Genomic DNA, 72,089 nt, shown 5'->3' with positions numbered 1-72,089 from the left:
TTTATTTCACTACCCTCAGCTATATTTGCCCAACTATTGTGATGATACTGTGCCTTTAAGAAATATGGTGCATGTTTCTTGCCATGGGTGTGTTTAGAATTCAGATCTGTTCTGCAGAATGCCAATTTGTCTAAAAAATCTTTTAAAATTTGGTAGCTGGGAGAACAAGGTAAGTACACAAGGTATTTGTTTTAAGCATGGCTAATGCCTTTGTGTTTACTTAGAATTTCCCCTGGGTTTCAGAGTAAAGTTTTAATTAGGTTGATTGCCAGGGACAAAATCATGTGCTTAAGGGGGGGGTGGGGTTGGAATCCAAGCATGCAGGGAAAACAAAGTTTCTCTTTCATTTTTAAAACAAACAGTTACTGCCTGGTTTTGATAGAAGCAAGATGTGTTTTCCTGTCTCTCTCTCTCTCTCTCTCCCCAGCTGTTGTCTGAAAGCTCCAAGATTGGCAACCTAAGTGCAAGAAAATAAGTTTCTGTTCTGCTGAATAATTTTAAAGAGAGTGTTTGAATCTATAAGTGGAGCATTGCTTAAATTGGAATTTATAGGGATAGGTGAGCAGTTAAGAATTGTATTTTGTCATGTTGAGTATTGTTCAATTGTTAAAAGTTAAGCTAATTAATTTGTTATAGTTAAATAATATTGTTAAATTACATTTATTTTGGTAAAAGATCCCTAGTTTGTCAGTAGAATCACACCTGGAGTGAAACAACATATCCTCACGTTAATGCCAAAATAGCAAATTGCTGGGGTCTAGTCTGACTTCATAATATATCTTGGGGTTTCTGATCAGGTATTCAAGTAAAAACTGCAAACAAATTCCAGTAACAGTTACCACATCTTTTGTTGGCTAAGGTCTCTAAAAACCTACCCTTACATAGCTTCAATTCTTCTGAGATAAAGTGTTTTTCCTTTTGATCTTTCCTCATCTGAAATAACCTATTCAGAAGCCAAACATAATTATCTTCAATTTGTGCGTCTACCTTTCAGAATGTAAAATGCAAAGTTCACCTTTTGAACCTCTATCACTTCATTGAAACCCTTTGTGTTCTATTCCCCATTGTTACCTGCTTGCCTTAGGTAAACACCTCTTTACAGTGTTGTTAGGCTCATCAACGTATCGAAAGCACTGGTCCATTAACACAACCAAACTTTTGCTGCCTTTAAGCAGCTTATATGTTCAATATTTCTAAAAATATATAACCAGTGGAAAACATTCCAATTGATTAGATTTCCTGGATTGTTTTGTGTCATCACTATTTTCTTCTGACACGAGATAGAATGGTATGTAAACTTGGAGAGGGACTGGCAGGGGGTGGCGTTCCTGTCTGCTTGCTGCTCGTATCTTTCTATTTGGTTGAAGTCATAGGTTTTGGAATTGCTGTCCTTGAAGAGTTCCTGCAGTGCAACTTATAGATGGTCCACACTGTGATCTCATAGACTCTTGGAATCATAGAATGGTTATCGCATAGAGGAGGGCAATTCAGCCCATCATGTTCATGCTACTCTCTGACAGTTCAACCCATCTTGTTCTGCTCCCTTGCCTTTTCCCTGTAGATCCACTTTTTTTCAGCAAATTATTGAATTCCCTTTTGCAGGTCACAATTCATGAATATGTATCTAGAAAATTAGGAGTCCTAAAACTGTCTTTTGGTGAACCCCACTACCTCATTCAGTCCAGTCCAAGAAACAATTGTTCAACACTACTTTCTGTTTCTTGTCAGTCTGCCAACTTTGTGACCACACTGCTATTTTCCCTTTTATTTCCTGGACTCTATTTGACGATAAACCTGTTGTATGGTGCTTCATCAAATGCCTCTTGGCAGTCCATGTGCACCACATCAACTTCATTACCCTGAGGAATATTCCCTGTTACCGCATCAAAAAACTCAAGCAAGTTAGTTCAAAACAAGTTGAGTTTAACAAATCCATGTTGGCTTTCATTTATTAATCCATATTTGTCTGAGTGACTGCTAATTTTGTCCTGAATTGTTTTTAAAAACTTCCCAAGTTTTAGCTGACTGGCTCGATGCTGCTGAGCTTATCTGTACACCCTTTTTGAACAACGTTGTAACATTTCAATTCTCCAGTCCTCCAGTACCTCCTCTGTAATTAGCAGGGTTGGAAGATTCTGATTAGTGCCTCTGCAATTTCCATCCTTATTTCACCCTATACCCTTGGACACATCTTATCCTGTTCTGATGACTTTAATGCAGCCAGCCTAAGACCATTTTATCTTTATTTAGCCCATTCAGTATCTCAACTATCTCTTGTTTCATCATGACTTGGGCAGTACCTTCATCCTTGGTAAAGACAGGCAAAGCATTTATGTAGTACCGTAGCCATGCCACTCTCCTACATGGGTAAGTCCTCTTTTAGGTCCCTGTACGGCCTCACTCCTCCTTACTCCCCTCCTTTACTATTTATACGTCTTTAGAAGACTTTTGGATTCAATTTTGTGTCAACGACCGACCTCTTTTCATATATTCTCTTTTCTTCTCTCATCTGTTTTTTCACTTCCCGTCAGGATCTCCTATATCTAGCCTGGTTCTCAATTGTACCATCCACTTGACATCTGTCATAAGCACCCTTTTACAGATTCATCTTCCACTGTATCTCTTTCATTGTTTAAAGAGCTTCGAACTTGTTTGCCCTTTCTGTTCCCCTATGGAAATGTACCAAACCATCTCCTCTTTAGAGTCATGCCATTGTTCTATTGTGCCTGCCAATTATTGATTCCAATCTGCCTTGGCCAGATCTGTTCTCACCCCTTTGAAGTTGGCGCTCCATCAACTCATTGTTTTTACTCTGATTTATTGCTCCCTCTGCTTTCTCATAGCCAACCTAAACCTTATGACATTATGATGTCTGTTCCCTAAATGTTCCCCTGCTGACATTTCTTCCACCTGAACAGCCTCATTACCCAAAACCAGATTTAGTAACGCCTCCTTCCTGATTGGTCTGGAAATGTGTTATGTAGAATATCCTCCTGAATACACTCCAGAGACTCTAGTCTCTCTTTGCCCTGTACATGATTCCTGTCTCAGTCTATATCAGGACAATTAAGTTCCCAAATTTAACTGCTCTATAATTCTAGCACCTCCTGTAATTTCCTTGCAAACATGATCCTCTATATTTTCCACACTAGTTGGTGGTTTATATAATACACCAGCAATGTAAAGTTGTCTCTGTTGTTTCTTACCTCTGTTCAAGTGCGACCTGTCCAGACTGTACAAAGCCCAATTCCCCCAGACTACTCCCAATATCCCAGGATTTGAAAGCCCTCCCTCCTGCACCATCTCTCCAGCCACACATTAATCTGCTCCATTCCCATTGCCATACTCACTACCATGTGGTACTGGAAGTAATCTGAAAATTACTACCACTGAGGCCCTGATTTTCAGTTTATTTCCTACTCCATTAACTCTGTTGCAGAACTTCATCCCTTCTTCTATCTACATTGCAGGTCATATGGAGTATGAACATAAGAACATAAGAAATAGGAGCAGGAGTAGGCCATCTAGCCCTTCGAGCCTGCCCCACCATTCAATAAGATCATGGCTGATCTGTCGCTGCTCAGTTCCACATTCCCGCCCTCTCCCCATAACCCTTAATTCCCTCTCTCATCAAAAACCCATCAACCCGCGTCTTAAAAATATTTAGCGAGGCAGCCTCCACCACTTCAACAGGCAGAGAATTCCAGAGATTCACCACCCTTTGAGTGAAGAAGTTCCTGCTCAACTCCGTTCTAAACCGCCCCCCCTTTATCTTGAGGCTATGCCCCCTAGTCCTACTATCTTTTCTGAGCGGGAAGAGTCTCTCCACCTCTATCCTATCCATCCCATTCATCATCTTATACGTCTCAATGAGATCTCCCCTCATTCTTCTAAACTCTAACGAGTACAAGCCTAATCTATTCAGCCTCTCCTCATAGCTCAACCCCCTCAACTCTGGCATCAGCCTAGTAAACCTCCTCTGCACGCCCTCCAAGGCCAAAATATCCTTGCGTAAGTACAGCGCCCAAAACTGCACACAGTACTCCAGCTGCGGCCTCACCAATGCCCTATACAGCCGCAGCAAGACCTCCCTACTTTTATATTCAATCCCCCTCGCGATGAAGGCCAGCATCCCATTCGCCTTCCTGACCACCTGCTGCACCTGCAAGCTGGGTTTTTGCGACTCATGCACAAGGACCCCGAGGTCCCTCTGCACCGTCGCCTGCTGCAGTTTTTCTCCACGTAAGTAATAATCCTTCCTACCATTATTCCTACCAAAGTGGACCACCTTGCACTTGCCAACATTAAATTCCATTTGCCATTTCCTGGCCCATTCGCCCAGCCTATCTAGATCCTTCTGTAGACTCTCCCCACCCTCCGCACAATTTGCCTTTCCACCAATTTTGGTGTCATCAGCAAATTTCGACACCATACACTCGGTTCCCTCCTCCAGATCATCTATATAAATGGTAAATAGCTGAGGCCCCAGCACCGACCCCTGGCGCACTCCACTAGTCACCATCCGCCAATCTGAATAGCACCCATTGACCCCCACTCTCTGCCTCCTATTTGACAACCAGTCCTCTATCCACGCTAATACCCTACCCCCAACTCCATGCCCCCTGACCTTCTGTAATAACCTCTTGTGAGGTACCTTGTCAAACGCCTTCTGAAAATCTAGAAAGACTACATCCATCGGCTCTCCTCTATCCACCGCCCTAGACACATCCTCATAGAACTCCAGTAAATTTGTCAGACACGACTTCCCTTTAAGGAAACCGTGCTGCGTCTGCTCTATCAAGCAGTTCCCCTCAAGATGCCTTGCTATTTCCTCCTTGATGACGGATTCTAACATTTTACCTACAACAGACGTTAAACTAACAGGCCTATAATTCCCTGCCTTTTGCCTGGCACCCTTCTTAAACAACGGCGTAACATTAGCCGTTTTCCAATCTTCCGGCACTTCCCCGGAATCCAGCGACGTCTGGAAAATAACCACCAAGGCATCCACTATCACCTCCGCCATTTCCTTCAGGACCCTCAGATGCATTCCATCCGGTCCTGGGGACTTGTCCACAATCAGCCCCTCCAGCCTGTCGAGCACCACCTCTCTAGTAACAGTAATGTCATTGAGACCCTCCAGTCCTACCACCTTTCCATCTCTAACATCCGGCAAATTATTCACGTCCTCCTCCGTGAAGACCGAAACAAAAAAGTTATTCAAGACCTCAGCCATATCCCCATCCCCTACCACTAAGTCCCCCTTCTCATCCTCTAAGGGACCAACGTTCACCCTAGCCAGCCTCTTCCTCTTTATATATTTATAAAAACTCTTGCTATCCTATTTTATATTAAGTGCTAGCCCAGCTTCATAGTTTCTCCTACCCTCCTTTATCAACTTCTTTGTCAATCTTTGTTGACATTTAAACCTCTCCCAATCCTCTTCTCGCCCACTACTCTTAGCTACTCTAAACGCCTCCGCTTTTAATTTAACACTTTCCTTCACCTCCTTCGTTATCCACGGCTTATTACCTCTCCTCCTACGGTCCTTTTTAACCATCGGAATAAATTTCCGCTCAGCACCAAGAAAGATCTCCTTAAAGATCCTCCACTGCTCCTCAGCAGACCTACCTTCCAACACGCTCCCCCAGTCCACATTCGCCAATTCTTCTGTCATCCTACCGTACTCCCCTCTGTTCAAACAAAGGACGCGTGTCCGGGAACCCACTTTCTCCTCCTCCATCTGCACCAGAAACTCCACCATACAATGATCACTCTCCCCAAGAGGATCCTTCACCGCAAGTTCCCTAATTCTGCCCGCCTCATTACATAGCACCAGATCCAAGATAGCTCGCTCCCTCGTTGGCTCCAACACACACTGTTCGAGGAAACTATCCCGGCAGCATTCCAAGAACTCCTCCTCGAGCCCACCGCGTCCAACATGGGTCGACCAATCAATATGCAGATTGAAATCCCCCATAACCATGGCCGTCCCATTCCTGCACGCCGCACTTATTTGTGCATTAACAGCCCGCCCCACCTCCAGATCATTATTCGGGGGCCTATAGACGACACCCACCAGCGTCTTCCTCCCTTTGCTGTTCCTAATCTCTACCCACAACGATTCCACCTTCTGCTCCTTGGGTATGACTGCTGGCTGTTCACCTTTTCCCATGACAGTACTCTGCAGCTGGTTATTGACATCCTTGACCTGGCAGCATGGAGGCAACACAACAGCATGAATTTACTTCCGTTGCCCCAGAAACAACTGTCTGTTCATCTATCAAATGCCCTATTGCAATTGCTTTTCCAATCTTCCCCCTTCCCAGCTGATCCTTGGCACTGGCTGTTCCCTGAAGGAGCCACCTTCCCTCACCACTATTCAGAACAGTATACTGATTGGAGACTGAGATGCACTCAGGGGACACCTGCACTAGCTGTCTGGTCTCCCTAGACTGCCTGATACTCATCCATTCACTTTATTTCCTGTAAGAATTCCCACAGCACCAGGTTAAAGTCCAATAGGTGTATTTGGAATCACAAGATTTTGAAGTGCCGCTCCTTCCTCATGTGAGTGGAGAGTTGGGTTCACAAACAAGGCATATATAGTCAGAGACACAATTGCAAGATAATGGTTGGAATGCGAACCTTTACAGATAATCAAGCCCTTATAGGTACAGACAATGTGAGTGGAGAGAGGGATAATCACAGGTTAAGGAAGCATGAATTGTCTCCAGCCAGGACAGTTAGTAGAATTTTGCAAGCCCATGCCAAATGGTGAGGGTTACAGATAGTGTAACATGAACCCAAGATCAGTTTCTGCGTGGTCGTTGGTCTTGAAGGCTACCTTGGAGAACGCTTAACCAAAGGTTGAATGAATGTCCTTGACTACTGAAGTGTTCCCTGACAGGAAGGGAACACTCCTGTCTGGTGACTGTGGCACAGTGTCCTTTCATCTGTTGTTGTAGTGTCTGCATGGTCTCACCGATGTACCACGTCTCGGGACATTGCTTTCTGCAGCATATGAGGTAGACAATGTTGGCCGAGTTGCATGAGTATGCATCATGTACCTGGTGGCTGGTGTTCTCACGTTGATGGTGATATTCATATTGATGATCCAGCAGAGGCTGCCATCAAGACACACAACAATGTGGAATCATCGTGCAAAAACTGATAGCTAAGTTCTGCATGCATGAGGACAGCCTTAACCAGGATCTTGGATTAATGCACATTATGTGTAACCCCCACCATTTCACATGGGCTTACAAAATTCTACTAACTGTCCTGACTTGAGACAATTCACACCTCTTTAACCTGTGATTATCCCTCCCTCCACTCGCATTGTTTGTACCTGTAAAGATTTGATTACCTGTGAAGACTCACATTCCAACCATTATCTTGCAATTGTGTTTTTGTCTACATATGCCCTGTTTGTGAACCAAACTATCAGCTCACCTGAGGAAGGAGCAGTGCTCTGAAAGCTTGTGATTCCAAATACACCTGTTGGACTATATCCTGGTGTTGTGAGACTTCTTACTGTGTGCCCACCCCAGTCCCATGCCAGCATCTCCACATCACTTTATTTCCTGTATGCCCTCTTGCTATGAGGTGACCACATCTTTTAATATGTATCCTACAAAACTCTCATGAATTTACTGCAGTGATTCCAGATCTGAAATCTGGGGCTTGAGATGCTGCAGTTGGTGGCACTTCCTGTATATATGTTTATACAGGACAAGGGACATGTCGAGAAGTTCCCAAATAGGATAGCTTGCAAACTCTACGAGCTGCCCTGCTATGCATGCCCTTATGTATTAGGCTATTAAACCTACAGCTTGAATAACTAAAGAGTCACCAGTTACTTACCAATTAACTGCTTGTGTTGTGCTGACTTCATTTTGTGTTATAGGGAGGTTAACTGAAAGGTTTTTCCTTGACTCTCATTTTCCAAAAACTACAGATTTTAATTTTCTAAAACATTCAGAACCCTTTAGTGTTACTATCCCTTGCTAGTTAATTTCAACTTTATCGCCTAGTTTGATTAATTAATGGAGCACTGAACTTAAATTATAAATTGGCCTCAGTTGTATGCTAATTAATTGATCTTGTATCACATTAAAGTTGATTAATTTAAATAAAATTAAAAATTTTGAGCTTACCAATGTGTTTATGAAACATGACTCCATGTCCTGTGATGTCACTTCACATCATGGCTCTGATTCTCACTGGTGCTTCCTCTGACCTGCTGTGGCACTATCGGTGTTCCTCACATGGTATTTAAGCCCTCCTTCTCACACTGTGCTTTGCCCTTTATGCCACTGTGCAGGCAGTGAACATTTAAGGTGGTGGACAGGTTATCAGTCAAGTGGGCTGCTTTTTCTTGAATGCTGTTGATCTTCTTGAAGCTACACATATTCAGGTAAGTGAGGAGTATTCCATCACACCTCTTGATATGTGCCTTGGGGATGGTGGATAGACTTTGAGGAGTCAGTAGGTGAGCCACAGAGTATTCAGCCTCTAACTTGCTCTTGTAGCAATAGTATTTATATGGCTGAACCAGTTAAGTTTCAGGTCAATGATGATATGCAGGATGTTGATTGAGGGAGCTTCAGTGATAGTGATACCATTAAATGTGGGCAATGGTTAGATTGATCTCAGCATAGCTAACCATTGCAAAGCACTAATTATCAAACTGATGAAATGATGTACACTATAAAAGTCAGAGGAAGCCACTGTCAAATTGTCTAGGCTTGTTAGAGTTGATCATTGCCTGGCATGTGTGGTGCACCTATTACTTTCCCCTTATCATCCCAATCATGGATGTTATCCAGGTCTTGCTGCAAGCAGACATGGACTGTTTCAGTGTCTGAAGACGTGTAAATGGAACTGAACACTGTGCAATCATCAACGATCATCCCCACTTCTGACTTAATGATGGAGGAAAAGCCATTGATGAAGCAGCTGAAGATGGCTGGTTCTCGGATAATGCCCCAACCTGGTTATGAGGTAATTGGCTTCCAACAACCACGATCATCTTCCTTGGTGCTGGGTTTGACTCTAACTCATGAAGACTTTTCCCACCCACCCCATCACTCCGATTTCCATTAAGCTCAATTTTACAAGCATTCCTCAATATAACATTTAATCAAACGCTGTCTTAATGGGAAGACTGTTACTTCTGTCCTCAGGAATTAAGCTAAATCCATGTCTGAACTAAGGCTGAGGTCAGGAACCTAAATGTTCCTGGCAAAATCAAACCTGAGCAATTATTGGTGAATAAATACTGCTGGATAATATTGTTGGCAGTACGCGGATGGTTGAGAGTGGGTTGATGGGCTGGTAATTGATTGGAGTGGATTTGTCCTACATTTTGTGAATAGGACATAGTTGGTCAATTTTCACCGAGTAGATATCAGCCTTGTCACTATATACAACAACTTGGTTCGAGACACAGCCAATTATGGAGCAGAAGTCTTCACAGAAACATATATATATTCCTATAAGTATCTTTGCATCACCCTCCTTCACTCTCTGAATGTTTGCATCATTCTCCCTATCACTCTCGAGACCTCTGTATCAATGTCACTGCCCCTCATGTGCCTCTCGGCGTTTTTCTGCATCATTTGGCCTCTCTCAGCATCGCTCTCCCTCTTCCCCTCAACTGTGTCACTCTTCACGCCTCTCTATCTTTCCCTCTGTATCACTCTGTGTGGTTCTGTCTGTAGCACTCTCTCACAGTATCTCTCCATCTCCCCGTAGCTGTCTTTTTTTAGCATTCTCCGTCTTTGTATTTCTCTTCATCTCCCTTTATCAGCCTACTTCTCTACATAATTCTCCCTTTCTCTCTATCTTTCACTCTCTGTATTTCGCTCACTTTCTGTATTGCCCTCCATCTATCTGCAGCACCCCCCTTCTCTCTGTATCACTATCTATTTCTCTTTTACTGCAAGGAGCTCCTTGACAGCGGGCGTTAAGCAGTTTCTATTTTTATCCCAGTGGCGCTGTTTCTGTCTTCAGTTGTGGGGCACTTGTGAAATATATAGAGAAAAAATATATAGATCTTTCCCTCTATTTATATGTATATATGTATATATATCATATGAGAGCTGTGTATTTGTTAAAATGTTCTGCCCTATAATAGTTTCTAAAAATAGACAGCCTGACTGTCCTTGGCGGCTGAAATACTTGTTCATCTCTGCAGCCTAGAACCATCAAAAAAAAAGCCCCAATAGCTGGAGAAAGGCAGCGATACAAATAGTCTCCTTTTGCTTTGAACTGATTTAATGTGTTGCTATTTATAAACCCGCGCGTTTCTAGGGGAAACCTAATGACGCAATGACGTCAATGCAGGTCAATTTCCAGCCTGGAGATTTCAGAGTTTCAGTTCGAGTGGATGTTGCAGTGAATTCTGAAGCAGAGAGAGAGAGACGGACATAAGGTGCCACGGGATGAGAGGTGGGTCCTTTAACATTCGCAACTTAACTATTTAAAAAAAAACCCTAATAAACATCTTTCTGAAAGGAATGTTTCTGATTTATAAGTGCTTTAAGGTAAAGATTCGGCTATTTTAAACTGTGTTGGATACCATTTTTTTTAGTTATTAGGATTTCATCACAGAACTGGTTCCAAATTATTGACATCTGTAAGACAAATGTCCCAACTTCCTAATAGGCAAGGTTATTTCACAGGTATGTAGAACGCAGCGGGGGGAAAATGGGACGAGGTTTATTTAATAAACAGTCTGAGAAAATTCCTAATCCTGTCTTGCAATCTGCATACTTTAAAATGTACCAATTTCATTTCAGCATCTGGTAAGTGGATAAGAGTTTTTTTTAAAAAACTCCCCTGTTTGCCTGGATGATAGAAATTGTCTAGGTATGTGTGTGTGTATGTCTGTCTATTTCTGTGTGTCTGTTTCTCTGTGTGTCTCTTTCTGTGTGTGTGTCTGTGTCTATTTCTGTATGTCGTGTGTGTGTGTGTGTGTGTGTGTGTCTGTTTCTATGTGTGTGTGGGTGGGTGGGTGGAGGGTTTAGTTAAAATTGCTGATTCTTCGCAATTGGTTTGGTGCTCTGGAAGTCACGCAAAGAGGCAATATAAATGCAATGTACAATTTCATGATACCTGTCACAGCCAGTCCCACCTCACGTTAGCAGCACGATTGCTCTAATCAGTATCCAACCCATCCTGATTTATTCCACCTTCCACAGTGGGGGTGAGAGGGGGTGGGATTGAGAGGGGGGAAGATAACATCAATAAAATTTACAAAGCAAAACACCACAGCCTTTAAAATGTCCCCTTCAGAGCCTCGCCTCGAACTGTCATTGCACCCCAGCGTCTAAATCTTCAAGAAAGATTCCAGTTGACAAGTCAAATTTGTTTGGACGAATATTGAGGAGATTGCGAATGAATACTGGATGGTATAAATAAGGAGAAACAATCAGATTACTGCTACTTTGTACGTAATTCACACAAATGCTTCAGTTTTTAGATTTATATGTATACGCCACAACGTTATTAGTCAGCACTAGTTTTAAATTATTCTCAATTAAGGGGTTAAATGTATTTTTCTGAGGAATATATAACTTTGTGTAAATATGTGATGCTGAGATGGATTTAAAACTGGTATAATGTGCAAAAAGACTGACAATCCCAGTCAGTGAATCCAAATGATGGATTTCGTCCAAATAACGCCGCGTGTCTGCGCAAACTGTACATTACTCGCAGGGGTTTTTTTTTGCATCCTGGCAAATTACATGAACGGATAATTTGAAATGTTTTTCTCCATCCGAACGAATGTTGGTGACAGATCCGGTAACGTCGTTAAAAGGGGAACAAGATCACGACTATTTTCTGTTTGTAAAAAGAAAAGGCAAAGCTGAATTTGGTTAGCAAACCCTTTTCCTTTCAATTAGAATAGGGCCGGATCCCCCTCTCCCTCCAACCCAAACTGAACGGGGAACCTGCAAAGCACAGGCTGGGGGTGGGGTTACCTCCAATCATATAGTTAGGAAGTCATCCCAGAGTAAGACATGGCAGAGTAAGTCCAGCCAGTGGTCAGGCTGTAACTAGAAGAGGAGACAGTCTCACAGACTCATTTATCCTCTTAATCCTAAAATTGTGTGTCTGTCTGTGTGGGTGGGTGTTGGAGGTTGGGGGATGGGGGGGACTACACAATGATATTGAAGGACAATCTCCGTTCAAGAGCAAGTCGTCCCCGTCACTCACTCACACCGCCCTCAGTTGCGCCGGTTCTTGCGCCGCACATTGGCCCATTTCCTTGCCAGATTGAAGGAATGTTTTTTTGTGTGTGTGACAGCACACTGCAGTCTTCCAACTGCTGGCCCCAACTTCAGGGATGAGGAGTGAAATGCACCATCCCTAATGCAGGTGGGTATTGGGGATGCCAGCCATGGCCCCTCATCTCAGGAGCTGAGATTTAGTTTTGTGAAGGTTGCTGTGAGCACCAGGAAAATAAGGATCCATTTCAGAGTCCGAATTCACCACCCCGCCCCCCCACTTCTCCCCCACCATTGGTCCAGTGGATAAATGCCCCAGGCAAAGGTAATACTGAACTAAAGAGACCAGCAACGTTAGGCTGGACAGTGGGAGAGGTTGCTATTTTCTATTGGGTTGAGTGAGAGTGGTGTGATTCTTCTCCCTGACCTCTGACTCTCAGGATTGCGGTTCAGAAGTGAACTTGCATTGACCTCGAGTGGAGGCCAGTTGGACATAGCCCAAGGCTAAACATGAACCAGACCCCAAATCCCATATCCCAGCACCCATTTCTCAGCAATCATTTCTCAGCACCTATATCCCAGGATCAATATCTCAGCACCCACATCCCAGCACCCGTACCCCAGCATCTCTATCCCAGCATATTGCACTCATATCCCAGCGCACAGCATCCATATCCCAGTACCCACGTCTCAGCACACAACACCCATATTCCAGCAGCCAGCACCCTTATCCCAGCACCCATACCCCAGTCTCCATAACCCAGCACCCATATCTCAGCACCCATACCCCAGTCTCCGTACTCTGGTCTCCATACTTCAGCACCCATATCTCAACACCAGTATCCCAGCACCCATACCCCAGTCTCCATAAGCCAGCACCCATATCTCAGCACCCATACCCCAGTCTCCGTACTCTGGTCTCCATACTTCAGCACCCATATCTCAACACCAGTATCCCAGCACCCATACCCCAGTCTCCATAAGCCAGCACCCATATCTCAGCACCCATACCCCAGTCTCCATAACCCAGCACCCATATCACAGCACCCATTCCCCAGTCTCCGTACTCCGGTCTCCATACTTCAGCACCCATATCTCAACACCAGTATCCCAGCACCCATATCCCAGCACCCATATTCCAGCGCTTAGCACTCAAAGCATCCAGCACCCATACCTATATCTCAGCATCCATATCCCAGCACTCATATCCGAGCATCCAGCACCCATATCCCAGCACCCAACAAACTTACTTGAACACCCAACACCCATTTCTCTTACACAAACTCGCATATTTAACATCTATTCCCAATTCTCAATAGCCGTAACCCAACAGTGAAAACTCCAGCCGAAATACCCAGTAGCTGCAGAATACGCCATTGCTAGATTTGAATGGTAAATACACCCAAAAATCATAGAGGGTCCAAAGAATAAAACTCCTCTAATTATCACCACTTTCCTCTTGCTAAAATGCAGACACCTCAATGGGGTATGATTCTATGGACACCTACTGGCCTGTCACCAAAGTCACACTATTTAAATGTATGAAATCAGAGATAAACTAAACTGAGATCCTCAACAGGGCGGGAAGCAGGAGGTGGGGTTGAAAGCGGAGGGTGGGGGGGGGGGGGGGGGGGAGGGGAATGCAAGAAGAAACTAGCCTTCCAAAGGGAGACAGGGGATGATCAGCTGGTGCAGGATCTCTGGCCAATGTTGCCTTCTCTGAGATTAATTTTGCCCTCAAATGCCCCAGCCAAGTAACCATTCTTTTGTTGTGTGCTTATTCACTGAAGGTGGGTTAGCTATTCAACCACAGGGCCATCACAGACATATCCAGTCTTGCCTTCAGCTGATGTATACACACATTGGATACAGGACAACTGACTGCCTGTCCTTTGTCGTAATCCATCAGTGCTGACAGTGAGATGTACCGTCCCAATTACTCTTAGTTCAGGAGTTGAAGCTTGTGGCCGTGTGTGGCTCCACACCATGTGACAACAAGCATCAGAGGATCAAAAGCTACTTTCTTAATGTCTGAAACACTTGCTCAATGTTTGTTGCCTTTAAAAAGTGCATTGAAAATTCACCTCCGTATATATTTTACATCAAAATCTGCGGAATGCTTCTATTGCATTCTTAGTGGGCTGGAGGGACAGAGACTGTGGGTAAGGAGCAATAATTTAGTGGCAATTAACCCAGTATTTAAAATAGTGAAGAGAATGATTGGGAAAAAAAAGACTTGGATTTATCCAGCAACCTTATCCCTTCGTCGAAAAATCTCAGAGTAATCCACTCAGAGAGAATTGCTTTGAGATTGCAGTGACGTATGTTTGTAACTGAGGAATCCATTTTGCACACATGTTCTTATAAAAAGCAATGAGATTAATGACCAATTAATGTTTTTGGCTCAGAGGCAGGGGAGGAATATTGTCCAGGGCACTTTCAAAACCTTCCCATTTCAAATATTGGGACGTTTAACAGCCATCTGACGAGGCCTAGATTTTATCTGAAGGACAGTACCTCCGACAGTACAGCATCCCCTTAAGTATCACACTGGACTGTCAGCTTCATGTGACGCACTCAATTTATACCCAGGATCTGATGATTCAGTGCCACCAGCTGCACGGGAAGATGAAATGGATTTTGGTGCTTGCGTAGGATCAGAGACTTGGGAAAAGGTAGAGCATTCTGAAGGCAGCAAAAGTCCAAGAGGCTGGTCCATTGTTAAAAAAATCAACCCAGCACTGTGACACCCCAGCATAATCCCTCCATCTTCACTCTTTCTGAAAACTCAGCTGTCAACATTTTTTTGTTTTCGTCACAGAGAATAGTAAAGTCCAGAATTTATTTTTATTCCTCTTTAGGATTTGAGCATCTCTGGCAAAATCAGCATTTATTGTCAATCCTCATATATCCCTTGAGAAAGGCATTCTTTTTGAATTATTGCAGTTCCTGTCATGAAGTTTTTTTTATTTATTAGTGTCACAACTAGGCTTACATTAACACTGCAACGAAGTTACTGTGAAAATCCCCTAGTCACCACACTCCAGCGCCTGTTTGGGTACACTGTGGGAGAATTTAGCTTGGCCAATGCACCTAACTAGTATGTCTTTTGGACTGTGGGAGAAAATTGGAGCACCCAAAGGAAACCATGAAAACACGGGAAGAACATGCAGACTCCACACAGACAGTGACCCAAACCAGAAATCAAGCTCGGGTCTCTGTACTGTGAAGCAACAGTGCTAACCACTGTGCTACCATGCTACCCTGATCCTTCTACTGTGCGATTAGATTGTGCTGGTGTAACAACAGTGATAGGAGATGGTATACAAGAAATGGCTTTAATGTAACTAGAACTGGAAACTGAAGCCTGGAATTCTTGCACACACCAGCTAAGATAATATCACTTGTGCTGCCATGTGCATTCCTCTGTCCTATGAAAGGCAGACTGAGAAACATACTGTCGAGATGAGGTATGACTGCAACCCAGTAAACTGGTTCATACGGCGTTAAACATCCAAAATCCAGCACCCAATAGTCATGACCCACCATCCAGCACACATACCTCAACACTCAACATGTCCCAACATCCAATAAGCATACCTTAATGGCCATAACCCAACACCAAAGCCCATATTCAATATTAACAATAATAGTAATGAACACATATCCCAAACACATATCCCAACACTAAACATGCAACACAATACTGATAAACACCCCGAATCCAACATAAAGGTGGCATGGTGGCACAGTGGTTAGCACTGCTGCCTCACAGTGCCAGGAACCTGGATTCAATTCCAGGTGTCTGTCTGTGTGGAGTTTGTACATTATCTCTGTGTCTGCATGGGCCCCTCTGGGTCCAGTTTCCTCCCACAGTCCAAAGGTGTGCAGGTTAGATGTATTGGCCATGCTAAATTGCCTCCTTGTGTCCCAAGATATGCAGGTTAGATGGATTAACCATGGGAAATGTGTGGAGTAAACACAATAAGTCTCGCAACACCAGGTTACCACAAATGACCACGACTACCACAAACACTATGACTACCACAAATGTGTGGGAGTTACAGAGATAAGGCAGGAGAAAGGGCCTGGGTAAGATACCTTTCCAGAGAGTCAGTGCAGACTCGATGGGCTGAATGGTCTCTTCTGCGGTGTAGGGATTCCAGATTCTATATAGCCAGTACAAAACACCAAAAGTATCCCAACACTCAACCCCAACACATACACGCCAATGCACAACGCTCATACCTCAACACTACACACCCATAGCCCAGCATGCATAATGCAACACCCAAATCATTAGGATAAATAGGCTGGTAAAAGGGACTTTAAACAAATAAATTGTAGTATGTCCTCAGTCAGAAACAATAATGGACATGACAGTGACATGGATATAAACTGTGCATGATTGGGAATTAAAGTTCAATGTCAAGGTCTTTAGGAATTATATGGCTTAGAAAAACCAATCTGTGGACAATCCATGGTAAAAATTGAAGAATAAAAGATTAAGATCTTTAATGGGAATTGTCTATAGGCCTTCCAATTTCAATGCAGCAGCAAAGCAGCAGTACATATGATTTCAGAAATTAGGAAGATTAATAGCAAACTGAGTGTTATTTAAATGGGTGATTTGAATTTTCACATAGCTTCAGAAGTGCAGAATAGCCCATGTCAGAAAGGAAGAGAATCCCTTCGACACACTCAAGATCACATTCTGGAGTGGTATATTCTGGAACTAACAAGAATGCAGCCCATACTGGATTTAGTAAAGAGTCAGATTAATTTAATAATCCAACAACAAGTGAACATTTCTCTAACAGTGAACAAAATATATTTGAATCCAATGTTGGATTTGAAAAGGAGAAATTTAGCACAGTTATTAAGATTCTAGATTTTGGTAAAGTTAACTTTAATGGGATGAAATAGAGGCTGATGACAGCAACGTGTTCAGAACTGTTACTGGGTAAAAATATAGAGGATGTGTTCCAAAAGATATTTAATTTAATATATGCCCTTAAGGAGCAAGAGCTGTACCTATCAAATAAAATGGCCACGATTGACAAAGGAGGTGGCAGACAATATAATACAAATGTATAGAGCATAAAGAAGTGTAAGGAATATTGTAGATTCTGTTGGGAAAAGAACAGTGAAGGAAGACAAAAATGGATAGTGAGAGATGCAAAAAGAAAAACCAAATGAAACTTGCAAGGATTATCAAGATTAACACTAACAATTTCTACAATCATAAGCAGAGAAAAAAGTAGACAAAGATAGTGTGGACCCTTCAAAGTCAGACGTAATAATATTACAAATGATAATAAGCAATTGGCTAGCATGTTGAATGATTGTGTGGCAGATGGAGAGGATAACATATCTAATATTCCAGGGTAATTAATCACAAATCAAGGACTGGAACTCATTCAAATTAATGTAAGGAAATAGTATTAGAAAAGAATAATGACCCTGATAATCAACAAATCACTGTCTTCACAACAGAGTTTAGAGGAAGTATGTAAGGAAATTGACATGCCTTAGCAATGATCCTTTAAAGCTTTCTAGATTGGAAAAATGAAAATGCAACTCCATTATTGAGGGAAGATTAAAAAAAAGGAAATCAGGAAATTATAGGCCTGTTAGACTAGTATCTTTGTGGAGATGTTATTGGTATCTGTAATTAATGACTCTGTGACTGATTACTTCAAGAAATTTGAACTGATTAGAGAGAACTAACATGGATTTGTAAAGGGTACGTAATGCCTTAATAATCCTAATTGAATCTTTTGAGGAATTAACTAAAGTAGAAAACAGGAATGTCTATGGTAGCTGTTTATATGATCTTCCAGAAAACATTCAACAAGGTTCCACTAAGAGACTGTTAGTTAAAGTTAAAGCTCTTGGAATAGATGACCAATGATTGACTTGGTTAGGAGATTGGCTAGGTAGTGGAAGAAAGAGAACAGAGATAATGGTACTCGAGTTGGAGAGAAGCAACTTTTAGTGTCTCACAGGGATATGGGCTGGCCCTCAATATTCATTATGGGAGGAATTCTCTGGCCTCCCCATGGTGTGTTTCTCGTAGCGGGAGTTGGTGTGCCATACACTAGCAGTGGTATCTTCTGGTCCTGTTGTTTCAATGGGTTTCCTACTGACTGCGCTCCACACCACTGGGAGACCCACAACAGGGACAGACAATCAATGCGACCAGAATATCCCACCGGTGTCAACAGCTGGAGAATTGTTTTTATTCATTCATGGGACATGGGCATCGCTGGCTGGCCAGCATTTATTGCCCATTCCTAGTTGCCCTTGGAGGGCAGTTGAGAGTCAACCACATTGCTGTGGCTGTGGAGCCACGTGCAGATCAGGCCAGGTAAGGACGGCAGATTTTCTTCCATAAAGAATTTTAGTGAACCAGATAGGTTTTCCAACAATGATTTCATAGTCGATTCTTAATCCCAGCCTATATTTATAAGTCAGGAAGATAATGGCAATGATTTTCAGCCTCTCTGCAGTGGGTTTTGTGGCAATGGAAGCAGTTCACATTGGCCTCTGGCAGGATCTTTCGATCCCACAGAAGTCAATAGCCGTTTGCATTGTTCATAGGCCTTGCTGCCAGGGAACCCATGGCCAGGTCATCTTCAATGGGACTGGAAAATCCCACCGGTAGAAAGGACTGGAAAATCCTAGCCAATGTGTTAGAAAGTCATCTATTCATGTTTGTTAGTCATACAGAGCTCCTTGGCATTGTAAGGAGTGTAAATGTGAGTATAACATTACAGAGATACTGCTAGATTTAGTGACTGGGAAAAATTGTGGGGGATAGATTTCTGCACAGGTAAATGTAAGGTCATCCATTTTGAATCACAAATCGGAGGATCTGAGCATTTTAAAATGGTGAAAAACTAAGAACGGTGGCAGTCAAAACAGATTTATGAGTCCATGCACACAGATAACTAACGTAGCAGTCTGATACAAAAGAGAAACAAAAAGTCTCAAGGAATGTTAGCCTTTATAACAGTATAAAAGGAGAGGAAGTTTTGTTACAGCTATACAAAACGTTAATATTTGCAGTACTGTTTATAGCTCTGGGTACCTCACTGATAAAGGATATAACAATGTAAGAATTAGGAGCAAGATTAGGCTGGACCATGGCTGACCTGATTGTGGGCTAGCTGCACTTTCTAGCCTGTACCAGCAACAATCCGCACCCCCTTCCCACCTCCCCCATCTCCCCTCCACCACCCCCCCAACGCACTTCCCCCCGCCCCACAATGCTACCCCCTCACAATAACCTTTGATTATAAAGCAATGTCTGTGTAACTCAGCCTTGCATGCCTTCAGTGACATAGCCCGCAGCTCTCGGGGGGAAGGGCATCTGAAAGATTAACCACCCTCTTTGAAAAGAAATTCCTCCTCGTCTCTGCCTTAAATGAAAGGTCCCTTGTTCTGAAAGCGTACCCCCTGATGCAGCATAGACTCACCAGTGTGTTGTCAACTCTTCAAGGGTTAAACTGTGAGGAAATGTTACATCATCTAGGGTTATATTTCCGAGAACATAGTAGTTTCAGGGTGATTTTATTGATTCTTTTAGAATTTTGAAAGTATTTGATAAATTCGGGAGAAACGTTCCTTCTGGTGAAGGGATTTAGGATGAGGGGATATAACCTTCAAAACAGAGACAGGCCAATCAGAAGTGAAGAAACATTTCACTCAAAGACTGGTAGAAGTGTGGAACAAAAAAACTCAACGAATCATTTTCAATCTGAGGTTGACAGTTGTTTTGCTAACCACAGGTATTAAGGGATGTGGAGCCAAGACAGGTGAGTGGTGAGCTGCTTTATTCATTCACATGGTGTGGGTATGGCTGGCTAGGCCAGCATTTATTACACATCCCTAATTGTCCTTGAGAAGGTGGCGGTGAGCTGCCTTCTTAAACCGTAGCAGTCCATGTCATGTAAATCCGCCCACGGTCTTGTTAAGGAGGGGCTTCCAAGATTTTAACCCAGCAACTGTGAAGGAACAGTGATATATTTCCACGTCAGTAAGATGAGTGGCTTAGAGGGGAACTTGCAGGTGGTGGTGTTCCCTTGCCCTTGTCCTTCTAGGTGGTAGAGGTCATGGGTTTTGAAGGTACTGTGAAAGGAGCCCTGGCGAGTTCCTGCACTGCATGAGGTGTGTCAAAAGTATGTCCCAGGGGCCTGTTGTATCCTGTGAAACCCTCCGGACATCTCCCAGCACCGGTTTCCAAAATCCCAGTCAAAGAGGTGCGTTTCAGTAGAAGATTCTACTTCCAGCTGCTCCCCCAATCACTGGCCAGTTCATTCCCACTTTTGCTTCTGATAGGCAGACTTGTGAGCCTATCCGCAGCAATGATATGGAGATGCCAGCATTGGACTGGGGTGGACACAGTCCGAAATCTCACAGCACCAGGTTAAAGTCCAACAAGTTTATTTGAATCACGAGCTTTTGGCGCACTGCCCCTTCATCAGGTGATTCACCGAAAGCTTGTGACAGCAAATAAACCTGTTGGACTTCAACCTGCTGTGAGACTTCTTACTGTACCAGCAACAGATAAGGAAATTTAACTGTCTCTGATTGAACTAACACCAGCATTGGGCTGCTGCTCAGAGGCAAGTGATGCAAAGATGAGACCAAAGCCCAGAGAGCCAGCTACACCTGCCCCAAAGCCCAGGGAGCCAGCTACACCTGCCCCAAAGCCCAGAGAGCCAGCTACACCTGTCCCAAAGCCCAGGGAGACAGCTACACCTGCCCCAAAGCCCGGGGTGACAGCTACACCTGCCCCAAAGCCCGGGGAGACAGCTACACCTGCCCCAAAGCCCGGGGAGACAGCTACACCTGCCCCAACGCCCGGGGAGACAGCTACACCTGCCCCAAAGCCCAGGGAGCCAGCTACACCTGCCCCAACGCCCGGGGAGACAGCTACACCTGCCCCAAAGCCCGGGGAGCCAGCTACACCTGCCCCAAAGCCCAGAGAGCCAGCTACACCTGCCCCAAAGCCCAGGGAGACAGCTACACCTGCCCCAAAGCCCGGGGAGACAGCTACACCTGCCCCAACGCCCGGGGAGACAGCTACACCTACCCCAAAGCCCGGGGAGCCAGCTACACCTGCCCCAAAGCCCAGAGAGCCAGCTACACCTGCCCCAAAGCCCAGGGAGACAGCTACACCTGCCCCAAAGCCCGGGGAGACAGCTACACCTGCCCCAACGCCCGGGGAGACAGCTACACCTACCCCAAAGCCCGGGGAGCCAGCTACACCTGCCCCAAAGCCCAGAGAGCCAGCTACACCAGCCCCAAAGCCCAGAGAGCCAGCTACACCTGCCCCAAAGCCCAGAGAGACAGCTACACCTGCCCCAAAGCCCAGGGAGCCAGCTACACCTGCCCCAAAGCCCAGGGAGCCAGCTACACCTGCCCCAAAGCCCAGGGAGACAGCTACACCTGCCCCAAAGCCCAGGGAGACAGCTACACCTGCCCCAAAGCCCAGAGAGCAATCTACACCTGCCCCAAAGCCCAGAGAGCAATCTACACCTGCCCCAAAGCCCAGGGAGACAGCTACACCTGCCCCAAAGCCCAGGGAGACAGCTACACCTACCCCAAAGCACAGAGAGACAGCTACACCTGCCCCAAAGCCCAGAGAGCCAGCTACACCTGCCCCAAAGCCCAGGGAGCCAGCTACACCTGCCCCAAAGCCCAGGGAGCCAGCTACACCTGCCCCAAAGCCCAGAGAGCCAGCTACACCTGCCCCAAAGCCCAGGGAGACAGCTACACGTGCCCCAAAGCCCAGAGAGCCAGCTACACCTGCCCCAAAGCCCAAGGAGCCAGCTACACCTGCCCCAAAGCCCAGGGAGCCAGCTACACCTGCCCCAAAGCCCAGGGAGACAGCTACACCTGCCCCAACGCCCAGAGAGCCAGCTACACCTGCCCCAAAGCCCAGGGAGACAGCTACACCTGCCCCAAAGCCCAGGGAGACAGCTACACCTGCCCCAAAGCCCAGGGAGACAGCTACACCTGCCCCAAAGCCCAGGGAGACAGCTACACCTGCCTCAAAGTCAAAGAGCCAGCTACGCCTGCCCCAAAACCCAGAGAGACAGCTACACCTGCCCCAAAGCCCAGAGAGCCAGCTACACCTACCCCAAAGCCCAGAGAGCCAGCTACACCTACCCCAAAGCCCGGGGAGACAGCTACACCTACCCCAAAGCCCAGAGAGACAGCTACACCTGCCCCAAAGCCCAGGGAGACAGCTACACCTGCCCCAAAGCCCAGGGAGACAGCTACACCTGCCCCAAAGCCCAGGGAGACAGCTACACCTGCCCCAAAGCCCAGGGAGACAGCTACACCTGCCCCAAAGCCCAGGGAGACAGCTACACCTGCCCCAAAGCCGGGAAGCCAGCTACACCTGCCCCAAAGCCCGGGGAGACAGCTACACCTGCCCCAAAGCCCGGGGAGACAGCTACACCTGCCCCAAAGTCCGGGGAGTCAGCTACACCTGCCCCAAAGTCCGGGGAGTCAGCTACACCTGCCCCAAAGCCCGGGGAGCCAGCTAGACCTGCCCCAAAGCCCAGGGAGACAGCCACACCTGCCCCAAAGCCCAGAGAGACAGCTACACCTGCCGCAAAGCCCAGAAAGCCAACTACACCTGCCCCAAAGCCCGGGGAGACAGCTACACCTGCCCCAAAGCCCGGGGAGACAGCTACACCTGCCCCAAAGCCCGGGGAGACAGCTACACCTGCCCCAAAGCCCGGGGAGACAGCTACACCTGCCCCAAAGCCCGGGGAGACAGCTACACCTGCCCCAAAGCCCGGGGAGACAGCTACACCTGCCCCAAAGCCCGGGGAGACAGCTACACCTGCCCCAAAGCCCAGGGAGACAGCTACACCTGCCCCAAAGCCCAGGGAGACAGCTACACCTGCCCCAAAGCCCAGGGAGACAGCTACACCTGCCCCAAAGCCCAGAGAGCCAGCTACACCTGCCCCAAAGCCCAGGGAGACAGCTACACCTGCCCCAAAGCCCAGGGAGACAGCTACACCTGCCCCAAAGCCCAGGGAGACAGCTACACCTGCCCCAAAGCCCAGGGAGACAGCTACACCTGCCCCAAAGCCCAGGGAGACAGCTACACCTGCCCCAAAGCCCAGGGAGACAGCTACACCTGCCCCAAAGCCCAGAGAGCCAGCTACACCTGCCCCAAAGCCCAGGGAGACAGCTACACCTGCCCCAAAGCCCAGGGAGACAGCTACACCTGCCCCAAAGCCCAGGGAGACAGCTACACCTGCCCCAAAGCCCAGGGAGACAGCTACACCTGCCCCAAAGCCCAGGGAGCCAGCTACACCTGCCTCAAAGTCAAAGAGCCAGCTACGCCTGCCCCAAAACCCAGAGAGACAGCTACACCTGCCCCAAAGCCCAGAGAGCCAGCTACACCTACCCCAAAGCCCAGAGAGCCAGCTACACCTACCCCAAAGCCCGGGGAGACAGCTACACCTACCCCAAAGCCCGGGGAGACAGCTACACCTGCTCCAAAGCCCAGGGAGACAGCTACACCTGCCCCAAAGCCCAGGGAGACAGCTACACCTGCCCCAAAGCCCAGGGAGACAGCTACACCTGCCCGAAAGCCCAGGGAGACAGCTACACCTGCCCCAAAGCCGGGAAGCCAGCTACACCTGCCCCAAAGCCCGGGGAGACAGCTACACCTGCCCCAAAGCCCGGGGAGACAGCTACACCTGCCCCAAAGTCCGGGGAGTCAGCTACACCTGCCCCAAAGCCCGGGGAGCCAGCTACACCTGCCCCAAAGCCCAGGGAGACAGCTACACCTGCCCCAAAGCCCAGAGAGCCAGCTACACCTGCTCCAAAGCCCAGGGAGACAGCTACACCTGCCCCAAAGCCCAGGGAGCCAGCTACACCTGCCCCAAAGCCCAGAGAGCCAGCTACACCTGCCCCAAAGCCCAGAGAGTCAGCTACACCTGCCCCAAAGCCCGGGGAGCCAGCTACACCAGCCCCAAAGCCCAGGGAGACAGCTACACCTGCCCCAAAGCCCAGGGAGACAGCTACACCTGCCCCAAAGCCCAGAGAGCCAGCTACACCTGCTCCAAAGCCCAGGGAGACAGCTACACCTGCCCCAAAGCCCAGGGAGCCAGCTACACCTGCCCCAAAGCCCAGAGAGCCAGCTACACCTGCCCCAAAGCCCAGGGAGACAGCTACACCTGCCCCAAAGCCCAGGGAGACAGCTACACCTGCCCCAAAGCCCAGAGAGCAATCTACACCTGCCCCAAAGCCCAGGGAGACAGCTACACCTGCCCCAAAGCCCGGCGAGCCAGCTACACCTGCCCCAAAGCCCAGGGAGACAGCTACACCTGCCCCAAAGCCCAGGGAGCCAGCTACACCTGCCCCAAAGCCCAGGGAGACAGCTACACCTGCCCCAAAGCCCAGGGAGACAGCTACACCTGCCCCAATGCCCAGGGAGACAGCTACACCTGCCCCAAAGCCCAGGGAGACAGCTACACCTGCCCCAAAGCCCAGAGAGCAATCTACACCTGCCCCAAAGCCCAGGGAGACAGCTACACCTGCCCCAAAGCCCAGAGAGCAATCTACACCTGCCCCAAAGCCCAGGGAGACAGCTACACCTGCCCCAAAGCCCACGGAGACAGCTACATCTGCCCCAAAGCCCGGGGAGACAGCTACACCTGCCCCAAAGCCCGGGGAGCCAGCTACACCTGCCCCAAAGCCCGGGGAGCCAGCTACACCTGTCCCAAAGCCCACGGAGACAGCTACACCTGCCCCAAAGCCCAGAGAGACAGCTACACCTGACCCAAAGTCCAGAGAGACAGCTACGCCCGACCCAAAGCCCAGGGAGCCAGCTACACCTGCCCCAAAGCCCAGAGAGCCAGCTACACCTGCCCCAAAGCCCAGAGAGACAGCTACACCTGCCCCAAAGCCCAGGGAGACAGCTACACCTGCTCCAAAGCCCAGGGAGCCAGCTACACCTGCTCCAAAGCCCAGGGAGCCAGCTACACCTGCCCCAAAGCCCAGAGAGACAGCTACACCTGCCCCAAAGCCTGGGGAGACAGCTACACCTGCCCCAAAGCCCAGAGAGACAGCTACACCTGCCCCAAAGCCCAGGGAGACAGCTACACCTGCCCCAAAGCACACGAAGACAGCTACACCTGACCCACAGCCCAGAGAGACAGCTACACCTGCCCCAAAGCCCAGGGAGACAGCTACACCTGCCCCAAAGCCCAGGGAGACAGCTACACCTGCCCCAAAGCCCAGGGAGACATCTACACCTGCCCCAAAGCCCAGGGAGACAGCTACACCTGCCCCAAAGCCCAGGGAGACAGCTACACCTGCCCCAAAGCCCGGGGAGACAGCTACACCTGCCCCAAGGCCCAGGGAGACAGCTACACCTGCCCCAGAGCCCGGGGAGACAGCTACACCTGCCCCAAAGCCCAGGGAGACAGCTACACCTGTCCCAAAGCCGAGAGAGACAGCTACACCTGCCCCAAAGCCCAGGGAGACAGCTACACCTACCCCAAAGCCCGGGGAGACAGCTACACCTGCCCCAAAGCCCGGGGAGACAGCTACACCTGCCCCAAAGCCCGGGGAGACAGCTACACCTGCCCCAAAGCCCGGGGAGACAGCTACACCTGCCCCAAAGCCCACGGAGACAGCTACACCTGCCCCAAAGCCCAGAGAGCAAGCTACACCTGACCCAAAGCCCAGGGAGACAGCTACACCTGACCCAAAGCCCAGGGAGACAGCTACACCTGCCCCAAAGCCCAGACAGCCAGCTACACCTGTCCCAAAGCCCGGGGAGACAGCTACACCTGCCCCAAAGCCCAGGGAGACAGCTACACCTGCCCCAAAGCCCAGAGAGACAGCTACACCTGCCCCAAAGCCCAGAGAGACAGCTACACCTGCCCCAAAGCCCAGGGAGACAGCTACACCTGCCCCAAAGCCCAGAGAGCCAGCTACACCTGCCCCAAAGCCCAGGGAGACAGCTACACCTGCCCCAAAGCCCAGGGAGACAGCTACACCTGCCCCAAAGGTGATGATGGTTCACACTGCTTCATGGAAAACCAGTTTTGAGCTTTTAGATCTGTTCTTAATCTACCAAAGGAGGACATACTCCAAAAGTCATATCTGACATCTGATAGGATGGAGTCTGTCCTCAGTATGAAGATAGGTCACAGTCTTCAGGAGACCTAGATAGCCAGTGTTTGATCTGACCACTACTGTCATGGACTGATGCATGTGTGACAGGTAGACTGGAGGAGGTTTCGGTTATTCTCTTGTGTTGATTTTCTCATCATCTACCAAAAGCACAAGCTGATGGCTACGTCCTAGAAAAAAGGGGCAGGATGTTTTGGCGAGTGGGATTTCCTGCCTTGCCATCAAAAAGGTTGTCGGGAAACACATACCCGCCAATGCCAGCAGCCCCTCAAACATTTAACACTTTGTGGAACATTCATTGGCTGGAGACAGGACTTGTACCCTCACTTGGGAGGAAGTTCCTCTTTAGATTGGCCAGTAGCTTTTTAGTCCCATTGGCACCATCAGGAGCAGTGGACACTGCTGGAACTGCAATTAACCCCACAAATCAATGTGCCAGGAGCTGAGGAATAGGTAAGTGTGGGAGAGCTTGTGGCAACGACTGGGCGGGGGAGGAAGACCCTGAGCCAGGAGGGTCTGACAAAGTGTGGGGAGGAGTGGGGGGTGTGGTCAAGTTGGAAAGGTGGGAGTGGGGAGAGAAGCTGGGTTTCAGGGACAGTGATCAGGAATGGAGGCCTACGAGGGAGGAGCCCGTCATAAATAAATGATAAATGCAAGAATTCACTTATGAGAGTGGTGTACAAGCCCCCTAACAGGAACGATGTGGTTCGACGGGGTATCAAAGAAGAAACAGTGGGAGCTTGTTAGAAAGGTATAGCGATTACTTGGGGAACTTCAATCTACGTATAGACCGGAAAAATCAAATGGACAGAGATAGTGCAGGTGACAAATTTGTAGAGTGCTTTCAGGATAATTTCTTAGATTGGCATGTTCTGGAGTTAACTCGGGAACAGGCTATACTATATCTGGTATTATACAATGAGATAGGATTCATTAATGATCTCATAGGGAAGATGCCTTGAGGTAGCAGTGATCATAATATGATTGAATTTACATTCAGCTTGAGGGAGGGAAGAATAGACCTAAGACCAGTATTCTAAACTTAAATAAAGGCAATAATGAGGGCATAAAATCAGAGCTAGCGAAAGTAAGTGGACAATAGGTTAAAGAATATTTCAGTGGAGATGCAGACATTTAAGAGGATAATTCAGAGCACACAGTTTAGATACATTCCAACAAGAAAGAAAAATTCCAAGGGGATGACCCATCGTCTGTGATTAACTAAAAAGGTTAAAGATAGTATCAAACTTAAAGAAAAGCATAGGTGCAAAGGTGGGTGGCAGGTCAGAAGATTGGACAGAATATAGGAAACAGCAAAGAATGACTAAAACATTAATATGGAGGAAGAAATTAATATGGAAGAAGAGAGTAAGTTAGCTAGAAATAGGAAGATAAGTAGTAAGAGTTTGTGTTGATGTTTAAAAAGGGAAATAGTTAACAAAGTGAGTATTGGTCATGGGAAAGTGAGGCTGGGGAATTAATAATGGGAAATAGAGATGAATTGAACAGGCATTCTGTATCGGTCTTCATTATTGAGGATGCAAGTAATATCCCAGAAATAGCTGTAAATCAGGAATTGGAGTAGAGGGAGAAACTTCGGAAGATTATAATCACCAGGGAAATGATACTTTAAAAATTGTTGGAACTGCAGGTGAACAAGTCCCTGTGTCCTGATGATTTCATCCTAGAGTCTTAAAAGAAGTGACTGGTGTGATAGTTGATGCCTTGGTTTTAATTCTCCAAAATTCACTAGATTTGGGGAAGGTTCCATTCGATTGGAAATGAAGGAAGGAGACAGAAAACAGGATACTTATAGGCCTCTTAGCATAACATCCTTCACAGGGAAAATGTTAGAAGCTTTTATTAAAGATGCTATAGCAGGGCTCTTAAATAAATTGGAGATAGAGACAACATGGTTTTGTGTACGGAAAATCATGTTTAACCAATTTATTGAAGTTCGTTGAAGAAATAACATGTGCCATGGGTAAAGGGTAACCAGTGAATGTACTGTATTTAGGTTTTCAGAAGTCATTTGACAATCACATCAAAGATTATTGCAGAAAATAAAAGCTCAAGGAGTGGGAAGCAACACATTGGCACAGATCAAAGATTGGCTAGTGAATGGGAAACAGAGAGTAGGCATAAGTGGGTCATTTTCTGATTGGCAGGATCTGATGAGTAATGAGTCACAAAGATCAGTGCCAGGGCATCAACTCTTTACAATTTATATAAAAGATTTGGATGAAGGGACAAAAGGTATGATTGCTGTAGACTCTAAAGGTATCAAGGGATATGGGGACAGTGTGGAAGTATGGTGTGAGATAGAGAATACATCATTATTATATTAAATAGCGGAGCTTTGTCTTGAAAAACCAAATGGCCTATTCTTACTCTTATTTTCAACGTTTCTATGCCAAATTTGCTGATGACATGTAGATAGATAGGGAAAAAGGTTTAAAGAGGACATAAGAGTGCTACAAAATAATAAAAATATGTTAGGTGAGTGCGCGAAGATCTGACAAATGGAATATAAAGTAGGAAAATGTGAGGTTGTCCATTTTGGCAGGAAGAGTGAAAAAGAAGTGTATTTTCTAAACGTTGAGAGATTGTAAAGCGCCGAGATGCAGAGGAACCTGGGTGTCCTAGCACATGACTCGCAGAAGGGTAGTATGCTGGTGCAGCAAGTAATTAGGAAAGCTAATTTACTGTTATCATTTATTGCAGGGAAATTGAATGCAAGGAAGGTTATATTTCCATTATACAGGGGCAGCACAGTAGCACAGTGGTTAGCACTGCTGCTTCACAGCACCAAGGACTCGGGTTCGATTCCAGCTCGGGTCACTGCCTGTGAGGAGTTTGCACATTCTCCCTGTGTCTGCTTGGGTTTCCTCTGGGTGCTCTGGTTTCCTATCACATTCTAAAAGATGTTCTGGTTAGGTGCAGTGACCAGAACAGGCGTCGGAGCATGGCAACTAGGGAAATTTCACAGTAACTTCATTGCAGCGTTGACGTAAGCCTTACTTGTGACTAATAAATAAATTTGTACTTTACTTTCATTGTTGAGGTCACATCTAGAGTATTGTGTACAGTTTTTGTATCCTTATTTAAGGAAAGATGTAATTGTGTTGGAAGCAGTTTAGAGAAGATTTACTGGCAATGGGCAAGGTGTCAAATGAGAAATTGTTGGGCAGGCTTGGCTTGAGTCTGCTCGAATTCAGAAAAGTAAGACGACTTGACTGAAACATCTAAGGTCCTGAGGGGACCTGACAGGGTGGGCATGGGGAGGATGTTTCCTGTTGTGGGAGATAATCAAACTTGGCGTCACTGTTTAAAAATAAAGGATCACCGATTTAAAACAGATATTATGAAAAATCTTTTCTCAGAGGATTGTGAGACTATGGAATTCTCTTCTTCAAAAGGTGGCCGAGACAGAGTCCTTGAATACCTTTAAGCAGAAGTAAATAGATTTTTGATAAGTAAGGGGGTTAAAAATTATCGAGGGTAGGTAGGCAGGAATATGGAATTGAGGTTAAAATCAGATCAGCCGTAATCTTGTTGAACGAAGGAGCAGACTTGAGGGGCCGAGTGACCTACTCCTGCTGTTAGTTTGTATGTTTGTCTATAATTGAACTGAGGGTTGGCAGGCCACCCTAGGGCTTGCCCACCCTCTGTAAAATTTCAGAAGTGGTGGGGGGGCAGCCTAGTAGGCTTGGTAATGCTACCTGGAGAATTTTCCCACCTCAAACCCATTGTTGCAAGCTGGTAAAACTCTGCCCCTGATATGCTTATAGCACCATTCAACCCATCGAGCCCGTACCAACTTTCTGCAAGAGCAATTCAGCTGGTCCCAATCTTCCTCTCTTTCCCCATAAATCTGCATTTGTTTTTATCATCAGGGACTTACCCAGTTCTTCTGAAAGCCATGGTTAAATCTGCTTCTGCTACTCTCTATTACAGTGGATTCCAAATCCTAACTACACGTTGCATTAAAAAAATGCTTCTCATGTCAAATTTTGTCAATTACCTTAAACCTGTGTTTTCTGGTTCTCAACCTCACTGCCAATGGGAACAATTCCTCTCAATCTATCCTGTTTAGACCCCTTATGATTTAGAAGTCCTTGGCTAGCTCGATGAGTGGTGTCACTATCGAGCCACGCTCGATGACGGACATTGATGCTCCACCCAGATTATAATGATCAGGAAAATGATACTGAAACATCCTCTCCACATCCACCCTGTCAGGGCCCCTCAGGGTCTTACATGTTTCCGTCAAGTTGTCTTAATCTTCTAAATTCTAGCGGACACAAGCCCAGCCTATCCCAGCTTTCCTCATATGACAACCTGCCCATTGCAGCTATTAGTCTAGTAAACCTTCTCTGAAATGACAGTAATGGAGCAGTCTGGGACATTCTGCAACAGATATGTTTCTGTTGACATGGCGATTGTGGAGCGAGAGTGGAGAGATCTTTGCAGCCAATGTGGGCCACAGGACTTCCCAGAATCTACAAGTAAGCTGTGAGCTTCTTCTAGATGACCGCATGGAATGAGCGCTTTGCCACTGGGAGAAGCCTAGCGGTGGCAGGGTGAGGTCCTCGACAGTAATGTCCACAGCTTCATCAATAACCTGCTCTCCATCGCTAGGTCGGAAGTGAAGATGTTCTCTGATAATTGCACAATGTTCCGCAGCACTGCTGACTCCTCAGATGCTGAAGTACTTCATGTCATGCAACAAGAGCTGAAAACACTGAGGCTTGGCCTAAACTGTGGCAAATAACATCAGTGCCATGGAAATGACCATCCCCAACAAGTGAGAATCAATCCATTTCCTCATGGCATTTTCAGCACTGAATGACTCTCACCACCTTTTACAGAAACACCATAGAAAGCATTCTTTCTGGTTGTATCACAACTTGGTATGGCTCCTGCCATGCCCAAGACCATAAGGAATTACAACAGTCAGGAATATAGCCCAGTACACCACATAAACCAGCCTCCCATCCATTGACTGTCTACACTTCCCGCTGCCTCGGTAAAGCAGCCAGCATAACCAAGGACCCCATGCACCCCGGACATTCTCTCTTCCACCTTATTCCATCAAGGAAAAAGGTACAAAAGTCTGAGGTCTCGTACCAACCGATTCAAGAATGACTTCTCCCCTGCTGCCATCAGAGTTTTGAATGAATCTACCTTGAATTAAGTTGATCTTTCTCTACACCCTAGCTATAACTGTAACATTACATTTTGCACTCTCTCGTTCTCTTCTCTATGAATGATATGCTTTGTCTGCATAGTGTGCAAGAAAAAATGCTTTTCACTGCATATTAATACATGTGACAATAATAAATCAAATCAAATCAAAATGAATTCCCCACTATCAACATCTTAGAGATTACCACTGACCAAAGACTGAATTAGTCTAGCCAAATAATTATTGTGGCTTCAAGAGCAGTAAGAGGCTGGGAATTCTGCAGAGAGTAGCTCACTTCCTGAAGTCTGTTTACAAGGCTCATATCAGGATTTGGAGAGTACCCTCCTCTTGCCTGAATGGGCACAGCTTCAACAATACTCAGGAAGATCAACGCCATCCAGGATAAAGCACTTGCTTTGTTCATATCCCATCCACCACCTTCAACATCCACTCCCTCCACCACCATTGCATAGTTGGAGCTGTGTGTACCATTGATAAAATGCATTGCAGCAACTCATCAAGACTCCTTCAACAGCACCTTCCAAACCCATGACTTCTACCACCCAGAAGGACAAATGGAAACATTGCCAACTGCAGGTTTCTCTCCAAGTCACCACCATCCCGCCTAGGAAATATACCACTGTTCGTTCACTGTTTATCAGTCAAAACCCTGGAATTCCCTGCCTGACAGCACTGTGGATCTACCTACACTACACGGGACAGCAGTGGTTCAAGAAAGCTGTTCATCATCAACTTCTCAGGGCAGTTAGCAATGGCAATAAATGCTGCCCTAGCCAGCAACACCCACATGCCATGAAATAATTTCTCCATATAATGGGCTGTAATTGATCCCTCAGTGCCTCAATTGCCTTCTGCATAGGAAGGCTATCCCTGCCCTTTCCAGCTCTTGTCGGAATCCCTAGGAATTAGAGGTTGCTCACCCCTACCTACCCTCTCAATTCTATACATCCCCCCCGCCCCATCATCTTCCAGCCTGGTCTCTTGGCCGGGATTAAACTCTGCCCAATGTGTGCAACAGGACCGTGATTGGGTACAGTCTGTGCGCAACAGGACCGTGATTGGGTACAGCCTGTGCGCAACAGGACCGTGATTGGGTACAGCCTGTGCGCAACAGGACCGTGATTGGGTACAGCCTGTGCGCAACAGGACCGTGATTGGGTACAGCCTGTGCGCAACAGGACCGTGATTGGGTACAGCCTGTGCGCAACAGGACCGTGATTGGGTACAGCCTGTGCGCAACAGGACCGTGATTGGGTACAGCCTGTGCGCAACAGGACCGTGATTGGGTACAGCCTGTGCGCAACAGGACCGTGATTGGGTACAGCCTGTGCGCAACAGGACCGTGATTGGGTACAGCCTGTGCGCAACAGGACCGTGATTGGGTACAGTCTGTGCGCAACAGGACCGTGATTGGGTACAGCCTGTGCGCAACAGGACCGTGATTGGGTACAGTCTGTGCGCAACAGGACCGTGATTGGGTACAGTCTGTGCGCAACAGGACCGTGATTGGGTACAGCCTGTGCGCAACAGGACCGTGATTGGGTACAGTCTGTGCGCAACAGGACCGTGATTGGGTACAGTCTGTGCGCAACAGGACCGTGATTGGGTACAGTCTGTGCGCAACAGGACCGTGATTGGGTACAGTCTGTGCGCAACAGGACAGAGGTTACATTCAATCGATGTGCAAAGAGCAGTGATTGCACACAATCTGTGAGCACTGTACAATAGGAAGATTAATAACCAGATTCTTTATTTCACTGATGTTGGTTGGGGGGGTAACTTTTGGCCAGAACCTTGCTGCTATTCTTTGAAACTGTGGCAATGGGATTATTGAGGTTTGTGTGAGATGACAGTGGTGGGGCGGCCGTTTAACATTGTATCAGAGCACTGTACCTCGCTTGATACTGATTGGAAATGCCACAAGCAATTCATATGATAGGTGAATAATAAAAATTGAAAATAACCAGAAGAACCAATTGAAAAGGAGAGAAAGAAGGAAATCCTCAAAATATGGTCAAGATTTGAGTTAGCACACAGAGTTGGAAGTGCGGGCACAACCAGCAGGCACTAGGGGCCAGCTTTTCACTATCTGGGTGAATATCTCCAGTTGGGGATATTTCCTGATTTGGCCGACCATCTGGGTTTGAACAACCCCATTAGTCCTGCTTTTCACTCCAGGGAGCAGGGCAGGATTGAGTCAGCCCCGCTGATCCTGCGGACAGATCCTCGGTGATCCCAGGGCTGGTGGGTGATGAGTGGGGCTGGCTGGAAGGCCCATATCAGCTCTCAGGGGATTTCAGCCCAGTTTGTTCAGGAGCTCTGAGCTCAGTCAAAGCGAACGCTCTGAATATCATTGGCTGGAAAGTTCTAACGCAAATAAATCTCAACAGTTTTGTTGCAAGTTTTAATCATCACCCTTCCCATGACTGAAAAAGTCCCAGACTGGATTTATCCATGCTATTTATTACTCAGAGTGCACAATGATTGCAGTGGGAAGTGGAGAAATGCAATAGGAGGCATTCTTCCGAATTTGTAGCTAAGACTCGCAAAGTGGTCAGCACTAACGCCTCACAGCGCCAGGGACCAGGGTTAGATTCTAACCTTGGCTCGCTGTCTGTGGATTTTGCTCATTCTCCCCTTGTCTGCATTGGTTTCCTCCGGATGCTCTGGTTTCCTCCCAGAGTCCAAAAGACGTGCTGGTTAGGTGCACTGGCCGTGCCAAATTCTCCTTCTGTGTACACGAACAGGCGCTGGAGTGTGGCGACTTGGGGATTTTCACAGTAACTTCATTGCAGTGTTAATATAAATCTACTTGTGGCACTAATAAACAAAAAGGTTCATTGATGAAGCTGCGGATCATAAGAGCAGGAAGAGGCCAATCAGCTTCCTGAGCCTGATTCAATTCAGATAAAAACATTAGAAACAAGAGCAGGAGCAGCCCATTCTGCCCCTCAAGCCCATTCTACCATTTAATAACATCATGACTAACTCTCAACCTCAACTTTAATTCCTCATCTGATCCCCAAATCTTGCCTGAGAGTCCAAAAGGTAATGATCTCTGTTTTAAATATACTCAGTGTCTGAGTGTACACAACCCTTTAGGATAAAACAATTTAAATATTCACAACCCTCTGTTTGAAAGAATTTCTTAGAAATTATAGAAATGCTACAGTATAGAAAGAGGCCATTCAGCCCATTGAATCTGCACCAACCACAATATCACCCAGGCCCTACCCCCATATGCATACATATTTACCCAGTAATGTCTCTAACCTACACATCTCAGGACACCAAGGACAATTTTTAGCATGGCCAATTAACCTAACTCGAACATCTTTGAACTGTGGGAGGAAACTGGAGAAAACCCGCACAGACACAAGGAGAATGTGCAAACTCCACACAGACAGTGACCCAAGCCAGGAATTGAACCCAGGTCCCTGGAGCTATGAAGCAGCAGTGCTAACCACTGTGCTATCGTGCCGCCCCATGCCTCCTTCATCTCAGTCTGAAATGCCATCCCGTTATTGTGCGACTATCTCTCTAATCCCTGACTCTCTATCCAGCCGCTCAACATCTCACAGAATCATAGAATCCCTACAGTGCAGAAGGAGGCCATTCACCCCACTGAGCATGCAGCAACAATCTCACCTACACCCTCACCACATAACACCTGTCAAGTTCTCTCAAGATCTCACATTTTCGGCCTCACTCATCCCGAAACCTTAAAGTCCTGCCCGAGGACAATGGACCCTCACCCGCTCCGATTCCCGTGGCAGGCGGGGCAGTACATTTCCAGCCCATTCTTCTAAATTCCAAAGTGGATTGGTTCACCTCATTGCTGAACTGTACTTAGATTTTCCTCACTTGTATTTCTCCTTATTCCCTAATACACCATCCAACAAAATTGATCAATCTTACTTTTGACGTTTTTAGTTGACGCAGCCTCAGTAGATTTTTGACCGAGGCAGTTCTCAGTCTCTGTTAGTGTGTGAAGATGTGCTTCCTGACATCACGCTGATATGGCTGAACTCTAAGATTCTGCCTCCTCTTTCTGGAATCCCCAACAGAAGAAAATCATTTCTCTCTCTTTACCCACTCATACCCTGTAATCACCTTAAGCGTCACAATTAAATCACCGACTAATCAATGCAATACAAGCCTAATATACACACACTTTAACTCTTTTATCATTAATGTTATTCTGGGGAATCTACACTGCACCCACGCCGAGTCCAGCTTATCTTTCCTAAGATGCAGTGTCCTGGACTGCAGTGATCCAGGTGGGGTCTAACCAGAGTTTCAGGTAACTGCGGCCCAATTCTCCCAAAACAATTCTAAGTGCCGAATTAGCAGGAAAAATGGTGTAAATCACAACTGTTTTTCCAGTGGGAATTCTGTCTCAAATCTTCCCACTCTGTGCACTGCAGAGGTCACAATTGTGAATACCATTAAAAGCTTTGGGAGAGGGGGGAGATAAGCCTATTTGTGTTGGAGTCTGACAGCTCTGGAAATCTGTGCGTGCACAATGGCTCCAATCTGTCAGCCAGCTCAATCGCTAACCTTCCTGGGACCCCCTCAGTGCTGATCCCTCCAGCCCCCCTCACAGCCCCGATCGCAGTCGCACGATCATTCCCAGGCCAGCCCCGACACCCCCCATCCTGGAGCACCCTGAACTCAACCCCCCCACTCCCCGACCCCGGCAGACCACCAAACCCTGACAGACCTCTCTGGGAGGCAGAACCCCCCACCCCTGGCAGACCCACCCCCCCCTCCTCCCTCTCAGCCCATCCTGATTGCTGGCCTCCCTTCAGCCCCAATCAGATATCGCTGCAGAATGACAGCGGGACCCCACACCCATCGCCCCTAGGACCCACTCACTATAGGCTGCCCTCTTGGCACTGCCCTGTGCCCAATGAGCAGTGCCAGGGGCACAGGCTGGCACTACTAGAGGTGCCCATGCTCAGGGGACACCGCCGTCCACTGCCCGACCCCTGAAAGGGCTCCGATTGCCCCCCTTTTCACTCTGGTGGGGTCTCCCACTAGTGCCCTGAATGTGGGGAGCTAGTCCAAACCCCATCAGAGTGAAATACTCCTGCTGGAGTGACAGAAGCTATTGGACCTGGAGAATTCAGTCCCAGTCTTGATAGTAACATTGAAATGACATTAAAAACAGATTAAAATCGCTTAGCTGGCCTTCCCGCTGGTTTCCAGCGCAGTCAGCGCCTGCTCTCCGGCTGTGGAAGATGCACATGCATTCCCGACACATGCACAAATCCCACAAAATGGCCAACACGCACATCTCCCAACCCAACACGTTAAAAACCAGCACGTCGCAATGGGAGGATCGGGCCCCTGGTTTCTAACTTCTGCCTCTTTTTATTCCGCTATACTGGAGATTTCATGGAATCATAGAATCCCTACAATGCAGAGGGAGGCCACCTGGCCCATTGCGTCTGCACCAAATCTTACCCAGGCCCTACCCCATAAGCTGACGTATTTACCCCACTAACGGACATACCTTGAGACACTAAGGAGCAATTTAGCATGGCTAATTCACCTGATTTTTGGAGTGTGGGAGGAAACCCACACAGACGGGGGAAAACTCACAAACTTTACACAGACAGTGACCCAAGCTGGAGATTTAACCCAGTCCCTGGCGCTGTGAGATAGTGATGCTAATCACTGTGCCACTGTGCCATCCTGAAACATTCCATTAGCCTTTCCATTTTTTCGTTCCTAGCTACTATCTTTTAATGATTTTTGTACACAGATTCCTAACTATTTCTGCTCATCCGCAGTTCCTACCTTCTCACAAATGAGAAATTGCTCTAATCCATCTTCCTTCGGTCTAAGATGTTTTACCTCATACTCTCCGACATTGACTTTTATTTGCTACAGTTTTATTCACTCATTAGTTAATGTTTCTTTGCAACTTTCTCTTTCCATCTACACCACCATAATGCTACCTAAGTTAGGGTAAACCAATGACCTTGGATACATGGCTCTCTAATATTTAATCTGAGTCATTCAAAAATGGCGGAGGTCTGAGGTTCCAGTAGAGATATCTCTGGAGGTCACTGCTCATCATACTCTGCCAAAATGTGTGCAATCTCATCAGTCCAATTCCAAAATGGCAAGCATGAAGTTCCACCCCAATTTCTGACAGATTCAGTTTTGCAGGTAGGGGAAAAGGGATGGGGTTTGACTCACACAAGGAACACCCAAACTCAGCAGGGACATTTGAACTCTGTGCTGTGTTCAAACAGATCCCATTTTGGCTGTTGCATGGGCCTTTAGCCAGATATTAGTCTCACAAATTTATGGATTAGATGTAAAATCTCTTGAAAGACATGTCTGTATAACTATCATGATATGAAGTTATTTAAATCCCCAGCCCTTTAGAAATGAAAAGAAAACGGTCGTCAGTTGTCAGTGAGAATTTTTTAAAAAATGTTCTCGCACTTTCAATTGCTTTTGTTGACAGCACCTTAAGGGCTTTTTAATTAATGCTTAACTGTTTTCCAAAAACTACAATTATTTCAGCAGCAGTTCTGAGTTCATAGTTTCATTGTCAGCTTAGAGAAGCTATTAAAGGATTGATCTGGGGTATGAGTAGAATTTGTTTTTATAAGAATTAATCACTTAAGATTTAAAATGTTTGAATAAATTTTCAAGAATGAGAGGTATTTTTAATATTGTGAAGGCTATTTTAAGAACTCCTTTTTATTTCAGCTCAGCGTGGCTCCTGAGGTGTGCTCATGGTGGTTACTGAGTGAGTTGGTATAGATGCTATAAGGGCTAAGGGGGTGGATGTATTAGCAATGGTTGGCATAGATTAACATGGGCTGGCATGGAAGGCATAATGGGCCATGGGCTTGGATGGGAGTTGAGGTGGTGACTTTAGAACATTTGCTTTTTATTATTATTTGTTCATAGGTTGTGGGAACCGCTGGCTAAGGCAGCATTGATTGCTATTGAGCAAGTGTCGGTGATCTGTCTTTCTGGAACCACTGCAAGTTCATGTGGTGTAGGTATTGCTGTCAGGAAGGGAGTTCCAAGGTTTTGACTCACCGGCAATGGACAACAATATTTCCAAGTCAGAATGATGAGTGCCTTTGAAGGGAACTTGTATCTGGTGATGTTCTCAGGCCCTTGTCCTTCTAGGTGGCAGATGTCACAGATTTGGAAGGTGCTGTTGAAAGAGCCATGGTGAGTTGCTGCGGTAAAACATGGTGGATAAGGTAACAATCAAATGAACCTGGATGGTGTTGAGCTTCTCGAGTATCGTTGGAGCTGCACTCATCCAGCCAAGTGGAGAGTACTCCATCACACTTCTGTCTAATGTTGTATAAATGGCGGAATAGGAGGTGAGCTTGGGGAGTCTCTGCAGAATTCTTAGCCTCTGACCTGCTCATGCAATTGGAGAAGTAAGATGTTAAGAAGAATTGTGTTGGATTTGATGGATTGTTCTTTTAAGGAAAGATTGAGCAGGTTAAGCCTATACTCATCAGAGTTTAGAAGAATGAGAGGCTATTGGATTGAGATATATAAGATTCTGAGGGGACTTGACAGGGTAGAGCTGAGAGGATGTTTCCCATCATGGGGAACTAGGGGCATCATTTCAGAATAAGGGATTTCTGATTTAAGGTGGAGATGAGTAGGAATTTCTTCTTTCAGAGTGTTGTTAATGTTTGGAGTTCTCTTCCACAGGGAGCGGTGGAGGCTGGGTCATTGATTATATTCAAGATGGAGTTAGTCAGATTGTTGATGAACACGGATCATGGTGGCAGGCAGGAAAATGGAGTTAAATCCATCTGAGATCAACCATGATCTTGTTCAATTGCACTGCAGGACTGAGGGGCTGAATGGCTACTTTTGCTCTTATTTCTTATGTTGGAAGATTGGCAAATGGATGCCAATGGCAAAGATGGTTTTAATACATTTTAGTGAGGGCTAAAAGGCCCAAAATATGATAATACAGGTGGGATGAAGGGCCAGAACATTGAAGCAGGCCTTTTAACCAACACCCTTTAGCCCTGAGCCATCCTCACGGTCATCTGTGTTCCATTTCCGGGGGTAGTGATGATCACACCATTCCGGCGCCTTCCTTCCAGATCTAGCTGGTTGGGAAATCTCCTAGGTAGCGAAAATCTTGTCCTTAATCTCCTATTTCTTAACTAATTTCCTAACCAAGCCAATAGGTTGCTTTCAATTCCACGAGCTTCCATTTTCTGGTGTACGGAACCATATCAAATGTCACCTGGAAGTCCATATAAATAAAACGAATAGACATTTCTCTATCTATCACTTCAGTTGCCTCCTCAAAAAAGTTGTATAGGTTGGTTAAGCACGGCAGAATTTACAATTCAGTTGTGGCTCTCTTTGATCTAGTTCATGTAGAGAGATATCTAAACATTTAGATCTCGGTCTAAACTGTTCTATACCTAGCCTGGGAGTGTATTTGGGAAGTGTTAAGGGAGCTTTATTCTGTACCTAAATCAAGCTGTGCCTGTCCTGGGAGTGTTTGAGAGGCAGTTCAAAGGGAGCTTTACTCCATTTCTAACTAATGCTGTATTTTGTTGTATCTAGTTTGTGGTTCCCGTGTTTTAGTATGTGACCTTTAGTTTCAGCAATTGAATTTTTAAATGTTGAAAATGGACTAAATGTAATTAAAACAAACTTAGAGGGGTGAATTTTCCCGTTCCACCCTCCACGGGAATCAGTGGGCGAGGGCTGGACCATTGAAAGGTCCATTGACCCTGGGACAGATTTTCTGGTTTTGGGGCAAGCCAGGCCAGAAAATCTCTCCCAGAGTCTGTAACAATTAACATTTTGGGGCCATGTTGTGATAATTTTGCTTTGAGGCAAACTCTAAACGGAAATGAAAAGAGAAAGAAAAGAAGGAAAACAGACCCTCCCAGTGCGGAAACAAAAGCTGAACCTGAGACTTGGAGCATCATTACTGAACAGATTGAAATTGGCTGAAGCTATTGTGAAGGGGTGCAGAGCGATCCAAGTAGTTATTGCAGCTTGGGATTGGTGTCTGCAGTTTGCAGCTCACTGGGATAAGATAGTTAGATAGGCCTGCACCACAAGCAGACTAAGAAAACTAACTTCATCATTCATTGTGTGAGCCGGGGCTCAATCTCAGTTTGAATTTTGTGAGGGAACAGAAGCTGGAAGATTGCCTAGTAGAAGCTAATGGGAGAATCTACAATGGTCCTCAGAGTCTTTGGGAAAAGAAAGGACCCAGTGAATTAACTTGAAAGTATTGAGATGTCATCCAAAACCAGGATTGAGGCAACCAGAGTCAATAGGTGGTAAATGAAAGTCTCTGAAAATAGTTGGAACTGAAGAACAGTTTCCAGAGGATCCTGGCATATTAATGGCTGATTCCTGTAGAAGTAAATAATTTTGATATATTATAATGAAAAGAGAATTTTGGAGAGAAGAAATAAACCTAGGAACCTGGCATGTGTACACATAAACTGCAAGGTTTATTTTGTCTTATTTGCTTTATATAATTTCTTCTGTATACAATAATTTCATGCTTTGCCTTTTTAAAAAGGGAGAAATTGTGTAACATCGTTCTATTGGTTAAAACAAGATGCTTGGATTTCTCTCTAGATGTCAAGGGTTCCTAACTGGTAACAATCTGACCCAGAGAATGTTTAATGGATCAGTATAAATATTATATCCTGGAATTTGATGGGACAGTATGGAGGGAACTTTACTCTGTACCTAACCAATGTTGTGCTTGTCCTGGGAATGTTTGATGGGACAGTGTAGAGGGAACTTTACTCTGTACCTAACCCCAATGCTTGTTTGGGCTGGGAGTGTTTGATGGGACAGTGTAGAGGGAACTTTACTCTGTACCTAACCAATGTTGTGCTTGTCCTGGGAGTGTTTGATGGGACAGTGTAGAGGGAACTTTACTCTGTACCTAACCCCAATGCTTGTTTGGGCTGGGAGTATTTGATGGGACAGTATGGAGGGAACTTTACTCTGTACCTAATCAATACTGTGCTTGTCCTGGGAATGTTTGATAGGACAGTGTAGAGGGAACTTTACTCTGTACCTAATCAATACTGTGTTTGTCCTGGGAATGTTTGATGGGACAGTGTAGAGGGAACTTTACTCTGTACCTAATCAATACTGTGCTTGTCCTGGGAATGTTTGATAGGACAGTGTAGAGGGAACTTTACTCTGTACCTAACCAATGTTGTGCTTGTCCTGGGAATGTTTGATGGGACAGTGTAGAGGAAACTTTACTCTGTACCTAACCAATACTGTGCTTGTCCTGGGAGTGTTTGATGTGGACAGTTTAGTTGGAGCTTCACTCTGTACCTAGTCCACTTTGTGCCTGCCCTGTGAATATTTGATAGATCAATGTAGTGGGAAACTTTAAAGTATGCTGTACCTACCTTGGAAGTATTTGATGGGACAGTTTAAAGTGAGCTTTGCATTGTGGATAACCTATGCCAAGTCTGCCCTGAGATCAAACCATCATTCACCATGTTGAACATTAAATAAATTGATGAAGACCGTTGGTCAACCCCAAAATCTTATTTACTCTTGTGAAAATTATATAATCAATTCATTGTATTATGTGTCTGCAAATGTGGATCAAGTGCTTTTAGTGAAGACAGTGCCCCTTTAATTGGGGATCTTTGACGAAATCTTCAGTATAATTGACTCTCAGTTCTCAATCAGTTGAGCACTATTGGTGGGCCACCACCTTGTTTTAAAGCAGGACGTCCAGCTTCAGGGAGATGTATTTAATACACAATAGATTCCCCCAGCAGAGAGGCCAGCTGTAAATCACACTTATCATTTCATGCACGCAGGAGACGCTAAGTTCCAGAGGGAATCATTTGCACTCACTGAGAGCAGCCATTAACTGCTCACAGAGAGCGTATTGGCTGCTGTTAGTCACCTGATCCTGATGTCACCATACTGCTGGTTAAAATACCTCGGAAACCAGAGCTCCGATGTGTGAGGTGTTGTTTGAGGAACTGCCGGCCTTTCAATGTGAAAAGAAAACATCAGCTTAACTCTTAGTGAACCACGGATGAGGATGCCCATTTTCAATTCTTCTCTTCCAAGTCACAACAAGCTGGCTGGCCTCTCCCCTGCCTCGATTGTGTTTTCTGGACAAGAACATTGAGCTGGATAGACGACAGGGTCCAGACGCCTCAATCATCCTTCTCCTGCCTTACCATTGGCTGACTTTGGAGTCAGATTTCAGCCAATGACAGTTGAGATGATCAGACATTACTCACTGTTTCAAAATGGAGTGTGGGAGCAAGAGGGAAGATGGAAGTCGACAGGTAAAAGGAAAAATAATGTTTAAAGATAATACTTCATAGATTGATCCTCATTAACGACAGCAAAGCAATCAAATATTCTTAGTTGTGTGAGATCTTAAAGGAGAGATTTACATTTATATAGAGCCTGTCGTGAGCTTGCAGCATCTCCAGTATGCTCCACAGCCAATGGCGTGCATAGGAAATGCAGCAGCTAATTAGCACGTAGCAAATATGGACCTGGACGCTGGGGAAACCACCCACCCCCACGATGTCCTTTGAAATGTTGCCATTGGATTGCTGGATTATATCCACCATGAGCAAGGTTAAAGGATTTACTAGGCCTGTAACCTGCTGGTTTCCTGGCAGGTCTGGGATAAATGGCAAAGTGCTCTTCTTTTCTGCAGGAGTCTTTTCCGCCCCCCCCCCCACCCGCCCCCCCCGCCGTTCCATGGATCTTTTCACCCCCCCTCCCCCCCAGTCCACCAACCTTCTCCCTCTAACTGGACACCCCCCCCTCCTGCTGACCCCCTATCTGCTCTTCATCTTTCCATTGATAACTGTCAGCATGGTATTGGCTGCCTCGGTTTCTCTGCTCCTCTCACCCAGTCCACCCTATCTCTTTTTGAATTTGCTGCGCTCCTTTCTCTCAGGTCCAACACTGACTTTGTTATCAAACTCTGACAAGGACGGTTCTGTTACTGTCTGGTGTACTGACCTCTACCTCACAGAGGCTGAGGGCCAACACTCAGACACTTCCTCCTACCTCCTCTGGACCATGATCCCACCACTAAACATCAAACCATCGTTTCCAGTACCGTCACTGAGATCTTCTCTCCACAGCTTCTAATCTCATAGTCCGCCAACCCCACACAACCTGCTTCTACCTCTTTCCCAAAATCCACAAACAGGACTTGTTTCAGCCTGTTCCTGCCCCAATTAACTAGTTTTCTCCTATCTTGATTCTGTTCTCTCTCTCCTTTTCTCAGTGTCTTCCCACCTACATTCGGGATTCCTCTGATGTTCTATGTCATATCCACAATTTGCAGTTTCCTGACCCATCTGCCTTCACTTGACCATGGCTGTCCAATCCCTCTTCACCTCCAACCCCACCAGGATGCTCTCAGAGATCTCCACTTCCTCCTTGAACAGAGGCCTGAACAATCTCCATCCTCCATCAGCCTCCTCCATCTGGCTGAACTTGTTCTCTCATTGAGCAGTTTCCTCTTTAACTTGATTCACTTCCTGAAAATAAAAGCTGTTGCTATGGTTACCTGCACGGGCCCCAGTTATGCCTGTCTTTTTGTGGGGTGTGGAAAATTGCTTGTTCCAGTCCTACTCAGGCCCCCTCCCAGAGATCTTTCTCCAATACACCGATGATGATATCGATGCCACTTCATGTTCTCATCTGGACCTTGAAAAATGATCAGTTTTGCTTCTAATTTCCACCCTCTCTCACCTTCACATGGTCCAACTCCAACATTTCCCTTCATTCCCTGACTTCTGTCTTCATTTCTGGTGATAGACTGACCATCAATATTCATTACAAACCCGCCAACTCCCACAGATACCTCAACTACAACTCCTCACACCCTACTTCCTGTAAGGACTCCATCCCATTCTCCCAGTGACCCCCACCCCACCACATCTGTTCTGATGATGGCATCTTTCAAAACAGTGCTTCTGACATGAGTGCCTTTCCCCTCGACCAATATCTCCCTACAGTGGTTAACAGTACAATCAACCAGGTTCCACCCATCTCCCGCAGCTCTGCCCCCACCCCTTTCCCTTTCCTCTCAGAACCATCCTCACATTTCACCTCATCTGCCTCCAAATTCAAAGGATCATCCTCCGCCACTTCCACTAACTCTAGCATGATGCCACCATTAAACACATTTTCCCCTCAGTATTCTTCAGGAACCACACCCTCTGTGAGACCCTGGTCCATTCCTCCATTATGTCCAACTTCTCATCCCCTTCCCATGCAATCACTGAGGGTGCAACATTTGCTCCTTTACCATCTCCCTCCTGCTGTCCAAGGATCCAAGAACACTTTTCACTTTAAGCAGCGTTTTACTTGCACCCCATCCAATTTGGTCGACTATATTCACTGCTCCCAATGTGTTCTCCTCTACATTGGGAAATTAAATGCAGACTAGGTGACCGCTTTGCGGAACACCTTTGCTCCATCCACAAGCATGAGCTCAACCTTCCACTCACTTGCCACTTTAGCTTAGCATCTTATTCCCATGTCCACATGTTCATCCTAGGCCTACTGCAATGTTCTAGTGATGTTTAACCCAAAATAGAAGAACAGCACCTCATCTTCCAATTAGTCATGTTGCATACAGCCTTCTGGACTCAACACTGAGTTCAACAACTCTAGACTGTAAACCCTCCTCTCCATCTGACTCCCCCCTTATTTTCTGTTATTCAGTGCCCCTGGCTTGGCCCAACCACACCCCACACCACCCCGCACCCCCCCCCCCCCCCCCCCCCCCACACCCCCCCACACACACACACACACACACACACACACACAACCCCATGTTGTCCCTTCTTGTTCGGTCTTACTCCCACTGAGCTTTGACAAAGGGTCATCTGGACTCGAAACGTCAGCTCTTTTCTCTCCTTATAGATGCTGCCAGACCTGCTGAGATTTTCCAGCACTTTTTCTTTTGGTTTTGCTCCCACTGAGCAGTGAGCTCTGCTCTCCTACTAACACATTCTTCTCTCCTATCATTGCCGCTCTTCAATCCCTAATAGCAGCATCAACAGGGCTTTGCTCTCATGTTGTGACATCTTTGTCAATCTCTCTTTAACTTTGACTATTCAGTGACTTTCCATTCTGCCCCACCCCTCTCTAAGTATGTGATTCTTCACACTTCAGTCCATTTTCAATTCTGTAGAAGGGTCATAAGGACACAAAATATTAATTGTGTTTCTCTCTCCACAGATGCTACCAGACCTGCCGACTATATCCAGCATTTTCTGTTTTTATGTCAGATTTCCAGCATCAGCAGTATTTTGATTTTATTATTATGCTCTATTGTACTGATACCTTAACGCACTTTTCCACCTGTTAGATTTCCTGTTGGAAGTAATTGCAGACTCCCAAGAACTGCTTGAAATGTGAGCACCTTGTAATGGAATATTAAAGCAACACAAAATCAAGTTTCCCTAGCATTTCTAGAATCATAGACTCTGCAGTGCAGAAAGAGGCCATTCAGCCCATCGAGTCTGCACTGACACCAATCCCACTCAGGTCCTATTCCTATAACCTCACACGTTTTTCCTCGTAATCCCCCTAACACTAAAGGGCAATTTAGCGTGGTTAATCCACCTAACCTGCATATCTTTGGAGTGTGGGAGGAAAGCGAAGCACCTGGACGAAACCCACGCAGACAAGGGGAGAATGTTCAAACTCCACACAGACAGTGACCCAAACCAGGAATCAACCCGGATCCCTGGAACTGCGAGGCAACAGTGTTAACCAACTGTGCCTCATATCTGATCATTGTAATTCATGTCTGTATAAAGCAGTCATGTGTTAACATTGGGAAGAAACTGAAAGGCATCAGGATGTCTAAAGAGGAACACAGCAGGAAATTGGTAAAATCACAGTGGGAGTCACCTGTGAGGCGTACACTTTCTGTGGAAGTGGAAAATGCAAAGTGTGTAAATTGAAGCATGAAGATAATGACAGGTGGATATTCACACTTCCTGGGAAACTTCTCGAGCTTGGTCTCACTATGGGCCCATTTCCTGTTAACTCTGCTTGAAATAGGAATATTCCCACTATTCCCATCAGAATTGCCAGTGCAGCTTATGAGAATTGGGTGAAGGGACAGACAGGAAAGGACCATAGTGGAAGGTGTAATGGGGGGGATAAAAACACACAAATAAGGAGGAAAACCAATGTAAAGAAAAGGGTTCAGCTGGATCTCATGGAATCCTCACAGTGCAGAAGGAGGCCATTCGGCTCATTGAGTCTGTACTGACTCTCTGACAGAGGATCCTAACCTGGCCTTTCATGTAACCGCACGTATTTACTCCACTAATCCCCCCAAACCGGGATTTTACCACTTGATGGGTGGGGCAAACCACTGGGTTCGTGCCTCTCGCAATATTACCAGCGAATTCAGCCTCCCTCACGTTTCTGACAAGAGGCTGAATAAATTATTTAAATATATTTAAAACAGTATGAACATGTAATTAGTGAGCCTGGGACACTTGCCTTTGCAGCCTTGCCAGGAGAGGTTCTCTGCAGCGAGAAAAACACCTGGTCCTCACAGAGGGGCAACAGTTGTGATGGCTTCACTGGTAGAACTAGAGGCATTGTGCCCCCCTGCAGGGAGGCTGAGGGCAAGGGTGAGGGTGCCCTTTGGGCAGTGTCAGCCTGGCACCCTGACACTGCCCACCAGGAAGTGCCAGGGCAGGGCCTACAGGGGTGGAGTCAGGCTGGGCCAGGGCCTATTGGGGGATGACCTGATTGGGTAGGGAGGGGGGCTCAGTATTACTCTGCATGCATTTGGTGGGGGTGGGCCCGCTATCACCCTGCATGCGATCAATGGAGGTGGTGGAGGTAATCATTCTGGGCAGTGGGGGGGGGGGACACTCACTATCGGCCATGGAGCCCCAGGATAGCTAAAGAAACCTATAAATAAAACCTTTAGCTCTGGCTGCAGCAGCAGAGCTGACAGATCTTTTACATTCTGCCGGCAGCCATTACACATGAGCAACCAAAGATGTTCACATGCGCAATGGCTCCCTCTTCTCCTTCATTAGCCTTGCTAGCAAGTTCAACACTGTATCCTATCTAATGGCTAGAAATGGTCCAGCTCACGTTTTTAGTGTCTAACCCCATAAGATTTGGAGTAAAGACACACCCAAGATCGAAAACTCTCCTGTGTACATGCTACCCGGAAACTTAAGATTTTTCTCATAAAATTCCACCCAAGATATTTCACTCCAGGTATGATTCAAATGACCCACTAGGGAGTTTTTATCAAACAAAGTTTATATAAGAATACAGTTAATATATATTAAGACAACTAACAATAACTTCTAACAATTACAAATAAGGGAGGGAAAACCATAAAGGTTATAGAGGTTTACAGCCTGCGGCCCAACTTGTCCATGCTATGCAGTTTCTATCACTAAGCTAATCCCAATTGCCCGCATTTGGCCCACAGCCCTCTATATCCATCTTACTCATGTAACAGTCCAAATGCTTTCTGAAAGACAAAGTTGTACCCACCTCTACTACTGCAGCTTGTTCCAGACTCCTTCTAAGTGAAAAACTGCCCCTCTGGACTCTTTGTATCTCTCCCCTCTCACCTTAAACCCATAGCCTCTAGTTTTAAACTCCCCTACGTTTTGGAAAAGCCATGATATTGTATCAACCTTAAGAGCTCTGAATACTGTTCAAACCAAACAAACCCTCTTACAAACATACATCTGTCCTAGGTTTAACACAGGAAGTAAGTATGCTCACTTGATGCTGGATCTTGCAGTTTTGCAGCACCTGCTGTGATGCAGTCCTTTGAATGGAGAATTGAAACTCTGACTTCCCAGCCTTGGATCTTCCAGACACCTTGAGATAGAGGTAGAGATAGATCCACTGCTTGACCTTGAGCTAGCAAGTCACCAACAGCAAAACTCCAGAAAGGCAAGCAAGACTGCTTCCAATTAGCCAGCAAGATTTCTAATCTCAGGGAGAGATACAGAAATACTGCTTTTCAGTCTGGAGTCCAACAGTTTCTAACTAGCCAGCATCTAAGACTGAAAATAAGAACTATTGTGAGAAAAACAAAATTGCCCCCCTGACCTGTCAATCATTCTTCCCCCCCCCAACAATTCAAAAGGGTTGTAAAACTTGTAAACTCCAGGAGGGTGCATATTGTCTAACTTAGAATTAAACAAAAAGACTATTATACCAGTCTAACAACAATAAAAGGACAGTGACTCAGACAGGCCGGCAAGAAGCGCAAAAAGCTGTCTTAAAAGAATTGCAGAGAAACATGATTAAAATACATTTCTCAAAGGCAACAATAGTGACACATTCTTAACTTGCAGGGCAGTCAGGAGAAACAGGGGACTGGAACTAATCGATTTTTTTTTCAGATAGTTCTTCTGTGCTGTAGTTTCAATGATTCTAGCAAAACTCTGCAATGATAAACCAGCAGCTAACCTGTCAGTACCACAGGACCCCTTTAAAAAGTACGTGAGGGGACTATGGTTCTGGTTAGTGCCATCTTGCACTAAGCGAGCTCAGCACATTTTGAGCACCGGAGTGACTGAAAAGCAGAAAGGGAGACACTGATTATTCTGCACCTCAAATGTTGCCGAGATACAGTCCTGAAGCCACCTTGTCCTCTTTATCCAATATGGTAGACAGCAGAGATACACGTGTTTCTTGTCTGCCATCTCGGGCACTTGGTAAAGAAACAGTTGCATTTGTATGGCACCTGCTTTAACCTCAGGATGATCCAATGGGTTTTACAGTCAATGAAATACATTTGAAGTGTGCTCACTCTTGTAATGTGGGGACTATCCTTCAGCACAGAAAGATTGCACAACCAGCAACTTGCTGTATGATCTCGTAATAGGAACTAGAGGAGACCATTCAGTCCCACCAGTCTGTTGTATCATTCACTGAGATCAGGTTGTTGATCTGATATAACTCTATCTGCCTGGGCTCCACTCCATTAGCTAGCAAAATGCCTATCTCAGATTTAAAATGATTAATTGAGCTATTTTGTGGAAGTGAGTTTCATATTTCTACCTCCCTTTTCATGGAGGACTGTTTCTTATCTTCTCTCCTGAATGACTTGGCTGCAATTTTAAAGTTACCTCCTCTTGTACTAGATGTCCCCCATCAGCAGAAAATGTTTATTTACTTTATCAAATCATTTTAAAATCCTAAAAACTGCAATCAAATCACCCATAATCTATTTGTATTCCAAGTCTATGCAATCTCTTTTTGTATTCTTGGAGCCTTAGTGACATGAGTATTCCAATACATCCTTTCTAAGGTGGGTTCTCAGAACTTAACACAGCACTCAATATATGCTCTAACCAGGACTCTGCCTAGCAAATCTCCTCCCTATTTTAGTATTTTATCCTTCATTCGTTCATGCTGGGCCAACATTTATTGCCTATCCCTAATTGTCCTTCAACTGAGGGCATTTAAGAGTCAACCAGATGTGTTTTTACAACAATTGGCAATTTTGATTTGATTTATTATTGTCACATATGCTGGGATACAGTGAAAAGAATTGTTTCTTGCATGCTATACAGACAAAACATACCATTCATAGAGTACATAGAAAAAAAGGAAAATAGGGGGTGTAGAATGTAGTGTTATAGTCACAGCTAGGGTGTAGACAACTTAATATTAGGTAGGCCCATTCAGAATTCTGACAACAGCAGGGAAGAAACTGTTTTTGAGTCGGTGGTTTCATGACCTCAAACTTTTGCATCTTTTTCCTGATAGAAGGTGGAAGAGAACATGTCCAGGATATGCGGGGTGCTTGATTATGCTGGCTGCTTTCCTGAGGCAGTGGGAAGTGTAGACAGAGTCAATGGATGGGAGACTGGTTTATGTGATGGACTGGGCTATGTTCATGATCCTTTGCAGTTTCGTGCGGTTGTGGTCAGTACAGGAGCTATTCCAAACTGTGATACGTTGTCAGTGTGAAACTTTTAATTCCAGATTTTATTGAATTGCCTCAGTGGGATTCGACTGGGGTTCTCAGAGCATTGCCCTGGATCACTAGATTACTGGTTCAGTGACAATACCACAACAGCACCACCTCTCCCATGTTGTGATGTTAGTTGGGGGATAGATATTGACCAGGGCACCAAGGAGGATCCTCTGTTCTTACATTAATAATGCCATGGAATCATTTTATATCCACTGAGAGGCCAGGTGAGATCACAGTTCACCCAAAAGGCAGCACCTCCAAAAGTGCAGTACCTAGATTTTCTGTTCAGGTTTCTGGAGCTGATTTTAACCCACAACTTCCTGATTCACTGACAAGATTCACCAAGCCACTGAGTCCAGTGCACACCATTTTGTTACGTCTTGCTGAGTTACATTGGTTTAATGGACCCACTCAGTATCTCATGAACCTAGCCCATGACTCAGCTTTCCCTGTGCCTGTGACCTGCTGCCTCAGGCAGCCTCCTATAGCCACTGTACATTGTCCCAGTGACTCCACCTCATATTCTTCAGAACCACACCCAGCAAAAGATTTAATTACCTTGAATTGAACGGCTAAGCTAAGGAAAGGATGTGTGAGCACTGAAGCAGTTAGACAACAAGTTACATCTGTATAGTTTCTTTTAAAGGTAGTGAAATGGCCCAAGGTGTTTCACAGGAAAGATTATTGGGCAAAATTTGAGCTATTGAACAGATGATACCAAGCATTTTAAAGAGGTAGACATTAAGACGTCTTTCAGAGCATTTGGAAGGAGTAGAGAGGTAGAGAGAGGCAGAGAGACAGAGAGATTGAGGGGTGATATTTCCATGTTCCATGCCTTGGCTGCTGAAGATACATCTTTTAATGGTGCACAATGGATAATGGGGTGTGCAAGAAACCAGAATTGGAAGAGTAAAGAGAATTTGGAGCATTGGAGGGACAAGACCATGAGGATCACAAACTTCAACATTCCAGGGCCTAGCTCCATGGTTTTGAACTCTGGTTAGATGTCGTCCTGGAGATTTTATCATGTGACGACCACCAGCTGCCACTTGCTCTGACCCTAATACCTGCCACTGGCTTTCCAACATGTCCATCCTTGTGGAATACCACATTCCCACATCGATGAGAAATTAACCAGGCAGCTCATAACCTGATTGGTTGTTTCCCATTTTCTCCCATCTCTCAAATTTTCATAAGTAGAAAATTCAAATTAATCCCTTTTTTAAAGAAAAATGGCTCTGTGATCCCAGTGCTGCTCACAACAGTATCTAGGACCTGAATCATTAATTCCTTATGACACCACAATAATGCAGGAGTTTTAATAACCCTGGACAAAACAGGGAAAGAAACTCGCTTTTTTGGAAGGAAGCTTCCCTTTTCTGTGTGTCCATGTTACCCATAGAGTTCCGGGCCACCAGTAAGGAGGGTAATGTGTACACAACCTGGTTTCTGCCAGTGGTGCCCTGGTGCAGGTTGAGTCGTCTCAAAGGCCATCTCCCCTCCAGTTTTATGCAGTCTTCTGCCCAAGTTGCCAGGATGGAGATTATTAATTTACCTTTAGAAGAACCAGGGTGACACCAACTTTTAACCGTCCCATGGTGCTGAGTTGGGGAGCAGACTGTATTAACCCACACTGCAACAGTGATCACATTGCATGAATCCTTCATTGGCCATGAATTGCTTTGGGATATCCTAATGTTGTGAAGATGGTTGATGATAAGCACTGGGTTGTTCCAAATCCCAGAACAGTGCTCAAATCTATTTTTCAATTTGATATAACGTGAGGAAAGATTTTAAATCCAGACAACGATGTCCTGACTTTGTGATGATTTTAAATGAAATAAACTGTACTAAAATCAATTAGCAGTATGTTTACCTAAAACATAACAGTATTACTAACTTTAACCGGTTATAAATACCTTTATTTCACTATCTTCAGGACTAATTCTCCCCAGACTTCCACAACATCTTATAGGTTTATTAAATTATAAATAATTCAGTAACAGAAACCACACCAGGCTGTTATATTTCTTTGGGGTTGTTTTGCGGTAGAACAAAGCAACTGGTTTGTCAAGGTAGGCTGTTTTCACAGACGTGGCTTGTTGGGAGTTACCGCAGCTATGTCTGCTGTTGGCTAAGGTCGTAAACAGCTACTCTTGAATAGCTTGAAAGTTTCTGACATATAGTTTTTTCCCTTTTGATTGTCCCTTATCTGATCTAACTTCTTCTGAAGTCAAACTTAATTACCTTCATTTTGTGAATCTACTTTTTAAGAACATAAATGCAAAGTCCACACTTTGGGTGGGATTTTACAGCCTCACTCACCCCGAAATTGTAAAATCTCACTTGAGGTCAACAGACCTTTCAATGTTCCGCCCCTCGCTTGCTCTGATTCCCAAGGCAGGCGGGACAGTAAAATTCTGGTCCTTGTCTCACTTTTTGAACCTCTAACACCTTAGTCAAACCCTTTGGGCGGAATTTTCCTGGCATGCCACCCAAGGTTCATACGATCTCGCCCTAGAATGCTGTTCTCCGAGCCTCGCCTACCTCTGGAATCGGGGTGGGCATGCCGGTAAAATTCCAGCCTTTGTGTTCTATCCCCCATTGTTACCAGTTTGTCTTATGTGAAGATTTGTTTGCAGTATTGTTAATCCCAACAACATATCAAAAACACTAGTTTCATTTACACAACCAAACTGTCTCCGCCTTTAAGCAGCTTCTATAAACAATAGGTATATATATATATTTTAGATAAGCAGAAAAATATTCCAATTTACTGGATTTTCCTATACTTCCAAGCGACCACCTGTTTTCCTGATGTTAAGGTAATCCAAGATGTTAGGTACAATACACTCTTCTTCATCTTTGTCCCTTGTCTAGGCAGACATCTTGACATTTGGTGAGTATAGAAGCTTGACTGATACTAAACTGAAAGAGTTCCATATTGAAGGAGCCAGAGGTGCCACCTTTTAGAGTAAGACTTTAAACTGAGGTACTGTTTGCCTGAGCCATTGTTTCAAATCCACAGCTCTATTTGAGGAAGATCACAAAATTTGTATCAGTGTTCTGGTTGATGTGAACAAAACAGCTAAACTGCTTCGTCATCCCTTTAAAGATTTCTGAGGTTATGTTTTGCAGCAAATGGCAGCCATATATTTTCAAAATTCATTTGTGGGACATGGGCGCCACCTGCTGGCCAGCATTTATTGGCCATTGCCTGAGGGTAGTTAAGAGTCAGCCATATTGTTGTGACTCTGGACTCACATGTAGGTCAGACCAAGTAAGGAAAGCAGATTTCCTTCCCTAAAAGGACATTAAGTGAACCAATGGGTTTTTCCAATAATCGACAATGGTTTCATAGTCATCAGTCAATTCTTAAATTGAGATTCTTTTATTGAATTCTAATTCCACCATCTGCCATTGTGGGATTTGAATCTGGGTCCCCTGAGTTTCTGGATTCATAGTCCAGCAATAATATCACTAGGCTATTGCCTCCCCAGAATTTGATAATGCAGCTAATAACAGTTATTTCATGTCTCTTTCAATATTTGGAATGTTACAGAACATTGCGATGAGAAGTTTGAGGAACAAGGCCTTTGAATCTTGCCTGCTGCTTACATTTTATGCTGCCCATATCCTAACTCGCACCAACTCCAATTTTACCATCACTCCCTATTATCCATGATGTACATCAACAATAATTCAATGTTAAAGTTTTCATTTCCAATTCCTCCATGGCCTTGCCCCTTTCCCACATCCCCATCTCTGCTACCTTTGCTAACCGTACAGCCCTCCACAATCGTTATGCTGCTCCAAATCTGACCCCCTGATTTTTATTACTCCACCATTGGTGGTCATGTCTTCAGCTGCCTGGGCCCCAAGTTCTAGAATTCCCTCCTTCAATCAGTCACCTCAAAGTCTTCTCTTTTTCTAAGAAATCAAGCCCAAGGTTTAAATAGTCATGATCTTCATGGAGATGCATTTGGCTAGGAAAGAGTTAAAGGTTAGAGGTCATTGCCTACCAGGTGACATAAGGAACATGTGATCCCTGTGACATGGATTATTTTAAAATGGATTATTTTAAAATACAGTATTGTAGGTCAACAATGATTTCATTCATTGGCAGAAAGGCATCAAGAGGTGAAATGGCCTACTCCTGTTCTTATGTTTCTCCGTATGAATTTTGATAGGGGCTAAAGACAAGCTGGTAAATACGTCCGGTTTTAATTTAGTTTTATTTTTTGTGTGTGTTTAGGTAGATTTGCACATGTGACATGACATACAAAAACATCAGAATGTTCCAGGTTGACAGAATCTGTTCCAATGCACGAAGGAGATCCCTGGAGAACTGGACAGGACTGAGAGATCTCCAGGTTCAGGCTGCTGCCTTCTGCTGATCCCAGGACATCTGACAGCAGGTAAAAGGCAGCGGCAAAATAGATCAACTCTGGCCCCTTTCTTCTTCAAGGCTTGTCATCTTAAACATCCCCCTAAGTGCTTTACATGTCTCAACCCTCCAGCCACTTTTTACATCCAGTCCAACACTTTCATCACCCTACCCCCTTGACAGACTCCCATCATGGACATTTAGTCCCTTATTCCCATCCCCCACATTCTCATCAACCATCTTCCAGATAGATTCATATCCCCAATCCCTAACACCTGTCTCACTCTCCCATTCTGCACAGTCTGCAAAAAAAAAATCAGGCATGTTTCACAAATGTAATAAGCTTAATATTTGAGTTTTTTTTATTGTCACAAGTAAACTTGCATTAACACGGCAATGAAGTTACTGTGAAAATCCCCTATATGCCACAGTCCAAAGTTCGGGTGCACTGAGGAGAATTTAGCACGGCCAATGCACCTAACCAGCGTGTCTTTCAACTATGGGAGGAAACTATGAGAGCATCCAAAGGAAACTCACGCAGACACAGGAAGAATGTGCAGCTTCCACACAGACAGTGACCCAAGCTGGCAATCGAACCTGGGTCCCTGATGCTGAGTGAGGCAGCAGTGCTAACCATCGTGCCATTGTGCTACCAATCAATATCATGAATGTCTCAGTATTGTAGAATATCAGTAGGGCTGTTGATATCTATATTTTTAGACATATCGAAGGTGTCAATGAGCATGGAACTCTTGAGATGAATTGATCCAGTAAATGGGGCAAAGAGCAGTTATCCATGGGCCTATGGTGCTGTCACCAAAGTTTATTCTTGGGGTTTCTGTGTCTATAATATTTATGATTGATTTGATCCAAGTGATTATAAATTCTTGCAGCACAGAAGGAGGTTATTCAGCTTCTCATGCTGTCACCACCTCTTTGAAAAGAGCTACCTGTTTATTTCCAATCCTCTGCACTTCCAGAGCCCTGCAATCTTTTTCTATTTCAAGAAGAAATCCAATTCCCTTTTAGATGTTACGACTGTATTAGAAAATAAGGACATGGAACCAGAAGCAACAGGAGCAGAAGCAGAGCATTCATCCCCATGCTCCTGCTCCACTATTCAGTATGATCAGAACTGATCCTCTACCTCAGCTCCACTTTCTCCTCCGTTCCACACATCTTGATTCTGAGAGACCAGGATTTTCCAGCCCCTGCGGTGTGTTTTGCAGTGGTAAAGATGACCCGTCATTAGCTAGCAGCAGGATCTTCCGGTCCCGCTATTGTTAATGGGGTTTCCCATTTCTCGTACCCTCAGCCACCAGGCAACACATGGTAGGGGGATCATTGTCGGCAGAACTGGATAATCCCACCACTGTGACTGGCCAGAAAATCCCGCCCTCTGACTTTCCCAGCCTTAAATATACACAACAATGGAGCATCTGAAACTCAGGAGTAGACAATTCCAAAGATTCCTAACACTGGGAGTTAAGACATTTTCCTCATCTTAATCCTAAATGACTCAGTCCCTTATCTTAAGACTGTGCTGCCACGTATTAGATTCTCCAACCAGGGAAACAGTGTCCCAATCTCGCCCCTTCAGAATGAGATCACCTCTCAGTCTTCTAAACTCCAGCAAGTATCATCCCAGTTTACTCAGCCTTCATTATAGAATAACTCTTTCATTCATGGAACCAATCTAGTGAGTTTTTGTTCCACCTCCAATTCTTCAGTGAACATGAAGACCAGAATGTGTACGCCAGGGTGTGGTCTGACCAAAATCCTATCTAATTGCAGCAATACTTCTTTATTCCTTATTTCAATCCTCATTCGATAAAGGCCAACATGCCATCCGCTGTCCTAATTATTTGTTATACCTGCCTGCTAACTTTGTGTTCCTTGTAAGAGCACACACAATTATCTCTAGACCTCCATACTGACAAGTTTCACACCTTTTAAAATATATTCTGCTTTTCTGCTCTTACTACCAAAGTGAATCTTACCAGTTCTGAACATTGCACTCCATTTGCAACCTTGTTGCCCATTTACTTGACCTTAATCTACATCAGTTTGAAACTTCTATGTGTCCTTCTCAGTTTATATTCCCACTTAGCTTTGTATAATCAGCAAACATCAATACATTACTCTTGTTTCTTTGTTTAAGTCAGTATTAAAGATTGTAAATAGCTGAGGTCCCAATACTGATTACTTAAGGCACTCTCCTCATAACAGCCTGCCAACTTGAAATTGCCCCATTTATCCCTACTCTCTGCTTCCTGCTTGTTAACCAATTCTCTATCCATGTTCATATAATGGGAGCAATTTTCCCAAAAAGAATTAAGTGGCCAACAAGATTTTCCTGCCCATTTTTTGGGTGAATTTAGGTGGATTTCTGGCACTCTGCTTCACAGTGTCTGCTGTAAAGGATGGGGGGGGTCTAATCCCACCAGGGATGTCAGCAGACGGAGGGAGCCACTGCACATGCATCAGCCACCCGACAGCTTCCTCAACCCTTCCCCTCCCCGTGGCCAGCTCCCGATCACCCCCTCCCCGTGGCCAGCCCCCGATCAACCCCCTCCCCCCTCATGGCCAGTGCTGATCACCTCCCCCCATGGTCAACCCTGATCATCCCCTCAAGATCAGCCCAATGTCCCCCCACACCGTTGGCCAGCCCCGATCATCCCCCCACTATGGCCAGCTTGGATCATTCCCTCGCCATGGCCAGCACTGATTGCACCCCCTCATGGCCAACCCTGATCACCCCTCTCCCCATGCCCAGCCCCAGTCACCCCCTCTCATGGCCAGCCCAATCCCCTCCCCAGGGCCAGTGCAAATAGCACCTCCCCATCTGACATGGCCACTCTATCCCACCCCTCGCTCCTTCCTCCACTGATCGCTATGCAGAGTGTGCAGTTGTCACCTCCACTACCATCAATTGACCTGCCCCTGGTCTAGCCCCACCCCCCAAAAAACCCTGCCTTCTCAGGCCCCCCTTGGCACTGCTTGGAGCTGGTGGGCAGTGCAGGGTACCCAGTGGATAATGCCAGGGTGCTAGGCTGGCAGTGCCAGGCCCACATTACCCAAGGGGCACCCCTGCCCTGACCTCGCAATGGCACGGGGGGCCTCTGCCCCAGCAGCAAGGCCACCAGACCTGGTTCCTGTTGATGGGGACCAGCTTTAATCCCTGATAGTGGGAAGCTCCCTGGCAGAGTGCAAATGATTAACGAGTCTGGACAATACCATTATGGGCTCACTAATGACATGGAAATGTCAATTTCCATATTGTAATCAGCCTTGCGCTGTTTCCTGGTGTGAGGCTGATTACACTTAAAAAATAGCCCAGAAAAATTGGCTGGATTCTGAATCTTACTGCAGTCCTCCCACTTACATTTTCTAGTCCGCTGTGCTACCCGAACAGTGCAATGGGCTGAGAAAATCATGTGCAATACTCCCAACTTAGTTCTTAATTTGTGTATTAACTTTTTGAATGATTTGGAACCATCTTATCAAATGCATTTGCAAATCCAAGTAAGTTACATTTACTGGATCACCTCTATCACCCTACTAGCTATACCTTCAAAAAACCTGAATACATTTGTCAACACTCGTTCCTTCTTGAGACAGTGTTGACTTTGCCTGCTCAAACTATGATTTCCTAACTTCACTGTTTAGGTTTCCCTAATAAGATTTCAGTCTTTTCCCAATGACTGATGCCAGGCTTACTGACTAAAAGGCCAATTGAGCCTGCTTCCATCACCCTTTCCAATAGCACATTCCAGAACATAAGAGCTCCAAATCAAAAATTCCTTCACATTCCTCTTGTTTTCTGTTTGCCAATTTTCTCAACTTGGTCCCATTTGTTTATCAATCCTTCTGCCAGTGGAAACATTTATTTTTATTTACTAAAACTTCTCATAATGTTGAGCATCTGGATTCACGTGTTAATATGAAAATATCTTTACTTCCAGATGTTGTGTGAAAACAAGAAGTTGAGGAGAAGGAGATCCAATTAAATGCTGACAAAAGAGACTTCAGCGATGGGGCACTTTGAATCATTTGTTGCTGCAAAGAAATCAATTTCAAAACGTAGGGTAGATCATTAAATAAGGTGAGTTGGGAAGAAGAATCTGGTGTGTTGGAGTGCATACCAGAACTGAGAGGGTATAATTATTCAGTAACCTTTCTCTGGTTCTTTTTTTAAATCAAAGAAAGTTAAGGGGTGACTTAACAAAGACGTTAAAAATAATGTAGCCATTTAATAGGGTAGGTGTAGACATATGTCCACTTGTGGAGGAATCTAAAATTAGAGGCCACAACAGTAAGATAATCACTAATACATCCAGTTGGGACCAGTTTACCCAAGAATACTCCTGTGGAGACTGGACCTCTTGGGCCAAATGACCTGTTTCATAGAATCCCTATGGTACAGAAGGAGGCTATTCAGCCCATCAAGTCTGTACCACAGTCCCACTCAGGCCCTATTCCTGCAACTGCACATGTTTAAACTAACTACACATTTATCCTTACTACACATTTAATCCCCCTGACACTAAGGGGCAATTTTAGCATGGCCAACCAACCTAACCCACACATCTTTGGACTGTGGGAGGAAACTGGAGCACCCAGAGGAAACCTGTGCAGTCACATGGAGAACGTGCAAACTTTACACAGACAGCGAACCAAGGTGGGAATTGAACCTGGGACCCTGGTTCTATGAGGCAGCAGTGCTGACCACTGTGCCACCATGCCATCCCATTGTAAACATCTTGTGTGATAATTGGTTGATTTCTAACAATGTGACAATTTAGGCTTTCAGCTCAATACTGTTCACAGCAAAGGCATGGCTTCCTATAAGTAGACCAAATATCCTGTGAACCCAGCCTATGACCTTGATATAAAATCAATACTGCACATGCTGGAAATCTGAAATCAATACAGATAATGTTGGAAATATTCCTCAGATCAGGTCATATCTGTGGAGACAGAAACAGAATTAACCATTCACATCCCGCTGCCATGGCAAGCGAGAATGGAGAATTTGGTGCTCAGCCAAGTTCAGTTCACTGCAGTGGGACTGGCGAATCCCAGCTGTGACGGAGGTCAGAGGATCAGGCCAATGTTTCAAGTTCTGTCATCTTTGATCAGAACTGAGAAAAGTTAGAAATATGTTATATACAAGGGAAGGAGGAGAGGGTGGGAAAAAGATGATGCGAGGGAGGGCAGGAGAAACTCACCGAAAGGAGTTCTTGATACAAGGCCAAAAGGGAGTTCTTAAGGTGACAAATAAAGCATAAAGTATGTACATCTAGCGAAGGTGTGAATGACAGGATCTTGAATAACTGTCATCCAAAATGAAAAGAAATGAAAAAGAGAGACAAGTGAGAAAACAAACCAGCAAAGAAAAAAATAAATAAAATGGGGAAAGAGGTCAAAATTGTTGAACTCCAGTTGAACACAGAAAGCTGGAAAATGCTCATTCAAGTGATGGGGTGCACAAGTTTGCATTGAGCGTCATTGGAACATTGCAGGAGGTCCAATGTGAAAAGGTCAGAGTGGAAGCAAAATTAAAATGACAAGTGTTTGGAAACTCAAGCTCCCACTAGTGGATTGAGTGTAAGTGTGTTACAAAGCAGTCACTCAATTGCTGTTGATCTAGTCAGCACACAGGAGCAGCAAATGGAGTGTGCTTCATTGAGGGAAGTGGAAATAAATCAATGTTTCACCTGGAAGGGATGGTTGGGGGCTTGTACAGTGGGAAATAGGGAGATTAAAGGCTGATATTGCATCTCCTGTACTTGCATGGAAAAGGGAAGGAAAGTTGGGAGTGACTGAGGAGCAGACTAGGATACAATGGAGGGAACAGTCTGTTCGGAAGGCTGTGGAGGAGAGGGAGAGATGTGTTGGTTAGTTGCATCAGGTGGAAATGGTGGAGAATTAACTATTGAATATAAAGACTGATGGGATGGAAAGGGAACCCTAACATGGTTCTGGGAGGGAGTGGAAGGAATAAGAGTGGATCACCAGTCCAATTTATTTACAGATAAAATAATTAGAGAATCAGAAAGCAGTCACAGATCACCAATTCTTCAAATACACGGAAGATCAAATCAGCCCTTCAGTGTCACCTGTTCCCTGTAGAATCTATTTATTGTTTGGAATGGGATAGATGGATGGAAATTGGCAGTGCCAAATTCATGCCCATTTTGTTCTGCCAGATCACATACAGAGGATAAGGAGCTAGCCTTTTAGCTCAATGATAGTATTCCTGTCTGAGTCAGGAGGTGTCAGGTTCAAGCCCAGTCCAGATGGTCCTAGGGAATGGAGACCAGTCTCCAGCTCGGAATTCTGGGTTGACATCCAGCAGAACACAAATCTGGTGGATGAGAGTCCAATATTTTGCTTGTGTGGGCTGTGGGAATCTATACAATGCTCCTTCTCACATAGCACTTACCTCCTCCTTATTAATTTGTATAAAGATGAGTAGACCCCTGGAAGGAGCATTAACAAGTCTGGTAGGTCAAGAAATCTGTCAGCTTGTGAATCCACCATCAGTCCACACTGCTGTCCCAGGAAAGAGTGAGAACACGAAAGAAACAAATTCCAAATAAGAGTAAAGTGTGAGCAATGTGTGGAGTGGGGGTGGGTGAATATGAATTGAAAATTATCCACTCGCAGCTAACTGATTCTGTATTTTCGGTGAGAATTAAACCAAACAGCTGCTGAGGACAGCTAGCCAAAAGACGGGAAAAGAGGAGTGGAGCCCTCTCTTAAATCTGCTGTCCCTGTTACAACAAGCCTGAATGATGAAGAAGAAATGAGATGGAACTTTCCAAGGAGCAATTATTTTCTTTGCTTATTCTAATTTTACTGGAGGCCATTTCAAATTCTGTTTGATCCTCTCATGCTTGTGCTGCAGCTTAAAGTGGGGGAATCCACTTTTACCTTTCTTCAAATGCAAAGAGGAGACACAAAGGAATAGGAGTGGCCATTCAGCCCCTCAAGCTTGTTTTACTATCATAGCCAATCGAATCTTGACTTAATTTACCTGCCTTGGTTCTGTAAATATCCTTACTTCACTAAAATCTTTCAGTTTCAGTGTTGAGGCTTTCAACTGACTCCCAACCTCAGCAGCATTTTGGGGGAAATTTGTCCATGATTTTTTGAGTGAAGAAGTGTTTCCCAACATTGTCCATGACAGCCAAGATTTAATTTTATGATTATTTGTTCCGGATTCCTCCATTAGAAGAATATCTATCAACCCTAAGAACTTATAAAACAATTAGATATAGCTCTTAGGACTACAGGAATCGAGGAAAATGGGGGAAGATAGAATCCGAACATTGAATTTGATGATCAGCCATAATCATAATGAATGGCAGAGCAGGCTTGAAGGGCTGAATGGCCTACTCCTGCTCCTATTTTCTACTTAACTCTCTGACAGTTTTAAACACCTCAGTTAGATCACCTCTAACCGTCTACACTTGAGGAAATACGAGCTTAGTCCAAGCAACCTGGCCTCAATTTACCCTTTCAATCCCAGTACAAGTTAGGTGAGGCTATCCTGGCCAGCCCCACCCCTGGTGTACAGTGCCCAGATTGGAACACAGCATTTCAGGTGTGGTCTATCCTCGATACTGACACTCTTTATATATTCCAGATCTTTGAGATAAAAGAATATTGTAGGCTAGGATTTTCCAAATGCAACACCTCCCCCCCTTCACCCACAGCCTTGTGGCCATTTTTTCTGTGGGTTTCCCACTGTCACACCAGATGAACAACTGGCCATTGCCTTTGGTGGCACCGGAAGATCCCATTGGCAGCCAATGCAGGCCCACCTGCTGCCTGAAAAACCAATGCGTGTGGGTGGTGCAGGAATAAAAATCACAGCCATAGAGTTTATTCTGCCACAGGAGGAAGCCATTCAGCCCCTCAAATACATGCTGGGCAAGGGCCCATTTAACATAGAACAGTACAGGCCCTTCGGCCCTCAATGTTGTGCCAAGCTATGTCCGAACCCACTCCCTATCATTCTGGTGTGCTCCATGTGCCTATCCAATAACCGTTTGAAAGTGTCCCACTCCACTATCACAGCAAGCAGTGCATTCCACACCCCAGCCACTGAGTGAAGAATCTACCTCAGACATCCCTCCTATGTCTCCCACCATGAACCTTATGGTTATGCCCCCTAACAGCTACATAGGAAATAGTCTCTGCACGTCCACTCCATCTAACTCATCACATTTAATGATGGCGATAGCCTTCCACAGAGCCTTGTTCATTGAGCTTGTGGCTTTCCCAGGCAGAAAATGTTCAGGGAACTTTGTGTGACCCAGGTTCCCACGCACATGCTTTGTGCCAGGAACTCTGTATCCACTGTATGATTCAGTGGTGATAATCCCAGCCTTTGGACATTTTGAACTGGGAAGAGAAGCTATGGAAACAAAAATATTTTCATGAAGGAATCAATGGGAAGGTTATGATTCAAGTCCTTAAAGGAGCAAAATCATTTCCAAAAAGGATTAGAAAATCCTCTATTTGTTTGCCAAAGACTTAAATGATGAACATTTTTAAAATTGAAATTAGTTGTTGCTTCATGAATATATCATGGCATCAGTCACTGGTAACAGTTTGTTGAAAACCAGGACTGGATAACCAGTTTGAGGACTACTAGTTAAAGAGGTTGTGAACAAAATTTGATGTTTGTCATGCTAGATTCCAGAATGGATGGTTCACACTGTGATAAAAATTGAATCAGATGAAGCATTGAGATAGAATTTCATCAATTAATCATTTCACTAAAGAACAAACAAATCCAGGGTTAGTGAAAGAAACAGGTAAATTTTCTGATCATAGACTAATAGGGATTGCAAAGGGAAGAAAGTAATTTGTCTCATGCCTCTGTAATGTCACGTGGCTTAGTAGTTGTTTACCTGCCACTGAGTCAGAAGGTTCTTGGTTCAAGTTCCCCTCCGTACAACTGAGTGTAGAATCTAGTCGCATTTCTCCAGACAGTGCTGAGGGTCTGCTGCACTTCCTGAGGAACCTTCTTTCAGTATCACCTGTTACAAAGAACAAAGAACAAAATCAGCCTGGGAAACAGGCCCTTCGGCCAACGAGCCCACGCTGCCATCTCAACACCACCTCTCTACCCATGACCCCTATCTAATGTTTTATGGCCACCCAGATTGAGGGAAAACTGGCAGGAATAAATTGTCCCTAAATCAATCAGCCTAACAGCACATCTTTGGGGTGTGGGAGGAAACCGGAGCACCCGGAGAAAACCCACGCAAGCACGGGGAGAATGCGCAAACTCCCACAGACACCGGCCCAAATCATGTGTCCGCACAGCAATCAGCGATAATCAGGGCTTGCTCTATCAGTATCAAGTTTATTCCTTACTGATTTTTCACTCTTACTTTTTTTCTGCATTCTTCTCTCCAGTGGCATCATCTGAAGATATGGGGGACAGCACTGCATAATTTTTCTTCTACTTGTTCAAGGGATGTGGACGCTGCTGGCTGGGCAAGCATTTAATGTCCATCCCTAACTGCCCTTGAACTGAGTGTCTTCCAAAACCATTGCAGAGGGCAACTGAGATTCAACCACATTGCTATGGATCTGGAGTCACATGTAGGTCAGACCAGGTAAGGATGGCAGATTTCCTTCCCTAAAGGATATTTGTGAACTGGATGGGTTTTTTCACAACGATCGACAATAGTTCCCTGGTCATGATTAGACTTTTTATTTCCTATTGAATTTAAATTGCACCATTTGCTGTGGTCGGATTTGAATCCAAAGCGCCAGAACATTGCCCTGGATTACTAACCCAATGACAATGCCACTATGCCACAACCTCCCCCAGTGATAGTCACCTCTCTCGGCCCATCCACTGCCATCACATTCAGCCAGCTTATATGGCATCCAGTCCTTGATGAGCAGTAATTTCTTCCAATTAAACATTGGAAAGACTGAAATGATTGTTTTCTGCCGTATCACAAGCTTTGTTCCATTGTTCAGTCACTGACCTGGACTGAACCAGAATGTTCACAACCTCAGCATGTTAATGAACCAAGCTCCTGAACTCATCTTCTGTCTCAAAGACATAGGGTGGATTTCCCAGCCTCACTCATCCTGAGGTCGTAAAATTCACCCCCCCACCCCCAACCCCGTCCAAGGTCAACAGACCTTCCTATGCCCGCTCCGATTCCCATTGCAGGCAGGGCAGAAATTCCAGCACTAATATTGTCCTACTCTTCCCACCCAGATATAATGCATCAGGTACTCGTCTCCAATTATCATTACTCAAATATTTGGTTGGCTGGCCTCCTGTTTTCCACCCTGCATAAACTTTAGCTCATCCAGAATTCCTGCTACCTGTGTCCAATCTCATGCCAAGATCTACTTGCCCATTACCCCTGACCTCGCCAACACACATCAACTCCAGACTCCTGGTTCCCCAACACTTCACTCTTAAAAATTCCTTGATTTAAAGCCATACATGGGGGAGGGGCTGGAATTTTCCTGTCCCTGTCACCATGGGAATCATGGGAGGGGGGTGCAGTGTGGGTCATGCAAAAGTCCAGCGACCTGGGGTAAAATTTTCCAGTTCGGGGGCGAGCATGACCAGAAATGTCTTTCCCCCACCCCTAACTTTGCAATCTAGTCCAATTGTGTAACCCTCTCCAACATCTCTCCATTCCTCCAGCTGTCATCCTGTTTACCCTCACTCCCTTCACCCCGCTAGCTATACCTTTGTTTCCCTAGATTTAATTCTCTGTAATGCCCTTGCACTCTCTTCCCTTAAGATTCTCCTTAAAACCTATTTATTCAGCCAGGTCTTTCCTAAAAGCCCTTCCCTTGCCTAAAAGTTGCAGGATGTTTCTCTACATTAAAGGCATATTGCTGTTCACCTTTGAACTTTTAGTAGTTCCACGATCCCACCCTTCCAGTGAGGATTCCACTCCTATAGCTGAAATAGAATAAAGAACTATAGACCTGATTAAAATGCTCCTTGGGAAGATCATTTCAAGGTGAGGGGCAGGAGGTTTAACGGGGATGTGAGGAAAAATTTTATTACCCAGAGGGTGGTGATGGTCTGGAATGTGCTGCCTGAGAGAGTGGTGGAGGTGGGTTGCCTCTCATCCTTTACAAAGTACCTAGATGAGAACTTGGCACAAAGCATTCAAGGCTATGGGTCAAGTGCTGGTAAATGGGATTAGGCAGGAAGTCACAAACATATCTTTGGCCACTAAGAGGCAATTTAGCATGGCCAATCCACCTAATCCACACATCTTTGGACTGTGGGAGGAAATTGGAGTACCTGGAGGAAACCCATGAAGACACAGGCAGAATGTGCAAACTCCACACAGACAGTGGCCCAAGGCTGGAGTTGAACCAGGTCCCTGGCACTGTGAAGCAGCAGTGTTAACCACTGTGCCATCATCTGTTGGTGCAGACTCAATGGGCCGAAGGGTCTCTTTTGCACTGTATAATTCTCTGATTCTTTAATCTTCCACCTGCAAGTTTGGGATTGCAATATCATCAATATTATCCCTTTATAGTTTATCTAGCTGGAGAATTTGAATAGCGTTTGCTCCTTTTGTCTCCGGAGGATGGGTTATCCCAGCATTCATGATAATCACAAATGTCTATATTAAAATGACAGCTGCCGTTATTTTAATAGAGGCCTTTCGCTGTTGCAGTGAATTCTGGGATAGTCTGGCCGCCATAACATTCTCTTGCTTTCACTCATTCACTAGCAGCAGAAATGTCTGAATAGACTGACACAGCCCACACACTTGTAAACTGCTGACCCCATGGAAATTACCATTTTAGGAGCAAAATAACAAAGTTGGAGAGGTGGAAACTGTAGAGATTCCCAATGCCTTCAGTTTCCAGTACTTCTTTTCTGATTGTTGGGGCTATTCCTGAATGTCGTGGGATGATAATTTATTTTCTTTTGTATTTTTGAAAAGACTCACTTCAGGGCAATTTCCCTGCTGCATGGACCTTCAACCCAAATCTCCTAAAAATAATTATTTGTGCATCAGTTATTGATTTTACACAGCATCATTTGAACAATATTGTTAAGGGTTTAGCGGACAGCAGCATGACTGATCTGGAGAAAAGACGATTCTCCTGTTGGCTCAGTGGGCATCCTGTGTCATATTGAGCCTGACAGGACCACAATACAATGTCGATCTGTGAAGTCAGTGGGAAACAAAGAAAGGAAGAAGAGAAATCAGATTAAATAAATAGCATTTCTATGGCACCTTTCATGACCTTGTGATGTCGTAAGGAAGTACTTGAAATATAGTTAGCATTGTAATGTGAAACACTTTTTTCAAACAATACCAATGGGATCATTTACATTTAGTTAGGATAGAGATTATGGGTGGGCTTCTCAGGCCATGCATGTCCCAAGACATGAAATTCCCATCCAAAGTCAATGGACCTTTACATGGTGCATGAAACTTTGTCTCCCTCACTATAATTTCTGTGGTGGAAAAATTATGCCCTTTATTTCAGTTTAATCTCTTTGGAAATATGGCACCTCTGACAATGCAACACCCTCTCAGTATTGCAGTGGAGGTCAGTCTAGATTTTCTGCTCAAATCTCTTGAGTGGGATTTGAATCAACATCCTATGAACTTAGAAATGAGTTTGCAATCCGTTGATAACCAAGTTCGACATGGCATTATGATTGACTTAATGCTGCTGGACAGGAAGACAGAACAGCAATCTCTTGATCACTGATTAAAGCACTTGCTATAAGGTTGAAATGCCTCCTGGGGCCAAATATCCTATTGTCACTTACAGCGCACATTCGCACCCAAAGAATGGCTAACTGGAAGAGAGATACAAGTGCTTTCAGTGACCCTGGATCCACACTTCCGGTATGCCAAAACTTTCAGCGTGAAGGATAGGGGTAATGAAATGAAACTGAAGTGAGGAAATTCATGTTGTTTCTTTCTTATTCTCTACAGGGTAATCAATGGGACTTTCCTGACTCAAGAATTTGAGGTTAAATCATCCCAAGTTTCTCTCTTGAATCTTTTTGCGGTCTGGGCTTGCTGTTCCTTTGTCTGACAATCAGGAAGCCCTTACCCCAAAAAGTATTTGCGTGGGATACAGTCTGCAATAGTGCATCACCCAACACAGCCAGCAGGTATCAACGACCTTCTCAGTAGAACAGGATTCAGAAGAGGCAGCATGTCAACATCTGTCCAGAACAAAAGATTTCTTATTCCAGAAGTGGGTTTTCTCTATTGAGGGAGAGGAAGATATGGATGAAGGATTAAGAAGGGAATGAGATGGACAGTGTGCCAATATGGATACTGAGCAGTCAGTATGATGGTATAACAGGCAAAGATGGAGACACATACTTTATAATGGAAGATGTTACATGTGCATAGGTAATTACATAAACAAGGAAAATTACAGAGGAACATGCTCTTTCCATGAACTTTGAGAGACTTCCTTAGGGACATTGGAATTCTCTGACCATTCATGCCCCTCCACAGCTGCTGGCAAGAATGGAGAATTTGGGGCTCAGCCCAATCTTCGTTCACTGCAGCAGGACCAGAGAATCCCAGCTGCGGCAAAGGCGGAGAATCCAGCCCATTTTGTCCCATCACTTAAGGAGTGAGTTTTGGACATTCCCAGAAGATCATATTAGCCCTGTGGGGAATGTTCCTCGTGATCAATCATGGTCATCTTCACCCTGCTGAGATCCCTGTGTTGTATGGGACACTGTCTTCACTCTATTATGGGTTTCCTCAGGGAGGATCCCACAGTCGAAGGCTTCAGCTGATATCCCAGATTTGTGGAAATCACTGGGTTCCAGTGTAGAATGACATGGACAGGCCTGGGCTGACTGCCTGTGTCACTATATTTTATAGTTCCTTCCTCATTGATGTTTATCATTGAACAATTCTAACACCACCTTTTATATTAAAGACCTGAAAAAGTTAAAGCATTCAACAAATCTAATCAGACAAAGCCTCTCAATTAATCATTTCTCAGAAATAAGTAACAATAATTGAGATAGACACAAAAACGCAAGGAAAAAAAACATGGAATTCCAAATTCCAAGTGTTGCTCAGACATACATTACAGAAATAAAAAATCATGGAGAACCATGGATACTTAGGAATGTAGGAATACGAGATCTTTCAGCCCGAGTCTGTTCCATTCTGTTCAATTAGATTCTGGCTGCTATATATTTTAACTCTATCAACATACCTTAGTTCCATGTCTCTTAATATCTTAAGAACATAGAAAACTTATGGCAGAGGAAGAGGCCATTCAGCCCACCATACGTGTCAGCTGAATGAAAGTTAGCCAGCCGAATCCCATTTTCCAACTTTTGGCCCATAAGGATGTAGATTTTAAAATTTCAATAGCAAAACCAAGCACCATTTTAATACTCTAGCTGTGGCCAAGTCTGCACCGACAACAATCCCATCCAGCTCCTATCCCCATAACCACATAAATTCACCCCACTAATCTATGCATCCCGAGTCACTAAGGGGCAATTTAGCATGGCTAATGCACCAAACCTACACATCTTTGGATTGTGGGAGCACCCAGAGGAAACTCATGCAGACATGGGGAGAACATGCAAACTCCACATAGATAGTTACCCAAGGCTGAAATTGAACCCAGGTCATTGGCACTGTGAGGCAGCAGTGCTAACCACTGTGCCATCATGCCACCCCATGAATGCATTGGAGATTCCATGAAATGTAACAGCGAGGAAGATCTCAAGATGTTCAGAAAGCAAATTGAACTGAGAAAAGGAGATAAACACTGACTGTACAACCTGGTGCTGCTAACCAAAGATCAGATCCCTGATTTACACTGTCTAACTGCTTCTTCATGAAAACAATCTGTCACAAAAATCTCAAATGGTCAACAACTTAAACTTACATTATTTTCATCACTTACTTGTCAAAATGCCATGAATGCAGTTAAGCGTAACCATGATACCAGGTAACAGATTGAAAGTGTGTTGATTGAAGATGGGGTTTAAATTGATTATAAAAAAAAACAAAGGATTGGATCCACTGCATGTTTTCTATTCCAGGGGAAATGATTAGAAAGTATTTCTGACATTTTGTCTATTCCACATTCTCCATACAGGATCTTATCCCAGAGAGTTCCCTGGAATGCTTAGTTAAATCCTAATTGAAGTAACAATTGTCTTCTGAAGAAACAGTCTTCAAATGCAGATAATGAAAATATAACAAAACTTATAAATCAAAGAAAGCCTTTAATAAAGAAATTTTATTACTCCCAACTTGGACCCTGCCCTGGGCAACACTCAAGCCCCCCCCCACAATTCTTATTTATAGTAAGTCAGCTGGTCAGCTGACTATTACATCACCCAGTAATTGGTTCCATGGTTTACTGAGTCAGCTGACCCTTACAGCTTGTTACCATTGGTCACATTACATCTAATACAAAATTGTTACCGGTTACATTCTAACATTCATGGAGCATTATTTTCTCTGTAAATAGTGCAGAATGAAATAATCCTGGGTCAGTACATTGGTAAATTACAAATATTATAATTTCATCATACATCTTGAAGCATCTCTTTGTCCTACAGTGCCAGAGACCCTGTTGGTGCTGGTGGATTTTTATTCTGATACCTGCAGTTTTGAGCTCAATTGTACCAGGATAAACTGTGGAATATGATGTGCATTGGGTCCTTCAATGTTCTTTCTCAAAGCTCCCCATGGTCCTAAAAAAAGACAATGTAACAAGACATGAGAAGCTTGCCCAGATTTGCAGTTTCTAACTTCCCTTCTGGCAGATCAGCTTAGTGTGTTCAATGTGACCAAATGGCTGGGTGAGGTTGAATATCATGTCTATTCGCTGGATCTGTGCCAGAATTTAATTTTAACATTATTTGTCTTTTGGTTAACATCAAACATCTAACCAAGGTGCTTAGAACCTGCTATTTGTATGGCACATTCCTGAGATCCCTTTTAAAACTACACCAAACTCAACCAACAGGAGTCTGTAAAACTGGGAGAGGGGGATTATGAAATTCTTCAGAAATTGTCTTCTTGAGGCAGGTAATAAACCCAGGGGACAAACCAGGGCAGATATCTCTTCTACCTGAATTAAAATGTATTAGAAAGTGTGTTAATTCTTTTCTATTAGAATGTTTTGTGTGAACATATTCATTTTGAAGTAGATTATAAAAAATCAAATACAATAAAAGCACAATATAGTAGAGATTGGATATTTAAGTGGGAGAAAAAACTGAAAATTTTTTTGTGATCTTTCTTTCCTAGCTATTTATGTCAATCTGCGTATCCATACTCATCCAATCTCTCTCTTTCACACTATCCAATTTCTACTATATCCACCCTATCTAAAAAGTATCTTTCCATCAAATTGGAGGATAGAGAATCTAACCATCTCCCTTTGACACTCAATGGCATTACCAAGGCTGAATTCCTCAGTTTCAACATCCTGGGGGTTACCATTGACAAGAAACTGAACTGAACCAGCCATTTAATACTGTGGTTGCAAGAACAGGTCAGAGGCTTGGAATTGTGCAGCCAGTAACTCATCTCCTGACTCCCCAAAGCCTGTCCACTTTCTGCAAGGCACAAGTCACGAGTATAATGGAATACTCTCCACTTGTCTGTATGAGGGCAACTCTAACAACACTCAAGACACTGGATATCATCAAGGACAAAGCAATCTACTTGATTGGCACCCTATCCATCACCTACAGCATTAACTCCCTGCACCACTGACCCACAGTCACACCAGTGTGTGCCATCTTCAAATTTCAGTGCAATAAATTACACTGCAACAACTCACTAAGGCTCCTTCAAAAGCTCCTTCCAAACCCATGACCTGTACTACCTGGAAGAACAAAGGCAGCAGATACATGGGGACACCCACCATGTGCAACTTCCCTTCCAAGCCACACATTCTGATTTGGAATCATATCACCATTTCTTCAATGTCCTTCAAAATCCTGAAACTCCCTCCCTAACAGCACTGTGTGAGTGTTCGTACACCACAAGAACTGCAACAGTT

Source organism: Carcharhinus amblyrhynchos, chromosome 19, assembly GCF_965287045.1.
Source record: "Carcharhinus amblyrhynchos chromosome 19, sCarAmb.v2.hapA, whole genome shotgun sequence".
In the NCBI taxonomy this organism is placed as follows: domain Eukaryota; kingdom Metazoa; phylum Chordata; class Chondrichthyes; order Carcharhiniformes; family Carcharhinidae; genus Carcharhinus; species Carcharhinus amblyrhynchos.
The sequence above is the reverse complement of the archived record's forward strand: the minus strand, read 5'-3'. Positions refer to the sequence as shown.